The 51,478-nt window shown below is 36.1% G+C and overlaps 1 protein-coding gene across 1 annotated transcript; it reads left to right on the top strand.

The window, feature by feature from the left end:
- Positions 1-14,321: 14,321 nt before the first annotated feature.
- On the top strand, positions 14,322-51,110 carry LOC123548749 (CCR4-NOT transcription complex subunit 10-like). The gene is given in 19 exon segments (XM_045336268.2): positions 14,322-14,467; positions 19,274-19,526; positions 21,604-21,766; positions 24,693-24,754; positions 28,034-28,195; positions 31,068-31,151; positions 31,966-32,071; positions 32,581-32,754; positions 33,463-33,593; positions 33,596-33,673; positions 35,022-35,137; positions 35,412-35,543; positions 36,784-36,861; positions 40,259-40,372; positions 40,979-41,109; positions 44,815-44,871; positions 46,688-46,809; positions 47,594-47,666; positions 49,907-51,110. Coding segments are annotated over 18 exon segments (2,151 nt in total). The 5' UTR covers positions 14,322-14,467; positions 19,274-19,295; the 3' UTR covers positions 50,044-51,110.
- Positions 51,111-51,478: the final 368 nt, after the last annotated feature.

Here is a 51,478-nt window from a genome sequence, read left to right as displayed (position 1 = left end):
TTGTTACTCAACCGTTTTCATTTTTTTTAATATTGTAGAGTCTTAGATATACCTGTTTTATATTGTAGAGATATACCTGTTTTTAAATACATGCAATGAAATATGTTTAAGCTAAAATCGAAGAAAAAATATTTGATATCCTCAGCAATTCACTTGGTAAATTGAACGGCTTTAATGCTAAACTGTTCTGATTGGACTGAAATATATGTAACTATCTGTACGGAAACGTGATTTATAAAACTGTAGTATGATGTGGAAATGCCAGAAGAAATGTTTGTAAATCCTTTGAATATGTGCATAAGCGTCATCTACTGTAGGCGTCTTGTTAACGCCAGCTTAACCTACTCATAGTTTTACTTAAAAATACTTGGCCCACCAAAAGAAATCGTTCTTCCCCTCTTCTTCTTATCAGTATATCTAAATGCTCTTTGAGATTGGCATTTTTCCTTAACTGCTTTTATATCTGAGAAAAAATTGGGTCAAAATTGGTGGCGGGTAAAGCATATGCTACCCCCACTATTTTCAAAATTAGTGGCCTCCCGCTGCGCCTCCCTTCTACGCCTATGTATAAAGACCTTCGGATAAGAGTAAAATCGAAATAAGCTTACATGTGTTAAATATCTATATATTCTTCTTTTGTTTTAATATGAATTACATCTAGAGGGTCATGTACTTCAAATGAACATATTTCTTTAATTCAGTGAACGTAATCGAGATTTTAGCAGCTAAAACATTTAAATACACGAAATATAATGAAAATTGCAAATAGTAACGAGTGTTCAAAAACCATAGTTCTATCTGAAATGAATAACTGATGTATTTCCATTTAGTACTTCATTTTTTCCACATTTTTCCGGGCCATAACTAAGGTACTGTCGTTGGAGTTAAATGAAACTTAATTTTGGATACCATTAAGACGAAAGACTAAGGTCCAATAAGGAGAGCCACGTCCAAAGAATGCAGCAACTCGCACCGATTTTTTTTACGTCGCGCCGACACAATTTTAGGTCATATGGCGACTTTGCAGCTTTGATGATGGTGGAGGAAGACCCCGGGTGCCCTCCGTGCGTTATTTCTTCTCGAGCGGGCACCTGGGCAGAACCACCGACCTTCCGTAAGCCAGCTGGATGGATTCCTCATACACACCGAAATTTTAACCGTATGTAGCAGTGTATGTGTGGATAGTTACATTGTGAAAATATACACATAAATATATTGACATAGGAGACAAAGTAAACATGTATTGAAACATAGTGTAACATCACATATCAACGGTTTGGAAAAGACCTGTTAATGGTGCACCAAAAGATAATAGGTAAGGGTAGATTTTCGGAAACACAGAGCAGCACAAACACAGCCTCAAAGCCACGCATTTGCAAAGCACAGGGGTTACTAACTCAAAGGTCCCTTAAGTCCTAAGGTGGTCGTAACGTCACCTTTTCTTGCTCGTAGGGATTTTTTTTATTAACTCAATCTTCTCGTAAGATACGAGATACCTTAAGTAATGCCGTATCTTAAGGTAAACAAATTGGTGCCTTATCTATATCGTAAATAGATAGAAAATTGAAGAAATTAAGTTTTGTTTAACTTTCTGATTAATTTTTTATTTATAATCTAGCTTTTCCCATTCCTGTTGTTTTTTAAATCGATATAGAGGTAATTTCCTAAAAAATCTGTGTTTTTTTCGTCTGCCTGCAAGGCAACTATCATTTCAAACCATACAAAGTTGCCTTAATACAAGTATTGAGCAATGGCATTTTATTTAGTAAAAAAAACATAAGAGATACGAGTATTAATGGATATTTGCAAAGATCTTCAAATGACCTCAAACATGCAAGTCACTTTTTGGATTGATGGTATAAACCTTCCGATGTTCATCAAAACAGTTTTTTTAAATCCCAACGTATATAGGAAATTTTCAGTCAATATTATATAAATTGATATTTCGTATGTTAGTTATATAATACTGATACTTTCTTCTGTCTTATATCATATATTTCGCTGTCTGATTAACGCATCTATTTCGGACTCCTACTTACGAGGACATGTTTGAAGAAATATCAGTCGTTCAATTAAGATGTTCCATATTTTAATGTAATTTAATGTAATTAGCTAGTTCAGTGATTGATAAAACATTTCTGTTGCATATGCATATCTGACACGGTCAAAATAAATGTACTTGCCTAATGCAGATTTTGGTACTCCTAGTCCTACAGTTTAGTAAATAATTCACAACTGTCATTTATATAATAATTTCTATTGTAGACGCGCACTTTAAATGCCTACCGTGCTAAAATGTAGATTTATATCAACAAAAGTTTTACCACTATTACAAAAAGTGAATGACAGGTTAACATAATTTGATATCCTTTCATGATTCAGACACGTTAGTAAAGAAATTTTAGTAATCTTCAAAAGATTTACCAAATATACTGGAATACTGAATCAAGTTTAGCGGTCAAAAAAGTTTACTGCATCAAAATGACAGTATATGTTATCGGATGCATTTGCATCATAATCTAAACACTACTAAATGCAAAAAGTGTCTACAATACTATGGAAAAAAATGGTCCGATGAAACTGCTTTTAAATGTAAATAGCGAAATGAATGCCGCAAGTTAAGTCTTTTTGCCTTTTAAGTTGCTTGGATCTCATTACTTGGTAATATGAACATAAGTTGCAGTGTCATTGCATTTGTAAAACAAAATGAGAAAAAAACTCTTGATAACTGAGTTCGAATAATATAAACAGACAGAAACCTTAATACTGTAAATGTACGGAAATTCAAATGATTGCAGGGGGAAAAACGTCTTATATCAACTAGAGATGAATGTATATCTACTTTCATTCCAAGAAGAGTAGAGGATTAAGTTTCCCGTCAAATTATTCGACTTAAATTACTCAAATTTAGAATTTAAACCAACAACAGCAAAACTCATTCGGTCAGATGTGTTGAACCTAATGATAAATTCTTGCTACACGTTTACACATACCATTGCTTCAAAATTGTACGAGTATTCTATACGAATAAAAATTTATTTATTTATCATACTAAAAAAAGTATATTCGTGAAGTACACGTTAAGTCTTACAGCTTTAAATATATCCATAATGTCTGTCTCAAATGAGTTATGTCATACATTGTAGATACCAGTATAAACTTTGATCTTCACTTTTCAGTTTCAAATAAGCTCCAGTATTGTAGTATCAGCCAAGGATGAGGGTCAAAGGTGTTGCCCATAATTATATCAAAACAATATCTTAGAGCTTTTCGTTCGGAACAATAGATACGTCAGTTTCGGAAGTTTCTAGAATGGCTACTTAAAGATGTTTTTCACAATTATTTCTAGCGGACAGAATTTTTTGTAACTTTGCATATTTATAGATTGATGTAAGACAAGTTAAAATAAAAAATAAAAATGATAGGTACCCGTGCTTCTTTTTTCAAAATTTAAAGTTTATTAAGAACATCAAATCGGTATTTTTGTCTGAAGAAACAATACATACATGTCATAATAAAACTACTGCAAATAACTATTTATTAAAAGTTTCACTCTGATGTTACTGTTTATGCATCACAATTAATGAAACCACTATAACTATGCATAATATGTCAACATATAGATATATTAACTCAGAAAAATTACTCTTGGCAGATGTCGAACGTATCTGAAACTGAGAAAAAAACGAAGTATTTCTTAATGATATGGAAAATCTAGCTGACAGAATTTTACCAAATTTTATATTATGTAAGCTAGAACTAAGACAAAAAATCTAAACCAAAAAAATATCAACCCGTGCTTGTTTTCAAGAAAAAATAAAAAATATTCACTTCACCCGCAAAAGTATTTTTTCATTACCCAATCCACCTAAAAATTATGAACATTTTTTTTCTTACAAAACAAATTGCACAATGTTATTATCAGTTTCTTAACCAATTTTCTTACTCACATGCGGAATAATGCTCCTTTAAGGTTGCATGCCTCTAGGTCAAATACTTTTTGAGATACGTGCTACACAAGCTTTCACATGCCATTTACATATATATTTGACCACGTCAAGGGACATAAATCTGTTTCTACTGAGTGAAACCTCAAATAAAAGCACTGGTGCACAACTTCGCATGCTGAAATTAATTCTTGTGTGGTTTCATGACTCTTGGCGCATATGCATTTGAGGTACATGCGACACAAATGTTTAGACCCTTTATGTACAATTTGACTGTCAAGGGCCATAACTCTGGTCTTACTACGTGAACTGCGGGATGGGGCACAAAAAGTATAACAACATTTTTAGGAAGTCACATTTGAACTTGAAGGAGATAGATCTACGTTAAGATTTTCTAGAATTTTATTTGACTTGGAGTCGGCTGCATCATTACTGGACGAAATAGTTTACTTTCAAATTGGCTGTCCACAATGTATTCGATTCGAGCATTTCCTACGGCTACACCTCCAATAAAACACCATCACTTTTAAAGGTAAAATATTGATGCACGACCTATATTGTCAGTACATACGATATATATATTTTTTTTGCGCGAGTGCGCTGCATATCCGACAATTATGCATTTTCGGCGGCGAATCCTGAACTTTACAGTGGTTATCGCTTACTGCGCGATTGAGCTGCGCACAAAATATTGTGATGAACTCCTTTAAGGCAAGTGGCTGCTTAATTAATACCTGTAGGTGACCGCTAATGCAGGATGCATTGTATACCTCTATCACAGTTCAACATTAAATGTGTGCAAAAAGCCTCTTTGAATCTTCATTTCATCTTATATCTCATCCCCTTAGCAAATTTTATTTATTGAATTTCTTTTTTTTATATTTTTATTGTCGAAAAATGACAATATGCCTGTCATTGTATGAAAGAAGAACTGTTTTTATAGAAAACTGATGTCCTTTTCAGCATGACAGCAACATTAGACGGAACTTTGATTGTAGGGAAAATTGTCTGAACATTTTTACATTTAATTTTACTCGTATGAGATAAACCAGGAGCTCCATCAAGAAGAATATACATTCACCTCCCAAAAAGTAAGTCCTTTGTTGCACCCGAGACCTCCATTGCAAGAGAGACACATTACAAATGAATCATAAATTAATATTAATACCCGGGGTAGACCACGGAGTGGAAAGAGTATTTTTTTCTTTTAAATAAAAACAGCGCACCAAAGTGTGTTTTTCATATCATATATCCTATTTTTCCTTGGGGGAGCCCCCCCCCCCCCCCCCCCACAAACCATCCTATGGAGGAGGGTGGGACACAACCTCCCTAACTAACCACTGTCGGCGGGTTGCCTTTACCATTCAAATTTACCTAACCTATATATACATATTGTGTATAATTTTGTCGCTATTGTATATATTCAATGTATTATTGGTCAGTTACAAACTGTTTTAGTACAATTACATAAGAACCTATTAACTTTTCCTGATCACAAATGTGGCACTTAACTTCATTTACTAGAAAACACATTAGGGTGCCTTTTGTAAGCCATTAATTTCATACGAATTTCATTTACTGTTGGCTTATAGGCCCACTGGGCCGGGTGTTTTTTGATATGTCTGAAAATGGCGATAAATAATTATATCAACTATAATTATATCCTTTCCGCGGCCCTAACATAATAAAACGTATTAGCGTCTGATGGCCCTTTCACGCTTCCGTAGAATCAACAATTATTACACGAACTCCATTTTAAAAATATTTCTGAAATGTCTAGGTTGCCGCTTTCAAATACGGAAATATCTGACATCCGATGAATACATATACTGACATTTTAGAAAACAGCAAAAAAGGACCTTTTGAACGATTTCACGAAGTTCCAAAAATCTCCATATACCCTTGCTCCGGCTACGGACACCTGTGGGATTTAATAAGTATTTTCTAATTGCTTTAGTTAAACTAAATCAACACAAAAATGAAGGAAATAATTACAGGTTGTTACATAATTTTTCCTTAAAGATAGGACAATTACAAATGTGGAAGATTCCCGTTTCATTTTTATGCACTTTTTTACGTTTACGGTATCTTAAGTCAGGCTCAACATATGAGGTTGATAAGGTATGCTTTGAGTTATAGAAATAGCGTTACCTTAGTGTTACCTTAACACTGTCGTAAATAACCTCGTAAATTCAGCGATATCGTAAGTTTTGAGTTAGCCAACCCAGGTCTACAACAAAAACATGCTATAACGGAAAACTATTAAAGACGGGTTGCTTAAAAATCTTTAAATTTTATGCACAATATAGAAAAAGTGGGGAGGAAGGGGTAGGGGGTACAAAGGGGGGATCGGTTGAAGGGAAGTGGAACAAGGATGAATATTCAAAAGGGAATACTACATTGAACGGTTCCTTAATCAGAGTTACCCTACACACGCGTGCACACACGCATAAGCACACGCATAACTAACTTATATAGATAAACAGACAAGTAAGATATTACAAGGACCCGCCCGCTTAACTCAATAGGGAGAGCGACGGTTTACAGATCGTGGGGTCGTGAGTTCGATCCTCGGGCGGGTCATATGTTCTGCGTGGAGATTTGATAAAAGACATTGTGTCTGAAATCATTCGTATTCCACCTCTGATTTATGTGAGGAAGTTGGCAGTTACTTGCGGAGAACAGGTTTACACTGGTATAGACTCCAGGAACACTGGTTAGGTTAACTGCTCGCCGTTAGATGACTGAAACTGCCCGCCGTTACATGACTGAAATACTGTTGGAAAAAACGGTGTTAATTACAAATCCAACAAAAGATTCAACAACAATGTATGGCAAGCACACAAACAAGCAGGAAAAACAACAATTGGGCATTCAAAATTTAGGAGGGCACGATAACTTGCTCTTAATAAAAGGGGGAGAGGTGCCACAGCAAGGGAGCGTATATGCAAAGGGAAAGGATGGGAGCGATAGGGGAGTGAGGAGAAAGAGGAAAGTAACGCTAACAACAAACAAGACAACATACGCAACACAAAATACAAGACGGACAGAAAACAAGTTGAAAATAGGGGCACCGCCTTGAAACGGTCGGTAACCTATATACCGTGTCCTAAAATATATACAATTTTTTAGAATATTTAGCTGAAATAAACGCAGGACACGGTAAAGTTTGGCTATTGGTCGTACATTGAATCTGCCTTATTGTGTGATATATTGAAAGCGGACAGTACTTGTCTGTTATGGCAAATATCAAGGAAGGCCTCAAAACTGACAAATTTATGTAAGAAACTGGTTTCTGTTATAGGAAGGATATATTCTGCAAATTATATTCAGGTGTGCCCAAAGTGTTCCGGGTTGACAGACGATATTATTGTGCATCTTCTTATCTTCTGTCTGGTAAACTATTTCATCGAAAAGCGATAAGCTTGGCATACTTGCATATAGCAGAATAATTTTGCAGAACCCTCGTGGACAGTGTATCAGTCTGTGACACTTATAATGTGCTGGCTCGTTAGGTACATATGTGAGATCATCTACTAGGTTGACATTGGAGTATATGTGTAACTTTTAAGTAATGTTTATGTACCTCAGGCTACATCATATGGGGCATATATTTCTCAATTAAGTCGTTTTGCTACAGCGTGTAGTCATGTCAAGGATTTCAATGAAAGCAATCAATATATTACAAATTAACTTCTTCAGCAAGACTACCGTTATTACAAATTGCGTAAATATTTTTTCTAAATTTTACTATCGTATTAAATTCTGATTTAGTTTTAAAATTCAATAATAATTTAAAGACACTTCTGCGAGAAGGTTTTTCTAAACCCGTTTTTTATGGGGATGTGGTTTACAAACTTCGTAAGATCTTGGGTCATGGTAATTTACTAACTGTATTTGGTAAAATTATAAAACGTTTTATAAAAAGAGGTTACGACCCAACTGTTTTTAGACAAAACGCATGTTTAGTGTTCAACCCGTTCACAGTTGGACACTACGCTTCCGTCTTTGATTGTGTCTGACGTAAGAGGGGGAGGACTCTATGATAAGCAGTTCTTAAATCCTACCAGGACTGAACTGTTTTGATATCTGTCCTCTGGCCTGTTTCATCGGGCCCTTAAGGGTGTTTCTCTTGTTGCTCTGTCTTCTTAAAAGACATTGAGTACATACATTTTTAGTTCTTAAGGTTTGCTTTTTATATATTTATACAGGAGCATTTTGTGTTTTACATGCCATGCCTTTTTGTTTCCATTACGTGTGTTAGAGTTTCACCTGGCGGGGATTACTTTTATTTACAATGTCACGTATCTTTGGAACATGGTGGGGGTAAGAGTGAGGTTGGGTGCGCACCATAAACCGGTTTAATCTCCCCAGTGGTGCTTTTGCCACTGACCGTTCCAAGGCGGTGCCCCACTGTGTTCCTTTGTTTGTTCGTTTTGTCCTGTGTGCGAGTGTGTGCACGTCTGTGTGCTGTGGGTTTCGTTTTGTGGAGGCTGCGTTCCTGGTACATGGCATTCCCTGTTTGATATTTGTCTTTGTTTTTTAGCTAATTTCAAAACAGATATGTTTTTGTACGTTTTTGTAGCTATATATAATCCGTACTAGTTGTATTTTTTAACTGTAATAATAACTGTAATAATAAAACTGTATACTCAGTAATCAAGCGATTTTCACAGTATAAGATCTTACACGAGACAATCTCGCAGGACACAATGATGATGCACTCGTTGTTATAAGCATATGAGAATAAAATCTTCAAAAAGACCCTTCGGAAACAAAGAATTCAACCAAGAAGAATAATAACAGTCTCAGTTTGATTGAGTCTATTCATGAGAGGTAATGAAATGGGCAACACCTCTTACGCCCCCTAGCACCGGCTGAAGCGGAACTCTATCACACATATGTTGAATGAACTCCGTGGTCCCAAAGGACCAGAAAATATAACAGCACTGAATCCAAGTACGGGGAGACCTTTTACAGCCGCCACCCGGCACTTAAAGATTCCTGTTGTGATAGATAATAAAATCTGTAAAAAACCATTCGGAAGCAATGAATGCATCCAAGAAGAATAATAGCAGGTTCGGTTTGATTGAGTCTATTCGTAAGAAGTAATGAAATATGCAACACCTCTCACGCCCCCTAGCGCCGACTTAATTACACATTTGTTAAATGGACTCCATGATCCCAAAGGACTAGAAAATATAACAACACTGAATCCATCTCTGATACAATATAATTAACATGAACAATTGTTAATATTACTTATTGGTGTTAAATCATATCAGATTTTATCAAATACTTTCTGAGGCTTTTTGTTTTGAAACGAAAATACATGGTTGTTTTTTTTCTGGGATCTGTACATACAATGGTCTCACTGAACTCTTAACAATGGTTTCCTGTCGAGCTTAATTCTTTCCGTTTCTTATTTAAGCCGACCGGTAAAGCCTAATACATGTATATATTAATTCAATAAATGCATTTTTATCAGTTTAACCTTTTTGAGTGCTGTTTTCGTGTTATAGACTGATGCATTCGTGCATTATCAATTACTTATGATACATTGCAGAGGTTATATGCAATAAAAGATGTGGACATTCTTAATTCTGATGAAATCTATGATTGAGTGTTCATTTTCTTAACATTTCTTTCTTCAGTCATGTTTGTTAAAATATTCTTTGTGATGAAACGAAAATTTCGCTGTTTGATGACGCAGACATTTCAGTGTTTATCCTCATTGTAAATACTCTTTTTAAGGTATATATTACCATGTTTCATTGTTCATACTCATTGTGAATATTGTTTGTAACGTATATATCATCATGTTACATTGTTCATAATCATTGTGAATATTGTTTGTAACGTATATATCATCATGTTACTTTGTTCATAATCATTGTGAATATTGTTTGTAACGTATATATCATCATGTTACATTGTTCATAATCATTGTGAATATTGTTTGTAACGTATATATTATCATGTTACATTGTTCATACTCTGTGATTTGTATATACATGTTATGCATCTTGTTCATATCTTCTTGTTATGGAGGGTCAAAAGAAATAATAATATAACTAACGGATTCGATGTTGCTATCACTTGATGCGAAAACAGTTTTTGTGTTTCTATCTTTGGTTTGCTTCTTCAAGGAAATATGTATTCACTAGGTACACATACACAAGCTTATTTTTGGAACAAAGGAAAATTGACAGTTGAAACTTACCTGTCTTCTTTCTTTTTTCTTTTTATTAAAATGAATAAAATGATAAATGGCATTTAGTAATATATCTACGATTTAGCATATGAGTATATTGAATGATTGTTATGACTGGGGCATTCTAATACTTTGATTACTTTTCAAATTTTTCAAATCTTCACGGCTGTAAAAAGTCTCCCCGTACTTGGATTCAGTGCTGTTATATTTTCTGGACCTTTGGGATCATGGAGTCCATTCAACATGTGTAATAGAGTTCCGCTTAAGCCGGTGCTAGGAGGCGTGAGAGGTGTTTCACATTTCATTACCTCTCATGAACAGACTCAATCAAACCGAGTGTGCTATTATTATTCTTGGTTGCGTTCTTTGCTTCCAAAGGATCTTTTCATAGATTTTATTAAAAGGAGGAAGCGACAGGTTCTTTGATAGTTTAATGTGCCTTCATGATGATGATATATCACTCATTATATAAGTGCATTGCTGGAAAATTATACCAATAAAACATTTTAAACTTGTAAGAAACAGGTTACTTTCAAAACCGAAAATATAATGTTTCTGTATTAAAATCATTTACCTATCATCGCTTTTATTGCGCAATTTACCACAAGAAAACTTTGAATAGAAACCACTTAGCCGGTATGCGTGTGGTTCGCCGCTTTATCAACGCACACCGCCTCCCCCCCCCCCCCCCCCCCCCCCCCCCCCACACACACACCCGTCTGTGACTTAAATAGTTTCATAGGAGCGCTTAAGGTCTGAATTAAATATTTCTTTACAATTACAGCTTGGAAGTCTCCAGATTTTGTAATTCTATGAATTTCATAATATTGGAGAAATTTTACGTCTGCACAATTAAAGGCATGCATTTCAAGTTCCATATGCTTTTATGTACCTAACTCGTTTAGATTTGAAGATTAAATATTGAATACTGCTTAAGCCGGTGCTAGGTGGGCGTGGGCGGTGTTGCATTTTCCATTACTGCTCATGAACAGACTCAATCAAACCGAGTCTGCAATTTTCACTGTTTGCCTTCTTCTCGGTGCTTCCGAGGGAGCTACTTTTCAGATAATATTTGGTTATACTGGACTCAGTGTTTGTATATTTCCAGGTTCTTTGGGATCATGGAGTCCATTCAGTGTATTTGTATAACAGAATTCCAGTACCAGTGGATATGAGAGATATTGCACATTTTATTAACAGTAAACAGACTTTGTCAAACTCAGTCCACTATTATTAATCGCCGGTAGAAACCGGCGACTATATTTGATACGCTTTAGATTCTGCAGCTGGTAGGAGAAGTCAATAAAACGTGATAATGTAAAAACGATATTGTATGACTAAATAAAAGAAAAATAAGGCAGTTAAAGAAAGGCTTATATAAAGGAATTAGGAGCTGAAAATTGCACAAGATTGTTTTATTATTTCAAATGATAGCTTTTTAGGAAAATAGGAAAAATGTATAAAGAACTTATCCTCTACTCCGTATCAATAGCCCTATCACATGATCTGAAACAGATAAACATTGTCACTACACTGCAGAGAGAATGCCTTTACAATATGGGTTTACAACCATGTCAGATTAATAACCACAGTTAATATATTTCTTATCACTTGCTAATATACAATTAGACCCTCAACCTACGCAGACTCTTAATTTAATCCCAGTCTTTACAACATTCTACAGATAATTTCAGAAATGGCTTCTAGTAGTTCTTTAAATTGGTGCAAAAGTTAAATGGAATTCTAAAATACTGCTGATTACATAAAAGAAAAAGGAAATAAAACAGGGTCTTTGAAAAAGGATACATTTTTTTTTAGATTAAAAGTTATGTACACGATGTGTTTGTTTGTAAAACAGACAATAAATTCCTTCTAAAAGCAAAATGCTGTCGAAGTCAGAGGAAAAATGAAGTCTAAAAGAATCAAACGTTCTTGCCGGACAATGCAGCTGTGAAATAATGTGTTCTTTCATTTAAACAATTAAAACTTAGTTATTTTTGTGTGTGTGTTATTTATTCAAGATAATATTAGTTAATCTTTGCAATGTGTACATGTGGTATGTATATAAACACACTGGCTGGAAAACTCTCTGTTTACCTGTTTCAAATGACGTGATAAATTGTGTCGATATGGAGTATATGTATATCATTAAATTTCGTGACTTTATTTTTACCAGTTATCCGGCGATTTGATGCTCTGCATCAAAATTTTACTTGTTCACTATGATGCGCTACTTGCTTCTTATCGGTAAATAGTATACAAAATTAAAAGCATAGATAGGTATATAGGTAGTCGGTCGGTCGGTAGGTAGATTGCATTTATTCAGCAAATATTTATTACGGATGCGTAGGTGTAACTAAATATTGAATTTTTCACTGATCAAAATTCAATCCAAATTACATCTACATCTACATCTTTCACCCAACCGTCGATTTCCGACTATCACTGGGCGGCGCTGTCAGAGAAACAGTTGTTAAAGAAATATGTTACAATGTTAAAATAATAAAAGCTAAAAAAGACAGTATGCTACAGTTAAAATGGGCAGAGGCAATAGAATTACATACTGACCCCCAGCCTCTCTCTAAAGATACCGAGACTGGGCTAGATAAACATAAGTTGGTAGGGAGTTCCAGAGACGGATGGTCCTTGGGAAGTAGGAGTTAGAAAAGTACTGAGTGTGAGACATGGGGATTAAGTAATTTAGGTTTCTAGTTGGAATAAGATGAGATTGATCGACTGCAACTGTCTGGGTCCTTATTTTATAAAACATTACTAATGAGTTGTGTAACCTTCTATATTGGAGTGTATTCCATTCTAAAGTTTTCAGCATTTGTGTAACACTACTGGTGTAACTGTAGTCGTACATGACGTACCTAGCAGCTGACCTTTGGACGTTTTCGACTTTGCTAGTGAGGGTTTTTTGCCAAGGATGCCAGACGCTTGAACAGTACTCAAGTTGAGGGCGAACATAGGTGTTATAGGCAGCAATTTTGACCTTTTTATTGTCAGTTTTCACATCCGTTGTATGAAGCGAAGAGTGGAAGTTGCTTTGGAAGTGATATTGTCAATATGTTTGGACCAGTTTAGATCTTTGGAAATGGTTATGCCTAGGTATTTAGCTGCCTCACAAGTTTTTAACTCTATGTTGTGAAGTTTGTAGGGGTAGACCACGGGATTTTTCTTTCTAAAGATTCTAAGGACTTCACACTTGTCCAGGTTGAACTCCATGGACCATGTCTTCTCCCAGGTTTCTAAGTTAATGAGGTCTTGTTGCAGAGATACACTATCTGAAATGGAGTTGATGGTAAGGTATATTATGGTGTCATCTACAAACATTCTTGCGTTACATTTGACTGAGTCTGGTAAGTCATTGATATATACCAGGAAGAGACATGGCCCAAGAACAGACCCCTGGGGAACTCCAGACAGTACAGGAAGTTCACTGGAAAAATGACCATCAACAGCGACTTTCTGGGATCGGTTGGACAGGAAAGATTTGACCCAATTGGTAATTTGTGGGTTGACACCAAGGCTTTGTAGTTTATAAATTAGTCTTATGTGATCGACCTTGTCAAACGCCTTGGAGAAGTCCATGACAATGACATCTGTTTGTTGACCCTTTAAAATGCGTTTCAAAGATATGAAAGGATAAAAGAGTTGGTTTGTTTTTATAATTGTCCTACCCTATAACTAAACATCGTTCTAAATAAGTGAGAAATCTTTAAAAATGTACTCTAAAATAGATATCGCCAAAAATACGGAGTTTTGATTTAGCGGTTTGTCCTTTCTGGGGTTTAATTTACTTCCGGTTACATTCATCAAATTGATCTGTGTAGTAAAAAGGCTTTAAAGTTCTGTGAGTGGTAATAAATAAATTTTAAGGACCTTTAAATGTATCTTAAAACAGACGTAATTGTTAGAATTACATCCCTACCTTTGAGTTAATTGTTTTTTGTTAATAAGGAAACTTAATTCATACTCTGTATTGCTTGTGATGTATTGCAATTCATAAATAATTTGATAACTAAATCTTGGTCAAGCAAACGCTTATAACAATAAGTACCCCGTTTCCGACCGGCACATTATTTTAATTAACGTAGTCGCCCGATTTGTACTCATTTCAGGCGGACTATATACGCACATTAATCTAGTACACTAGCGTGGCATGCCAAATAGCCAATTGAAACATCATGATGTACCTGTTGTGTGTTGTTCTAGTAAAATTGTAAATGTTGCTCGTAATCTGCACAGTCAGTGTTGATTATATATATGGCAGAGGTGCAGGTCATTTGAACGGTTGTTAAAAGTGAGTTTTTCACTGTTAAAAGAATGGAAGTTATGGTTAAAAATGCAAGAAATAAATAAGCGTACAATAGATAATAGGCATGAAAGGCAAGGGTGTGACTGTACCTTTTTTTTCTTTGGCAGTGGCTAGAGAACCAGAATCGGTTCAGCGAACTTACTTGTCCGGAACCGGTTCTCTAGCTAAAGTACCATGCATAGGCTTGGGAATCGGAATTTTATTTCTATGTATAAAGCTGCCGAAATTCATTTTGTTTCTTTTGGTAAGTTACATGCATGTTATTATTATCTTAATTTTACCATACCAGCAAGTCATTTTCTTGCATTTGTCTGCGTTAACTGTTTCTCCAAAAGTCACTAAAGTGTACTTGCCGCATACTGTCCGCAGATAAATGCAAGGGCATTATAAAATTAATTAAGATAATAACATGCATGGTAACAAAGAAACAAAGTGAATTTCGGCAGCCTTATGCATAGAAATAAAATTCCGGTTCCCTAGCCTATGCATGGTACTTTGGCTAGAGAACCGGTTCCGGACGAATAAGTTTGCTGTCTAGGAAGCAGATTCCGGTTCTCTAGCCACTGCCTTTTTAGCTCGACTATTCAAAGAATAGTAGAGCTATTGGACTCGCCCATGTGTCTGCGTCGGCTTCCCGATTTGGTTAAGGTTTTGTATGTAAGCTGGTATCTCAGTAACCACTTGTGGGAATGGATTGAAACTTCACACACTTATTCACTGTGATAAACTGACCTACATTGCACAGGTTCCATAACTCTATTTTGCTTTTTTACAAAATTATGCCCCTTTTTCGGCTTAGAAATTCTTGGTTAAGGTTTTGAATGTAAGCTGGTATCTCAGTAACCACTTGTTGGAATGGATTGAAACTTCACACACTTATTCACTGTGATAAACTGTCCTACGTTGCACAGGTTCCATAACTCTATTTTGCTTTTTTACAAAATTATGCCCCTTTTTCGACTTAGAAATTCTTGGTTAAGGTTTTGTATGTAAGCTTGTATCTCAGTAACCACTTGTGGGAATGGATTGAAACTTCACAGACTTATTCACTGTGATAGACAGACCTACATTGCACAGGTTCCATAACTCTATTTTGCTTTTTTACAAAATTATGCCCCTTTTTCGACTTAGAAATTCTTGGTTAAGGTTTTGTATGTAAGCTGGTGTCTCAGTACCCACTAATGGGAATGGATTGAAACTTTACACACTTGTTCACTGTCATGATCTGACATGCACTGTGTAGGTCCCATAACTCTACTTTGCTTTTTTTAAGATTATGCCCCTTTTTCGACTTAGCAGTTTTTGGTTAAGTTTTTATATGTAAGCTTGTATTGCAGTATCCACTTATGGGAAAGGATTGAAACTTCACGCACTTGTTCACTTTATGAGCTGATAAGCACTGTGAAGGTTCCATAACCCTTTTTTCCATTTTTACAAAATTATGCCCCTTTTTCGACTTTTGTATTCATTCATTTGACAAGGCTGTTGAATAGTCGAGCGTTGCTGTCCTCCGACAGCTCTTGTTACAAAATTATGGCCCTTTTTCGACTTAAAAATTTTTGGTTAACGTTTTATATGTAAGCTGGTATCTCAGCACCTACTAATGGGAATGGATTGAAACTCAACACAGCTGTTCACTGTGATGATCTGACATGTATTGCACAGGTTCCATAACTCCACTTAGCAGTGTTTGGTAAAGTTTTTGTATGTAAGCTGGTATCTCAGTACCCACTAACGGGAATGGATTGAAACCCACACATTTATTCACTGTGATGATCTGACATGCATTGCACAGGTTTCATAACCCTGTGTTGCATATTTACAAAATTATGCCCCATTTTGGACTTTAATATTCGTTCAATGACAAGGCTATTGAATAGTTGAGCATTGCTGTCCTGCAACAGCTCTTGTTTTTTTTGAGGGCTGAACAGATCAATAGTTTATGGAAATAATAAAAGATTGTAGAGTGTTATGTGGGTGAGTGTCAAATTAGGTAGTTTAGGTTCCTGGTAGGAGTGAGATGATGGTTATCTACTTGAGCTAGTGCAGTTTGTGGTAATGAAACTCAAATAAACACAGATGGTTCAAAGTTCTGGAGTATGGATTATTCAGCGGACAGTCGGTAAAGATGCGTACGGTCCATAATATTGAAGGGTGTATGAAATCTGGCGAGGTTATAACTGAAAATTGCAGTTGCAAGTTATATGATTTGCAGACTGCATACATAAATGAAGATTGTGATTTTTTGCAATTATGAATGACTATGAATCTTTTGAAAAATTGAAGTGATCCAAACTGTTTGAAATGCTTGTGTCAGTTTTTAGTAATAATTCAATAGTTAAATTAAATATTTCGTCACCTTAGTGCAAAAAGTGAATAAGTGCTTCTTTAAGTCAATGCAGTTATCCACTTCTTGCACTGAGGTGACGATTTCATTTGAAAGATTTTGAGTTAAATTGAAATTTTAACAAATTTCATACACAAATTCTGTAAGTAATATAAACTGTAAAATCTTCAGAATTTCTGTAAAAACACCCCTTTAACCCCCACCTCCTCCCAGGCCCCACACATCACACCCCCAATACCATCCCTCCCAAACACACACAAGACTAATAATTTCTTTGTTTTTCACTAACTTAATCTCCTACTATTTCTTAGATTTCGTCATACACTGCTGCCACAGCTCTTCCCCAATACACATCCCTACACTGGACATAGCTTTTTTATATACGGCATATTTATTAACATTTAAATGCAGGGTAAATCATGTTGTATTACTACACATACATATACCAAACTTAGTGTTTGAATTCATGCATGTGTTGTAGAGATAGTACCTAAGTTTTTCAAATCATAGGTTTGAAGTTAAAAAGCTTTGAAATGAAGACAAATGTCCATATATTTCTCAAAAACAGAAATATAGACAATATTTTTACTAGAAGTGTGGAGTTATGAGCATTTAATATTTTCATGTTAAAGAAAATTTTGTGATCAAGGAAATGTAACTCTTCTTGAACATGGAGAGCATAAACATCAAAGGGACATAATATAGTGAATATTTTCTAATTGGGTGCATTTGATTTAACATTCAACTTTGATCTGGATTGCTAAATAATGATCCATGATACTGTGTGCTAAAAAATTAGAACATCTGGAACAGTTTATTAACAGCAAAACTATGCTTTAGCAGAATGCAAATAGTGAAGCTGTAACTGGGACTCGAACCCAGGACCTCTCGCACCTAAGGCAGATACTCTACCACTTCCCTATAACAGCAGTAGCTATTAGCTATGCAGTTTATTTGCCTGGATTACATTGCGTGAACTGGAACAATAATCAGTGACTCCGGATTATCGGCGTATTCGCTTTGTTACCTAAAGGCAATTTTCGTGTAAAGAAAAAATATAATCTAATGCTGCCAACGTCATAATCTGTCAAATCTACCCAAATTTCTCTGACATGTTGTTCAGAGTATGAACTTACTAACTGGTAGTACCAGTGAAATATACCTTACACTGAATCTTTTATGTTTGCCCTTTTAACAGCTGTCGAAAGGAAAAGACCGTGAGCTTTGTCCAAATATAAGTAATTATTTTACCAGTTTTGAGAGGATTTCAATTGATGGGAAATTACAGTTACAAACTAAATACCTTTCTGCAACACATGGAGTCATTAGCATTCACTGTCGATCAGTATTATCACTAAGATCGAGTGTCATTCATACATTTCAAAGATTATAGACAGAGTCTTTTGTTTACATTTTTTATCGAAACCGGTGCATTTGTAAAAATCGCTTTAATTTGAAAAATCAAAGTAAGCGAAGAGCTATGGTAAGGTCTCTATATGTTGTATAAGAAGCTTTGGTATTTGTGAACTTGACCTTGAGTTAGCGGGATGGGGCAACCGTGGCCCATGGTTTTGCTTTTGTGGTTGCATAAAATACCATGTTTTAATGATTTCCATTTTGGTTTTCCATAAAGTTAAATAATATCACAAAAATTTTACTGCTTAACATTAATATATGTCTTGTGTTATGCCCAGATATTGCATATACATTCATATTCTGCCATTTAAATGAAGCAGTATTTTTATTCAAATCATTATTTTCATATGTTAGATGGACCTCTGTGGCCATGCAGTTAAGGTCACTTACTTAAAATTTGTGACCTTTGAGGCCTCTGTGATGTTTGAGGTCTTTGTGACCTTTGAGGCCTCTGTGACCTTTGAAGCCTCTGTGACCTTTGAGGCCTCTGTGACCTTTGAGGCCTCTGTGACCTTTGAGGCCTCTGTGACCTTTGAGGCCTCTGTGACCTTTGAGGCCTATGTGACCTTTGAGGCCTCTGTGACCTCTGAGGCTTCTGTGACCTTTGAGGCCTCTGTGACTTTTGAGGCCTATGTGACCTTTGAGGCCTCTGTGACCTCTGAGGCTTCTGTGACTTTTGAGGCTTCTGTGACCTTTGAGGCCTCTGTGCTGTGGGTTTGAAACTTTGCTTGGGGTATAGAATTGTAGGTACACTTCCGGATGGCTTGTGAAGTCTACTGTGCTGATTTTAAACAAAGTCTTAAAAGCCTTTGCTTTAATTTTTGTGAAATGGGGTCTGTGCCCTCAAGAGGGGGACAATTATGTTGCAGTGGGCCAAAGTTGAATAGAATAATAGCCAATCTCTGTCACTAAAGTAGAAAGTTATTCGCTATATAGATAAAGTTGCAGCAAATGGCAATAATGGCAACCAACAATGTGATTGCCAATTTCAGATTTAATATTATTGAATTTTTTTCACTTTTTCACAGTTGTTTTACAAGATAAGACAGTATGGCTGACACACCGCCAGTAACGGAGCAACAGAAGGAATTGGCTGTGCAAGCAATGCAGGAGTTTGACAGGAAACAGTTTACATCATGCTGTAATATCATGAACAAATTGATGGCCCTGAGAGGATCAGATCCGAGGGTGGTTCACAATAAAGCTGTAGCCGACTTCTGTCTGTCTGGTTCACAAAGCACAGACGAGTTCAGACAAAGTTTAGCAAATGTTTGTCTAATGGTAAGAATTTCTTCCTCATGTTTTTAGCATGGTTTAAAGAAAAATAGAATACTTTTTATTAGCTCGACTATTCGAAGAATAAGTACAGCTATCCTACTCACCACGGCGTCGGCGTCACACCTTGGTTAAATTTTTCGTACCAGTCCACTTTTTGACAAAGTCTTTTGAGATAAAGCTTCGAAACTTTCAACACTTGTTTACCATCACCATGGCCAGTTATAGGCAAGAGCACATAACTCTATCAAGGAATTTGGCTGAATTATGGCCCCTTTTGACTTAGAAATCATAGTTAAGTTTTTCATACCAGTTCATATTTTGGCAAAGTCTTTTGAGATAAAGCTTTGAAACTTTCAACACTTGTTTAGCATCACCATGTCTAGTTATAGGCAAGAGTACATAACTCCATCAAGGATTTTGGCTGAATTATTGCCCTTTTTGACTTAGAAATCTTGGTTAAGTTTTTCGTACCAGTTCATATTTTGACAAAGTCTTTTGAGATAAAGCTTTGAAACTTTCAACACTTGTTTACCATCACCATGTCCAGTTATAGGCAAGAGCACATAACTCCGTCAAGAATTTTGGCTGAATTATTGCCCTTTTTGACTTAGAAATCTTGGTTAAGTTTTTCGTACCAGTTCATATTTTGGCAAAGTCTTTTGAGATAAAGCTTTGAAACTTTCAACACTTGTTTACTATCACCATGACCAGTTATAGGCAAATGTACATAACTCCATCAAGGATTTTGGCTGAATTATGGCCCCTTTCTACTTAGAAATCTTGGTTAAGTTTTTCGTACCAGTTCATATTTTGCGTAAAGTGTTTGACATATGGCTTTGAAACTTTTATCACTTATTCAGTATAATAGTCTATATCTGTAGGAAAGAGTACATAACTCTATCATCTATTTTGGCTGAATAACAGCCCTTTTTGGACTTGGAAATCTGTTCTGTTTTCATACAAGTCTATGTTTTGTCAAAACTATTTGACATATAGCTTTTAAACTTTGAACACTTGTTTATCATTATGATTTCCATCTGTAGGCAAGAGTACATAACTCTGACAACTATTTTGGCTGAATTATGGCCCTTTTTGGACTTTGAAATTGGTTCCCACATTGCCATTTAGTGCAAGACTTATCGAAATCCACAAATACTGGAACATTGTCTAATCTATTTTTTTCTTTTGTCTGAATATCTATATTAATATTTTGACCCCGTTATTCAATCAATTCTTCGAATAGTCGAGCGCGCTGTCATCAGACAGCTCTTGTTATTAATTCAGTTCATCTGTTTAATGTATTGCTGCACATTTGATCTTGTGTAATATTGATCTGAATTAAGCGATGGAAAGTGAAACATTCATAGAAAAACATGGACTCATAATATCTCATATAAGGTATTGAATGTCGCCAAGTTACATATTTTGGAATGCGATTTCGGTTTACTCTGGTTTTTACAGAAAGATATGTGTACTTAAGCTGTATTTGTGTCTGAAGAATGCAGAATTACCTAAAAGGAATATGTTATTTCACAGATATTGCAGAGTGCAACGTGGGTGCACTGCCTTAATACTGTTATGTATATACATGTATATATATTCATAATTGGCCTCTTAGTGTGAAATTTAAAGAAAAATGCAACATGTTAAATGTAGCAAAGTCTTTACTACACAGTGTACACGGTGCATTGCAAGTGTGAGGCCAGCACAAAACATTTCACTATTCTTCTGTTCAGTGTAACAAAATTCTTTTGGATGTTTTGTACTATGCCATTGTTTAGCAAGATTTATATTTCCATAAGAAAAGCAACAAATGTGGTATAAAAACTCAAACATAGGTGAACAATAATCAGTTTAACGATGCTGATGATCAAACAACCACAACCACCAGAGAAGTGATTTTTTGTAAAAAATCAGTTTCGCATAAATTATATATAAAAACCAATTTCAGCATATTTTTTCTGATATATTTGTTTATCTTAGGCAAGATAAACGATATATGCTTTTCACACTGCTGTGTGACTTTGAGATTTGATCATGAAAAATGATGGTTGTTTCAAAGTTTGGATGTTTATTTCAGGCACATGTCAATCTAGATTGTGGGGAGAGTCTGGAGGATGTAGATCATAGTGTTCTCTTCTACAACCAGGCTATCATACTGTATCATCTTCGACAGAATAAAGCAGCACTCAATATTCTTGATAAACTCTTCCCATTTATTGATCCTATAAATTCATCGGGAGGTAATAGTATACTTCTATAATTTAGGCCCTGGGATCTTCCAAGGGCGAGTAGTTATTACTAGTTAAGGCTGTTGACTTTGAATCACTTGCCTCTAACTGTTGTAGAGCTCGAGATCTCACTTTTTAGCTCACCTGTCACAAAGTGACAAGGTGAGCTTTTGTGATCGCGCGGTGTCCGTCCGTCAGTCCGTCAATCAGTCCGTGCGTCCGTCCGTAAACTTTTGCTTGTGACCACTCTAGAGGTCACATTTTTCATGGGATCTTTATGAAAATTGGTCAGAATGTTCATCTTGATGATATCTAGGTCAAGTTCGAAACTGGGTCACGTGCGGTCAAAAACTAGGTCAGTAGGTCTAAAACTAGAAAAACCTTGTGACCACTCTAGAGGTCACATTTTTCATGGGATCTTCATGAAAGTTAATCAGAATGTTCATCTTGATGATATCTAGGTCAAGTTCGAAACTGGGTCACGTGCGGTCAAAAACTAGGTCAGTAGGTCTAAAAATAGAAAAACCTTGTGACCACTCTAGAGGTCACATTTTTCATGGGATCTTTATGAAAGTTGGTCAGAATGTTCATCTTGATGATATCTAGGTCAGGTTCGAAACTGGGTCACGTGCCGTCAAAAACTAGGTCAGTAGGTCTAAAAATAGAAAAACCTTGTGACCTCTCTAGAGGCCATATATTTCACAAGATCTTCATGAAAATTGGTCAGAACGTTCACCTTGATGATATCTAGGTCAAGTTCGAAACTCGGTCACATGCCTTCAAAAACTAGGTCAGTAGGTCAAATAATAGAAAAACCTTGTGACCTCTCTAAAGGCCATATTTTTCATGGGATCTGTATGAAAGTTGGTCTGAATGTTCATCTTGATGATATCTAGGTCAAGTTCGAAACTGGGTCACGTGCTATCAAAAACTAGGTCAGTAGGTCTAAAAATAGAAAAACCTTGTGACCTCTCTAGAGGCCATATATTTCATGACATCTTCATGAAAATTGGTCAGAACGTTCATCTTGATGATATCTAGGTCAAGTTCGAAAGTGGGTCACGTGCCATCAAAAACTAAGTCAGTAGGTCAAATAATAGAAAAACCTTGTGAGCTCTCTAGAGGCCATATTTTCCATGGGACCTGTATGAAAGTTAATCTGAATGTTCATCTTGATGATATCTAGGTCAAGGTCGAAAGTGGGTCACGTGCCATCAAAAACTAGGTCAGTAGGTCAAATAATAGAAAAACCTTGTGACCTCTCTAGAGGCCATACTTGTGAATGGATCTCCATAAAAATTGGTCAGAATGTTCACCTTGATGATATCTAGGTCAAGTTTGAAAGTGGGTCACGTGCCATAAAAAACTAGATCAGTAGGTTAAATAATAAAAAACCTTGTGACATCTCTAGAGGCCATACTTTTCATGGGATCTGTATGAAAGTTGGTTTGAATGTTCATCTTGATGATATCTAGGTCAGGTTTGAAACTGAGTCAACTGTGGTCAAAAAATAGGTCAGTAGGTCTAAAATTATTAAAATCTTTTGACCTCTCTAGAGGCCATATTTTTCAATGGATCTTCATGAAAATTGATCTGAATGTTCACTTTGATGATATCTAGGTCAGTTTCGAAACTGGGTCATGTGCGGTCAAAAACTAGGCCAGTAGGTATAAAAATAGAAAAACCTTGTGACCTCTCTAGAGGCCATATTTTTCATGAGATCTTCATGAAAATTAGTGAGAATGTTCACCTTGATGATATCTAGGTAAAGTTCGAAACAGGGTCACGTACCTTCGAAAACTAGGTCAATAGGTCAAATAATAGAAAAACCTAGAGACCATATTTTTCAATGGATCTTCATGAAAATTGGTCAGAATTTTTATCTTGATAATATCTAGGTCAAGTTCAAAACTGGGTCACATGAGCTCAAAATCTAGGTCACTATATCAAATAATAGAAAAAACGACGTCATACTCAAAACTGGGTCATGTGGGAAGAGGTGAGCGATTCAGGACCATCATGGTCCTCTTGTTGTATAGAACTTTTCTGGTGTGGAAGCAATCTAGCTGGCTTATAGAAGGTTAGTGGCTCTACCCAGGTGCTTGCTAGCCTGTAATAATATCCAGAGAGGCAACTGGGGTCTTCCTCCGAGCTAATAAATTTCCATATGACCTATAATGTGTTCCTATAACAGCTGAAAGGGGCCTCTGTGGCTGAGTGGTAATGGTCACTGGCTTCAAATCACTTGCCCCTGTCAGATGTGGGTTCAAGCCTCATGGGCTGTTGAATTCTTCATGTGAGAAAGCCATCCAGCTGGCTTACGGAAGGTTGGTGGTTCTACCCAGGTGCCGGCCCTTGATGAAATAATGCAAGGAGGGGCACCTGGGGTCTTCCTCCACCATCAAAGCCAGAAAATTGCCATATGATCTAAAACTGTGTTGGTTTGACATTAAGCCCCCCCTCCCCCTCTATAAAAAAAAGAGAAAATACTGAAGTCAGTCAGAAAAATACTCAAGGTTGCAGTTATTTAATTTTCCTGTTGAGTTTTTCAAAAATAAGAAGTTTTGCTTTAGCATCCTACTCGTGTTATGATCTGAAAGCGAAAAGTACACAGTTTTCTTCCTTTTGAGTTAAAATAATCATATGATTATTGATTAAGTACACAATTGTTATACCAATTTTGTTTCAGGTTGCTGTGGAAACAGAATGGCTGCCATTTTAATCAGATATTTAAATTATTTGAATCTTTCCAATGTTTAAACCGATTTGGAAAATACTGCCTTGAATGATTTAAGATGACCGAGCAGATTAAATGAACATTAATAAGAAAACATTGCCTTTCCCTTTACGTGAATGGGGAAGAACTGATGCAGCTTTTAATATCTGGAGATTATTTAATCAACTTGAAATAAATTATGACTTTGTGATTGCTTTACAGATGAGTCATTATGCAAGAAAGTGTTGTTTTTACAAGTGGAACTATATCTGTGTACATACCAAGTGAGTATATATGTGTAAAATATATGTAATTAAAATAGCTTCCTGAAATGAAAGATTTTGACCACTATGATGTCCAAAGATTCTTATATAACCCTGGTTTACAGAAGTAATAAATGTCTGTTTGCTTTTTAAGAAATGATACCGGTACATTATATGTCTTCATACATGGCAGCCTAACAGGCGGAAAGTGTGTGCTAAATAACTAGAATATTTTTCTGTCTGTCTCATTTGTCCTTCTATCCATCTGCTGTTTTGTCAAATATATCCTTGGTGTGCTTGCATACAAGACTACTAGCATTGATACATTTTCACTTATTTTTGACATTTTTAGCTCGACTATTCGAAGAATAGGGGAGCTATCCTACTCGCGTTGGCATTAGCGTGAGCGTCACGCAAATGTTAAAGTTTGCGTACCACCCCAAATATTTTCAAAGTCCATTGAGATATTGCTTTGATATTTTGCATACTCTACCATCATGACCCCTGTCTGTAAAAAGGAGGAGGCAACTCTATCAAGCATTTTGACTGAATTAGGACCCCTTTTCGACTTAGAATAAATGTTAAAGTTTGCATACTACCCCAAATATTTTCAAAGTCCATTGAGATATTGCTTTGATATTTTGCATACTTATTTACCATCATGACCCCAGTCTGTAAATAGGAGGAGGCAACTCTATCAAGCATTTTGATTGAATTATGGTCCCTTTTTGACTTAGAATATGCTTATTGAAATGTTATAGTTTTACTCATAGCTTATATAATACTATCAAGGACTGAGAATAGTGGAGCGTGCTGTCCACTGACAGCTCTGGTTCAGCTCTTAGTTTCCTTTTCATTAGGTTTTCCACCGTAAGTATGATGGTAATATCTTGATTTAGTGCTGACCCTCTGGTTGTATAGGGGCCTCCATGGCCGAGTGGTTAAGTCGCTGACTTCAAATCTCTTACCCCTCATGGATGTGGGTTCGAGCCTTACTCGGGGCATTGAATTCTTCATGTGAGGAAGCATCCAGCTGGCTTACAGAGGGTAGGAGGTTCTACCCAGGTGCCCTCCTATGATGAAATAATGAACTGGGGCCACCTGGGGTCTTCCTCCACCATCAAAGCTGGAAAGCTGCCATATGACCTATAATTGTGTCGGTCGGATGTTAAACCCAACAATACAATAAATAAATCTGGTTGTTTGTCACAGAAGTTTGTCAGCACAACTACTCTGACAGCACAAGGTGGATTTACTCCAAACTTCACAAAAGTGATTATTGCCAAGACTAGTTACATGCATATCATCATGTTCCAATGCAGTGGTTTTCAGTGGAGTTATTGCCCTTGATTTGTCATTGTTTACTTTGCCCTCACAACTGCTCAGATACCTCCAGGAGGAATGACACAAAACTTCATAAAAGAGATTATTGCCAAGCTAAGTTGTGCATGTGATGGGCATTTTCTGGTTCAGTGAATTTGAACAGTTACTGTTCTTTCATTTTCAAATTTTATGATGTTTAAGCTAATTCTGTAACACCATTTAGCAGATTTCTGCCAAATGTTACAGCAGTTGTCCGTGTCAGAGCAAGTTAAGCATTTTTCATTTTTAGCTCACCTGTCACAAAGTGACAAGGTGAGCTTTTGTGATCGCGCGGTGTCCGTCGTCCGTGCGTCCGTAAACTTTTCCTTGTGACATCTCTAGAGGTCACATTTTTCATGGGATCTTTATGAAAATGGGTCAGAATGTTCATCTTGGTAAATTCTAGGTCAAGTTCGAAACTGGGTCACGTGCCATCAAAAACTAGGTCAGTAGGTCTAAAAATAGAAAAACCTTGTGACCTCTCTAGAGGCCATACTTTTCAATGGATCTTCATGAAAATTGGTTAGAATGTTCACCTTGATGATATCTAGGTCAAGTTCGAAACTGGGTCATGTGCGATCAAAAACTAGGTCAGTAGGTCTAAAAATAGAAAAACCTTGTGACCTCTCTAGAGGCCATATATTTAACAAAATCTTCATGAAAATTGGCCAGAATGTTCACCTTGATGATATCTAGGTCAAGTTTGAAACTGGGTCACGTGCCATCAAAAACTAGGTCAGTAGGTCAAATAATAGAAAACCTTGTCACCTCTCTAAAGGCCATATTTTTCATGGGATCTGTATGAAAGTTGGTCTGAATGTTCATCTTGATGATATCTAGGTCAATTTCGAAACTGGGTCACGTGCGGTCAAAAACTAGGTCAGTAGGTCTAAAAATAGAAAAACCTTGTGACCTCTCTAGAGGCCATATATTTCATGAAATCTTCATGAAAATTGGTCAGAATGTTCACCTTGATGATATCTAAGTCAAGTTTGAAACTGGGTCACGTGCCTTAAAAGACTAGGTCAATAGGTCAAATAATAGAAAAACCTTGTGACCTCTCTAGAGACCATATTTTTCAATGGATCTTCATGAAAATTGGTCAGAATTTTTATCTTGATAATATCTAGGTCAAGTTCAAAACTGGGTCACATGAGCTCAAAAACTAGGTCACTATATCAAATAATAGAAAAAACGATGTCATACTCAAAACTGGATCATGTGGGAAGAGGTGAGCGATTCAGGACCATCATGGTCCTCTTGTTTTCAGCGGAGTCTGAGCCCTTGATTTGTCGTATTGTACATAGTTTATACTGCTTTCCATTTAACATTGAGCTGTATTTTATCAAACCTCAGAAGTTATCAGTATGAAGTGTAGATATCGCAATCATCAGCATGTTTTGGTTTGATAATTTTCAGAAGAGTTATGACCCTTGCTTTGCCAATTCTATCATGTCTGTTGTACTTCTTGTATGCCATTGGATAGAAATACATTGAATTTCACAGGAATTATCAGTGTGTGTTGTGTGTATTTTTGGAATGTTGTGGTTTATTGACTTTCACTGGAGTTGTTGCCATTAATTTGTGGCGTTTCACAATGTCTGCATGTGAAGTTGATAGATAGAAGATTGGTGGTTCTTCTCAGGTGCCGCCCATGGTGAAATAGTACACGGAGGGGCACCTGGGATCTCCCTCCACCATCAAAGCTTGAAAGTTGCCATATAACCTGTAATTGTGTGGGTGCGACGTTAAATCAAACAACAAAAAAACAGAGACTTTTTTTTTTTCAAAAATCTCTAGTTTATATGTGATGTAGTATTTCTTAAACTATGTTTATAATGTAAGGAATATCAAATATTCTGGGTAACATTTCATGCAAGTTTTCCATATATTTTTTGTCATGAATCTTATTTTCAAAACTGTAAAATACATTTCCAGCCTGAAAAAGCAATGGGCCTGTTAACTTACATTGAGAAAAATGTGTTCAATGGAAAGAATATGTCAACAGATAAAGAAGGCTCGAGTAGTAAAGAAGATAGCAAGGAAAGTTCACCTACTGGTGAATCAACATGGGAAAACTGGAAACCTATACTTAGTGTGGTAATTACATTTATTATGTTTTCAGATTAGATAGACTACAAAATGAAAATGCACCCGTTGCATAATTTTCAAAAATTGTGGCAACATGTTAAAACACAGAAAGACCTCATTTTTAGCTCGACTATTGGAAGAATTAGTAGAGCTATCCTACTCACCACGGCGTCGGCGTCACACCTTGGTTAGGTTTTTCGTACCAGTCCACATTTTGACAAAGTCTTTTGAGATAAAGCTTTGAAACTTTCAACACTTGTTTACCATCATCATGGCCAGTTATAGGCAAGAGCACATAACTCCATCAAGGATTTTGGCTGAATTATGGCCCCTTTTGACTTAGAAATCATGGTTAAGTTTTTCGTACCAGTTCATATTTTGACAAAGTCTTTAAAGATAAAGCTTTGAAACTTTCAACACTTGTTTACCATCACCATGGCCAGTTATAGGCAAGAGTACATAACTCCATCAGGGATTTTGGCTGAATTATGGCCCCTTTCGACTTAGAAATCTTGGTTAAGTTTTTCGTACCAGTTCATATTTAGACAGTCTTTTGAGATAAAGCTTTGAAACTTTCAACACTTGTTTACCATCACCATGTCCAGTTATAGGCAAGAGCACATAACTCCATTAAGGATTTTGGCTGAATTATGGCCTTTTTTGACTTAGAAATCTGGGTATATATTTCTTACCAGTTCATATTTTGACAAAGTCTTTTGAGATAAAGCTTTGAAACTTTCAACACCTGTTTACCATCACCATGTCCAATTATAGGCAAGAGTACATTACTCCATCAAGGATTTTGGCTGAATTATGGCCCCTTATGACTTAGAAATCTTGGTTAAGTTTTTCATACCAGTTCATATTTTTATGCCCCCGAATGGAGGCATATAGTTTTTGAACCGTCTGTCGGTCTGTCAGTCTGTCTGTCGGTCTGTCAGTCTGTCCACAATTTTCATGTCCGGTCCATATCTTTGTCATCGATGTATGGATTTTCAAATAACTTGGCATGAATGTGTACCACAGTAAGACGACGTGTCGCGCCCAAGACCCAGGTCCGTAGCTCAAAGGTCAAGGTCACACTTAGACATTAAAGGATAGTGCATTGATGGGCGTGTCCGGTCCATATCTTTGTCATCGATGGATGGATTTTTAAATAACTTGGCATGAATGTGTACCACAGTAAGACGACGTGTCGCGTGCAAGACCCAGGTCCGTAGCTCAAAGGTCAAGGTCACACTTAGACATTAAAGGATAGTGCATTGATGGGCGTGTCCGGTCCATATCTTTGTCATCGATGAATGGATTTTCAAATAACTTGGCATGAATGTGTACCACAGTAAGACGACGTGTCGCGTGCAAGACCCAGGTCCGTAGCTCAAAGGTCAAGGTCACACTTAGACGTTAAAGGATAGTGCATTGATGGGCGTGTCCGGTCCATATCTTTGTCATCCATGGATGGATTTTCAAATAACTTGGCATGAATGTGTACCACAGTAAGACGACGTGTCGCGTGCAAGACCCAGGTCTGTAGCTCAAAGGTCAAGGTCACACTTAGACGTTAAAGGTCATTTTTCATGATAGTGCATTGATGGGCGTGTCCTGTCCGTATCTTTGTCATTCATGCATGGATTTTAAAATAACTACGCATGAATGTGTGACACAGTAAGACGACATGTCGCGTGCAAGACCCAGCTCCGTAGGTCAAAGGTCCTAAACTCTAACATCGGCCATAACTATTCATTCAAAGTGCCATCGGGGGCATGTGTCATCCTATGGAGACAGCTCTTGTTTTATAAAGTGTTTGACATATGGCTTTGAAACTTTTATCACTTGTTTAGTATAATAGTCTCTATCTGTAGGAAAGAGAACGTAACTCTGTCATCTATTTTGGCTGAATTATGGTCCTTTTTGGACTTTGAAATTGGTTCTGTTTTCATACAAGTCCATGTTTTGTCAAAACTATTTGACATATGGCTTTTAAACTTCGAACTCTTGTTTATCATTATGATTTCCATCTGTAGGCAAGAGTACATAACTATTTTGACTGAATTATGGCCCTTTTTGGACTTTGAAATTGGATCATATAGCCATTTAGTGCAAGACTTATCGAAATCAAAGTAATACAGGAACATTGTTTGTTTCATCTATTTATTTCTTTTGTCTGAATATCCGTGGAAATATTTTGACCCCATTCTTCAATCAATTCTTCGGATAGTCGAGCACGCTGTCATCAGACAGCTCTTGTTTTGTAGCCCTTTGATAGACATACCAAACCACTGGAAACCAGTTTCCTGAGAAAGTTTTTGTTCTCTTATTTCATGGATTATTCGGTTGCATAAAACTTTGAAATTACAACTATCAACAGAAAACTTTCCGATTATTATACCTTTTTGTAACAAAATCAGATATCAAGATTATTTATGTCCATTCCATCTGAAACTACAAAAATTTTATTCTAAAAAATAAATATTTTCACATTACTCAGTTTAATACCCGACTGTTGTATTGAGATGCAAGTTTACCACATTTTCCTGGAATTCTGAGTTTTCATTTTTTTTTTATTATGCATTTGTTATGCATGTACAATGGATACCTGTGGGTGGATCCAGATTTCAAGACTGTTCCTGTTATATGCCCATAGCATTCAACTCGAATTGAAAAATATATATATATATATTTATTTTAGATCTTTTTGTTAACAGTTGAGGACATGGACCATAATGACTATTGGAAATGTCCGTTATTGGCCTTATTACCATAATGCATGCAAATGATTGGAAGTTTTCAGACTTCATGCATTGGTGAATGTAGGTGAGCTCAGAGAGAAAAAGAGAAAGAGATTAAAAGTGTAACATATATTTTTACTCAATATTTTCAGTTCAAGACACGATGTTTAATTATGATGAAGTCTATGAAATCTGTGAAGAGAGAAATAAAAGTACTTATGAATGTGCAATCATCGGTAAGTCTCCATAAGATGCAAAATGCTAAATGAATTTGCAACTGTTGGTAGTTTTCATTTTGGGATGAAATACATAGGGATTGTTTCTATTGGTACTTTAAAAGCAATCAGTGTTATTCTTACTTTAATGAAAATTATTTAAGCAGCAATTCATATATTGCCTTCACAGTTTTTTTGTCACATTTACTTTATTTTAACTGATTGATTTGTTGCATCTATTTGAAGATATAACCTGAAAACAACAACAACATCTGCTAAAGGTGTTTGTTGGAATAGTAAATGTTTTAATAACTTTGCATCCCAGTGCAGTCATTCCACAAGTAGTGTATTATTAAAGTGTGTGGAGTTTCATTAAAGGCTTCTCTTGGTTGGTTTAATTAATTCTGTTTCTTTTATTGTTAGAGTATTTTAAATATCAAATGAACTTCTTTGCAAAATTTTATGATAATCATTAGGAATATTGCTTTACATGTAAATGTGGTCTAGGGCCCTCAATGCCCACATGGTTAAGGTTGCTGACTAAATCGCTTCACCTCACAGCAGTGGGTTCGAAACTTGGCTTGGGGTGTAGAACTCTCTCATGTGAGGTGTGTGCTGTCTGCTGTCTTACAGGTCAGGTGCCCATTGTACCTGAAATAATGCCCAGAGAGGGCACCTTGGGTCATACGCCACCATCAAAAACTGAAAAAACAATTGATGACTAATAATTCTAGGTGTGAAATTAAATCCGACTAAAAGAAAATTTGAATATGGTCTCAGTTTGAAATTCTTGCATACACACTGCTAGCAAAGCCTTTTCCTATCTTCTATTTAGAATACATCAGTGGTGTTTTTGAAGGCCAATTTTGAGTATTTAAGAGGTAACTACAGAAAAGCAATGAAGATGCTGGGTTCAGGTCCACAGATGTATACAGATAAAGGTTTGTCAGTACAGTTTAGTCTTAATCATAGATTTCATAATAAAGAGTGTTTTTTAGTTGGGTGAGGTGGGTTGGTAGATGGTAGGTTGATTTTATAGATATTGAATCTCAGTTTCAAGGGCAAAAAAACATGGTTTCAGCAAAATGGGCCATTTCTTATATGGACTTTAAATTTTAAGAATAAATTGACTGTGAACTTAATTTTTTTCTTCAGGCAACATTTAATATCACAAATATTAGGCTCCACGAATGTTGATAGTTCTACAGTAATACATTTCGAAGTTACAAGGATGCATGCACAAATAATCTTGTGTTTGAGCAATGCAGTGTAAGCCATTAACTTGATTAACTTGGATTTTTACAGTTACACTGTCGGCTGTATGTTTTTACAGTTTTGTTTTAGATTTTTGCAGATACACTATAGGGATTTACATTTACGCTAGGATGTATAATGTATTAAGAAGGATCAGAAGCAATTATTTATGTCTGTTCTGTGTGTAATATTACAGGAGAATGTCTGACTGTGATGCACTATAACAACTTAGGTTGTATACATTTCCACCTGCGTAAACACAATCTAGGAGCGTTTTATTTCCGCAAGGCAATACAGGAGAATGAGAACGTAGTACGGGAGATGAGACGTAGCACGGATCAACAAAATCGACAACATGGAGGTGATACTGGTATGGTACCACACTTATGGTATCATGTTATAATCATTACCCTGCTAAACTTCTATAATGAGCTTGTCCATCTTTTAATTTGGACAGAGCCATTAACTGATAAAAGGGATGCTTACCAATAAGACACTGACTGAATGGGGAACAGTGCAGATCATAATCAGATGTCTGAATCAGTTGTGTCTGGTATGATAAGGGATAATGATTCATAAATTATAGAATAGTGCTTTAGACAAATTGTGTTTTTGTTCCAAGACTGTTATAGCAGAAACAGTTGTCTGATAAGTCATGCGAAAAGGAGAACCAGTGCCTTGCTTTTTGGGAGTTTGAAATATGCTCAAGCTTTGCATTTGTTGAATAGATTGAACTCTGCATTTTAGACTCACTGTAAATTTTATGAAATTTAGTTCCACAAAATGATTTGATGTTACAGTCTATATTGACTGGAGATTTGTTGTTTTTGTGATAAACTTTACGATGGATTAGCCAATAGCTGTATATGCATTGCAGAGAGTTTGCAGAAAGAGCCAAGTTGATATTAAGAAATAAGCCTTTCAAAAAATAGGTAATTCACTTACATTAGAACAAAATATATTTCATTGAAAGTTTCTTGCTGCATTCAAAATATAAGCCTTAGTTTTCCATTTTGTTTATCATATATATTTTTGATAATTCATTCTTCTAATTAAAAAGTCAAATATGACAAAACAGGTGCAAGTAGATCACTGTCTGGGCGTCCCTTACACTGCCTCGGGATGAGTCGGCATTTTGAACTGAGTACAATATGGGCCCTTAAAATGTTGCATTGTGGGAAGGCCCCTGCCGCATTTTAATTTTTTAATAGAAAACAGTACAGATTTACCAGATCAACCCGCACCTCTGGCTACGACTGGCTGAGTGTTGTATTATGGCTTATCGAGAGGTTAGGAAATTCTGTTCTGTGTATAGTGTATAGAGGTAGAGTAGACTGGTAGACACTAAATATGGGGCCTCCGTGGCAAAGTGGTTAAGGTTCTGACTTTGAATCACCTTCCACTCACAGCTGTTGGTTCAAAACCTCACTGGAGGTGTAGAATTCTTTATAATGTGAGGAAGCCAGCCAGCTGGCTTATGGAATGTTGGTGGTTCTACCCAGGTGCTTGCCCATTTCTGAAACAGTATTTCTGAAGGGGTTGTCCTCCACGATAAAAATCGAGAAAAGTTGCTATATAACATATATGTGTTGGTGCCACTCTGAACCTATCAAAAACAAAGCCAAAAAAGACTCTAAATACAAATAGTTTGGAGTCCAGTCTCAGAAAGATCCTTACCAGCGCTCGTTAACTCATATGCTAAAGTTTTCAGACTGGTCTCAAGAGTCACCTTGGACTGAGTTAGATACACATGCTTGTATAATGTCATTGTTGCTATGCTTGTATAATATGTCATTGTTGCAAATTGTCGTAATGGACATATAAAGTAGATCATATGGGAGTAGCCTCCCCTGCCAAATTTTTAGGTTTACACACTTTGATTCACTTGTCCCTTACCTCTGTAGGTTTTACTTTTGCCAGTGGTTTTGTTCAGTGAGGTTACCATTATGCAGATGTTTTTGCACTGGCAGCTAAATGTCTGTGCCTGAAATAATGCTTAGAGCAATACTTGAGGTTTTTCATCATTATAATATGTAGAAATTCATTATGTGATCTCAGCTATGTCATTTTAACTCTTACCCTACTAAATTTCTATAATGAACTTGTCTTTCTTTCAACTGGACAGTACCATTAACTGTTTAAAGGGGTACATACCAAAAAGATACTGACTGAATGGCGAACAGTGCAGATCATGATCAGACTGCATGGATGTGCAGGCTGATCATGATCTGCACTGGTTGCAAAAGCAGAATCAGTTGTGTCCAGCATGATAAGGGTCAAATGAAAATTTAATACCTTTCTGCTTTTGAATATTTTGGAATGGTCCAGTTTGGAACGATTTTACTAAAAAAGAATCCTTCTTTTATTTTGGTTTGTTTAATACTTGTCATTTAATGTATTTTATGATAATATTTTATATCTCATCTAAATTTTATATGTTCAGTTTTTCACCATTCAGTAGAGGTGATGAATTTGGCCAATTGAAGTATATTCAAAATGTCTCGAGTATGGTGATCAGTGATATTTAAGGAATATTTCAAGTTCTTTTGTTATTTTCTTGCATTTGAATTTTTGTAATTTACATGATGCATACACATAGATAATGCTGATGGTAAAAATATGATACTGAAATTTTAGAACAATGATGATGACAGAAAGTTACAGAAAAGACAAGAGGTTATCCAGGGGTCAGTGGGTAGTGGTGTACATAGAAAGCTGATCCTGGGACCAGGAGTAAACCAGGATAAAAACAGGTATTGTATGACATATACAATAGCAAAAGGATATCCAAGGGTCACTTGGTTGTGGCTCATGAAGAAATCTTCTCAGATGTGATAATAAGTGAAAGGTATCATTATTTACTTTACATAACAATATCTTGCACATTATGTTTAATAGGCTATTTTGCTGCTGTTACTGAAAGGCAAAATTTGAAGGTATTAGACATAGAGGACACAGTTAATTGTAATACATGTAAGAATATTACAAAACAGGTTATTTACCGTATGAAATATATGTATTATTCAGTGTTGGTACACCAGCAATTCCTGCCGCTACACTAGAATTTGCCTCACTGTGTTTGAGGAATGCCCTTCTTCTGTTACCAGAGGTGACAGCGGAAACCACGGCAGCAGAACAGAATGAAGATAAAGAAGACGGGTAAAGCTTAATGTTAAACGCTTTGCTGAATTTTTCATGAATTTGATATTGTGATTTTTATGCCCCCCGGCATCTACTGATGGGGGAGGCATATAGTGATTGTCCTGTCCGTCCGTTCGTTCGTCCATCTGTACGAGGTTAACCAAATGGGACCGTTTCGTCTAGCATCAATACCCCTTACTAGAATGACTTGATACTAATGCAGATGTAACCTGTGACCATTCCTCATCATCAGACATCACCTGACCTCAGTTTGACCTTGACCTCATTTTGGATTTAGGTTGCTTTATATGGGCCATCTCTTGGTTAACCAAATGGGACTGTTTCGTCTAGCATCAATACCCCTTACCAGAATGACTTGATACTAATGCAGATGTAACCTGTGACCATTCCTCATCTTCAGACATCACCTGACCTCAGTTTGACCTTGACCTCATTTTGGACTTGGGTTGCTTTATATGGGCCATCTCTTGGTTAACCAAATGAGACCGTTTGGTCTAGCATCAATACCCCTTACTAGAATGAGTTGATACTAATGCAGATGTAACCTGTGACCATTCCTCATCTTCACACATCACCTGACCTCAGTTTGACCTTGAACTTGACCACGTTTTGGACTTAGGTTGCTTTGTATCAACAAGGATGCTACCGGGGGCATCAGGCGTTTATTGAACGCAGCTTCTTGTTGTTTTTTTTAATATCCTGTGTGTATATTTTTATAGTATCTTTCAAAATGTCTGATTTGTTTGGATTTTGATATGTGGATTCAGATATTAATAAAAAAAAAAAAAGAAATACCTTCGGATACCATCTTGAGATTTAGATTTGTGGATTCGCAAAATCATGTCTACAAAAATTACTTCCCCACAAATAATGATCTACATAGTAATCTTAGTGCATTTTTTAGCACCTGATACTTGATTTTATTGTATATTTTGCTTAAAAGGGAAATTAAGGATTGATCATGGTTAATATGATTGTTTGTTAAGTTTCACCAATTTGAATGCTATGAAATCTTAAACATTCATAAAAGACTAATTTTCATGTATTTCATACAGGTATCAATCGAACAAACAAATTAAATTCTTTATTTCATCTTTGAAAATTGATGTCTCCAGGAATCAGCTGTTTTGACCGAAGTCACAAAACATTAGCCTATGAGATTAAATGTTTGAATATTATTCTTAGACCAAATGTATCATTTCGCCTGAAATATATAAATGTTCATAATGAATTACAGAAAACTTGGCACAGAGCCAGTGTTAGTGCAGGCACCTCCGGGAAATCCAATGAGGACTCCAGAGGCACATAATCTCAGGTTAGTGGAGAAAAGTATCAGTATACAACGTTTCGTTTCTTGGATTTTTGAAATTTATACTTATTATACTTCAAGATATGAGGCATATTGGAGCAATATTGAAGTAATGCACGCTAGTCAGGCAAGTCTATTTGTTTGTCATTCCTTTCCAGAGTCTTATTGCTGAAATTATTTTAGTAGCCATTGATTGGGATTTCACACAGCAAGAACAGAGAAATGGCCCTTGACTTTGTCAAAATATGCATAAAAAGGGCCTAAAAACTTTTGTTGCATATGTCTCAAAAAGTATTCGAACTCGGATTATAAAATACAGGAATTCAGAATGTGAAATTGCACACCTGGAGTTTTGTTTGAGATTGCACTCCGCGGGACCAGAGTTATGTCCCTTGATATTTAAAAACATGCATATAAGGGCATAAAAGTTTGTATTTCTTGTATTTCAAGAAGTATTTGACCTAGAATCATAAAACATGAGACGATTGTTATATAGCAAGTGAAGTTGTGCACCTGGTGTTCTGTTATGGATTTCACTTAACCAGATTTCACTGGACATGATTCATTGAATAGTAGTCATCGGTTTTGAGAGTAATGATGTCGTACATTTTATCAAATGGCTTATAAATGAAAATTACAACATGTGATATATTTTGGACATAAAATGTTTAAAGTTGACAATTTGTATGAATTATGCAATTTGTTAGACAATGTCTGTAAAAGACATATCACAGATATTCTTACTTTCTGTTTTGAAAACGTAAGTTGAATCTGTGGCATTTTAGAATTGTCTTTATTTGATAATGACCTTGTCATTAGTGTTTAAAAGTGTGGAAATACTGTCAATTTTGATAAATATCTGCAATTAATTACCCACACTTTGCTTTAATGTAGTGAAGAACTGATATAAAAATAAATGTTAAGTCAGATCAGGTGGCACTTGTTTTTATTATGTTCTTCATTAAATGGTTTTAAGGTATGTTTGCAAGTTTCATTGTATACTGGTTTCCCAGTAGTTTCCGGACCCAAGTAGTTTTCCGGACCTTTTACATTTCGTGCTGTATAGACTTTACGCTGTCTTAAAGCATCTGGGTAACAATATCATATCATCTAGACCTTTGTTGCCTTTACATAGCAGCCAAAACCTACCATTACCAAACTTATTTATTATTTGAATATCCCGGTTGTTTTAACTTACTGCGATGTAATTGTTTACACAAGCGATTGTCAACTGCAGGGGAAATCCAGTTACAGTGCGCATGCGCAGAAACTGAGGCCCCTTGAAGGTAAACATCAGCCAATTGATGCTCCCATTTACAGACGATACAGGAAAAACATTCTGGTAGTAATAAAATAAAACAATGAATGTCAGAAAAAATCGACCTATTCACTATACTACGGCATTAAATTATCGATTTAAAATAGGAACCAAAATAGACAGGAATTTACCTACGATACCGTCTATCAATCAAATGTTTAGCAGCAGTGTCTATGCCCGAGTGGTCAGGGCGATACACTACCAATTTTGAGACCGGTCTTGTTCCTTTTTTTTTTTTCTTTTTTTTAAAAAACTGTTAATTATATTTAAATTTCATAATTTCTTTTTTGTAATATTACCAGTCCGCTAAATACGTCCCGTCATTTTAGCGTTTTAGCGTGACGTTGCAAACGTCATTCAAACGTAATTAGACGTAACTGTAATGAGCGTATTATAAATCTAGTATTTGTTAAATTCTTGAAATATACTTTTTAAATCGTCATCACGCCTTAGAATTATGTTTTAATTTTTAGCTCATCTGATTTTTTGAAAAAAAATGATGAGTTATTGTCATCACTTGAGCGGTTGTCGGCGTCGGCATCGGCGTTGCCTGGTTAAGTTTTATGTTTAGGTCAGCTTTTCTCCAAAACTATCAAAGCTATTGCTTTGAAACTTGGAATACTTGTTCACCATCATAAGCTGACCCTGTATAGCAAGAAACATAACTCCATCTTGCTTTTTGCAAGATTTATGGCCCCTTTTGTACTTAGAAAATATCAGATTTCTTGGTTAAGTTTTATGTTTAGGTCAACTTTTCTCCTAAATTATCAAAGCTATTGCTTTGAAACTTGGAATACTTGTTCACCATCATAAGCAGACCCTGTACATCAAGAAACATAACTCCATCTTGCTTTTTGCAAGAATTATTGCCCCTTTTGGACTTAGAAAATCAGTTTTCTTGGTTAAGTTTTATGTTTAGGTCAGCTTTTATCCTAAACTATCAAAGCTATTGCTTTAAAACTTGCAACACTTGTTCACCATCATAAGCTGACCCTGTACAGCAAGAAACATAACTCCATCCTGCTTTTTGCAAGATTTATGGCCCCTTTTGGACTTAGAAAATATCAGATTTCTTGGTTAAGTTTTATGTTTAGGTAAACTTTTTCTCTTAAACTATCAAAGCTATTGCTTTGAAACTTGCAACACTTGTTCACCATCATAAGCTGACCCTGTACAGCAAGCAACATAACTCCATCCTGCTTTTTGCAATAATTATTGCCCCTTTTGGACTTAGAAAAATCATTTTCTTGGTTGAATATTATGTTTAAGTCAACTTTTCTCATAAACTATCAAAGCTATTGCTTTAAAACTTGCAACAGTTTTTCACCATCATAAGTGGACACTTTACATCAAGAAACATAACTCTATCCTGCTTTTTGCAAGAATGATGGCCCTTTTTAGACTTAGAAAATCATGGGTAGGACAATATTTCTATTATACAAAAAAAATCAGATGAGCGTCAGCACCCGCAAGGCGGTGCTCTTGTTAATATATATAACGAAATCGGAAATGTTTGCTTTTACAGAAAGGTTACAACTGTTACAATGAAAGGTCCGGAAAACTACTCGGACTAACTGAGATATTAATGGAATTAATTGCCCCGTTTGAGGCCCCATCTACATTTGTGTTATGAATGCAAGTGTAATACGAATTCTGCATGGTGTTAATGAAGAACCTAGCTTTTTTCTGTGAAAATTTTATATTTCTACTATGTTTTGTTTGAAAGTTACTGGCAAAAAATAGCGATTTCGGTCCGGAAACTACTGGGAAACCAGTATACATCATTATTGATTTTGGCAATGTTATGGAAGAACTTGACTGAAAAATAATAAGGGAAGAATTCAGCTGAAAAAAGGATAGAACAAGTGATGCATACTGACCAATTTGTGTGTAACGTCTTTATACAGATAATGTGTGTATGAAAGCAGTATGTAAAAACAGCAGTCCAGAGTATTTAAATGATTACAGTATATTTCTGGCTTGTTTATTCCAGATGTTCAGTGTTATGTGCCAATTCATATATAGCCCTGTTTTTAAATGATTACACAATGGCATTACAGTATATTTCTGGCTTGTTTATTCCAGATGTTCAGTGCTATGTGCCAGTTCCTATGTGGCCCTATGTTTAAATGATTACACAATGGCATTACAGTATGCTGAAACACTGCTGAAACAACCAAAGCTTTCTGGTGCCCAAAGGTTAGTACATTGTTTGACCATGTTTGATCATAATAAAAAATGTCTACCTTGTCTGGAGATGGAAATTGTGGCCTAAAGATCAACAAGCTGTACTGTCTTTAGCATTAAATAAGATGTGGTTCCTATGACCTCAAATATGATAAAAATGCCTCTTCCAGAATAAGCCTGATTGCTTGGCTATAGCCTTGTACTTTCTATTTTGGTGAAGTCTTGACTCAGATTTACAAAACTGAGTTTGGAATACAACCTTACAGTTGATCAGTTTCGAGATAGCTCTCAGAAGTTAACAAATGGAAGGCAAGGCTCCAATATTAGTTTTGTGACATTGGACCCAAGACTCAATAATTAATAAATATCTGTAGATTCAATGTTTTAAGCATCACTTTCATTTTAGGATGAACCAATAACCTTATTTGTGTTCTTTACAATTCGAAACTCAGGCTTAGTGTAGCTTTTGTTAAGGAAACTTGGTAAAAATCAAACCATCACCACTGTTGCCTAATTTTTACTACATTATTAATATTATAAGCATCATTCTGATTGTGATATCATAGAAAATTCATTAGGTATTAACATCCTGTATAGTGCAATGTTATATTTTTCCAGTTATTTAGCCCATATGTATATGGGTGAGGCCCTGGTGGCTCTAGATCGTATAGCTGATGGTATACAACATCTCAATCCTGACCTAGTCACAGATATATCTACAACTCTACCAGATACTAAAACTGAACAAGGTAAGTCAGCATTACAAAATGCCTTTACAGTTGAACCTGTAGGTAAAGGCCACATTCAGAGGGTTTTTACTGTTGTTTTTCTGAGTCACTGATTTTTATGCCCCCGAAGGGAGGCATATTAGTTTTCAACTGTCCATTCGTTCGTTAGTCACAAAGTTAACTTTTTGCATGAAGGCACTTTACTTGCGAACCACTGCACCCAGGACCTTGAGACTTCACATGCTGATAGTACTCATTGAGTGCACGACCCCTACTAACTTTGGGGCCACCAGGTCAAAGGTCAAGGTCACAGGGGCCGATGTTAACTTTTTGCATGAAGGCACTTCACTCGCAAACCACTGCACCCAGGACCTTCAAACTTCACATGCTAATAGTACTTATTGAGTACATGACCCCTATTGACTTTGGGGTCACCAGGTCAAAAGTCAAGGCGCTGCAGGGGCATTTGTCACCATTAGTGACAGCTCTTGTTTGTTTGATTTTTCAAAACAACCTTAGGCTTTTGTAGGGAAAAATTTAGAGCTAAAAAACAGTAAAATCAAATGCATAAATGCAGTTTTCGTAAACAAATTCACTATGCATAGTACAGAGCTTTTTTAGCTCACCTGAGCAATGCTCAGGTGAGTTTTTCTGATCGCTCAATGTCCGGCGTCCGTCGTCCGTCGTCTGTCGTCCGTCGTCTGTCGTCTGTCAACATTTAGCTTGTGTATGCGATAGAGGCTGTATTTTTCAATTAATCTTCATGAATATTGGTCAGAATGATAACCTTGATGAAATCTAGGCCGAGTTTGAATATGGGTCATCTCGGGTCAAAAACTAGGTCACTAGGTCAAATCAAAGAAAAACCTTGTGTATGCGATAGAGGCTGTATTTTTCAACTAATCTTCATGAATATTGGTCAGAATGATAACCTTGATGAAATCTAGGCCGAGTTCGAAAATGGGTCATCTCGGGTCAAAAACTAGGTCACTAGGTCAAATCAAAGAAAAACCTTGTGTATGCGATAGAGGCTGTATTTTTCAATTCATCTTCATGAATATTGGTCAGAATGATTGCCTTGATGAAATCTAGGCCGAGTTCAAAAATGGGTCATCTCGGGTCAAAAACTAGGTCACTAGGTCAAATCAAAGAAAAATCTTGTGTATGCGATAGAGGCTGTATTTTTCAATTATTCTTCGTGAATATTGGTCAGAATGATAGCCTTGATGAAATCTAAGCCGAGTTCAAAAATGGGTCATCTCGGGTCAAAAACTAGGTCACTAGGTCAAATCAAAGAAAAACCTTGTGTATGCGATAGAGGCTGTATTTTTCAATTGATCTTCGTGAATATTGGTCAGAATGATTGCCTTGATGAAATCTAGGCCGAGTTCGAAAATGTGTCATCTTGGGTCAAAAACTAGGTCACTAGGTCAAATCAAAGAAAAACCTTGTGTATGCGATAGAGGCAGTATTTTTCAATTGATCTTCATGAATTTTGGTCAGAATGATAACCTTGATGAAATCTAGGCCGAGTTCGAAAATGGGTCATCTGGGATTAAAAACTAGGTCACTAGGTCAAATCAAGGAAAAACCTTGTGTATGTGATAGAGGCTGTATTTTTCAACTGATCTTCATGAAATTTAGCCAGAATGATTACCTTGATAAAATCTAGGCTGAGTTCGAAAATGGGTCATCTGGGGTCAAAAACTAGGTCACTAGGTCAAATCGAAGAAAAACATTGTGTATGCAATAGAGGATGTAGTTTTCAATTGATCTTCATGAAATTTGGTCAGAGTGATTGCCTTGATGAAATCTAGGTCGAGTTTGAATATGGGTTATCTGAGGTAAAAAACTAGGTCACTAGGTCAAATTAAAGAAAAATCTTGTGTATGCGATAGAGACTGTTTTTTTCAATTGATTTTTATGAAATTTGGTCAGGATGATTGTCTTAATGAAATCTAGGTCGAATTTGAATATGGGTCATCTGAGGTCAAAAACTAGGTCACTTGGTCAAATCATAGAAAAAACTTGTAAATGTGATAGAGGCTGTATTTTTCAATTGATCTTCATGAATTTTGGTCAGAATGATTGCCTTGATAAAATCTAGGTTGAGTTTGAACATGGGTCATCTAGGGTCAAAAACTAGGTCATATCATAATCTAAGAAAATGCTTGTTTTATCACAAGAGACTAATTTTTTGGTCCAATCTTAATGAAAATTGGTCAGAATATTTGTTTCCATGAAATCACTAGGTCAAACATGTTTTACACTGTTATGGTGTGTTTCTTAGGTGAGCGACCTAGGGCCATCTTGGCCCTCTTGTTTTTTATAATCCTTTGGTAGGGAGGGGTGGAATGTGACCATCTTCAGGGGAAAATATAACAAGTTGAGGGAAAATATTGCTATTTTTGGCTAGGGGAACAGCCTATATTCGGCTGTAAAAAATCACTGTGAGTTCACAGGTCAAAATACATTACAGTTGTTTAAACTGAAGGAGCACTTGCACTTTTGCTGTCACTATTGCAACGTAATTTTAAAATGTCATTAAATTTTAAATTATGAGGGGAACTGTATTTCTTGATGAATATATATGTGGTTTGGGGGCTGCCCCAAAACCCCAGCTTTGTACACACACACACTCCCTTACTGTACTGTAAACTTGCAGGGAAGGCTAAAGTACATTCTACATAAGTCCTTGTGATACAGCTTATTCTTGACACTTACCTGCTGCAGTAATGCATGTGAATAAATTAGCTTTTTTTTTATAAAATAAACATTGGTTATGCCCCTGAAGGGAGGCATATTAGTTTCAACTGTCCATCCGTTCGTTCGTTAGTTTGTTCTTCACAACGTTAACTTTTTGCATGAAGGCACTTTACTCACGAACCACTGCACCCTGGACCTTCAAACTTCACATGCTGTTAGTACTTACTGAGTACACGACCCTTACTGACTTTGGGGTCAAAGGTCAAGGTCACAGGGGCCAATGTTAACTTTTTGCATGAAGGCACTTTACTCACAAACCGATGCACCAAGGACCTTCAAACTTCACATGCTGATAGTACTCATCGAGTACACGACCCCTACTGTCTATGGGGTCACCAGGTCAAAGGTCAAGGTCACAGGGGCCAATGTTAACTTTTTGCATGAAGGCACTTTACTCGTTACCAATGCACCCAGGACCTTCAAACTTCACATGCTGTTAGTACTTACTGAGTACACGACCCTTACTGACTTTGGGGTCAAAGGTCAAGGTCACAGGGGCCAATGTTAACTTTTTGCATGAAGGCACTTTACTCACGAACCGATGCACCCAGGACCTTCAAGTGACCATTAGTGACAGCTCTTGTTTGTAGATACCTTTCACATCATTCATGTAGCATATCCCACTCAGGGGAGATTGATGGAGAAACAATATGTCAAACACCAGTATGTAGCATATCTATTTATTTAAACAAAGTAAGTGTGTTTGCCAATTAACATACATATGTGAAGAATGTGTTCTAGCAGTGTGTGTACCTCTCTGTTAAGAAATTTTTACCCTGTCAAGACAACCTGAAAATGATAAAAAACAACTTCCATGCTTCAGAATGTTGGAAGAAAGCATATGCTGATTAAATTTTTTTACAACTGATTAGGTTAAATAAAATTCAGTTATTAAATCTAGGTATTAGGTTGGTTGTACCTCTATCTATCTTGTTTTATGGTTTAATTATCAACTTTCAGATAAAACAGACAAACTTGATAAAGGTGATAAGGATCTAGAAACACCAGAAATAAAAGGTGAGTACATATACACAGGATTTGATACTTGACATTTAACAGTCATTCTTTTGTGCATATACAAGGTAGTTCTGCTTGTTTGATAATCTAAAAGTCATGGCTTGACATCATTTATCCTGACACTGTAGAATTAAACCTCGATTTTGCATACAGTTGTAGAATATGCCTCAGATACTAAAATGGCAACTTGTGTATTAGTTGTTCTTTTCTTGTTTTTACAAAAACGAGGGCAGGAAAAAAGTGTAAAATTACATTGTTTTATAAAAAATTAACTGCTTTATAAATAATTTCCATTACGAAAGTATTGTGTAGTGCTGACTTGTTAGTCATGCATTTTATGTATACAAGCTCATTATGAATGTTTAGACAATGGTCAAGTGGTCCCTGACATTGAGTCATTTGCCCCTTATCACATAGGTTTGAGTCCCTGATTGATGTGGTTTAATTATTTCATGTGAGGGAGGCATTAATCTGACATGCAGGTCAGTCATTCTACCCAGGTAACAGGTCAGTCATTTTACCCAGGTAGCAGGTCAGTCATTCTACCCAGGTAGCAGGTCAGTCATTCTACCCAGGTAGCAGGTCAGTCAATCTACCCTGGTAGCAGGTCAGTCTTTCTACCCAGGTGCCTGATCAAGCCTGAAATACCGCCACAAGGTACACTAACAGGTCTGCTTCTTCCATTAGGACTTTGAACAAAAATCTTCAATTCTGCATTTAGCACTCCATGATAACACATAGGGACAGAATTTCACTTCAAATTGAACTTACAGGCATTATCACAAGCCTATTTAAATCCTACTGTAGTAATTATGTCTCCCACCACACATTGGTGTGGGAAACACATTGATTTACTCCTGTTTGTGTGTTCGTCTGTCTGTCTGTCACAAATCTTGTCTGCGCTCTAAGTCGAAAATTCCTTATCCTGTCTTCACCAAACTTGAACAAAATGTGTTTGACCATATGTCTTCAGTCGAGTTCGATATCTAGCAAAATTGGCCTAGGCACTTCGGAATTATGGCCTTTGAATTACCGAAAATCAGCTTTTTTACTCTTGTCCATGCTCTAAGTCGTACAGTTCTCATCCGATCTTTACCAAACTTGAACCAAAATAAATGTTTTTGACCATAACTCCTCTGCCAAGTTCATTAAGTAGTCAAATTGCGAATTATGGCACTTGAATAACCTAAAATCAGCCTTTTTACTCTTCAAAGGTATATTTGTCGTGAGTAAACAGTATGTTAAGACTGACTTACTATTTAGATGATTAGGCAGTTGTTGAAGACATGCCCTTTTCTCAAAAGCAGCTCTAGTTGCATATGCTTTCCACACACAAATTTAGAAGTAAAATGCAGTACTTAGTTAGATTTTCATGGTTTAAGTGTTGTGAACCCTTTCAAGGCCGGCACTGTTGTTTGTATAAACAATTATATAATATCTCTGAATTGCCATTCATATATCTTATTGTAGTCAAATGATAGAATTTACATAATGTCCTCAAGTAATTACCTGTAGAGTTGATATATCTATTGTAAATATGGACAATTTACATGCTTTTGAACTGACAACTTTAGAAAAATGTAGGTCATAAAGGTGAACATTTTTGTTTTGCACTATGGTTGGGGACAGGGGAATGTAAGGGGTAACATTCCCATCTGTCCAAAAATCAGTACAGTAGATTATACAACTCCTGTTGTACTTGTTCAGTTTTAATGGAAATTGGTGGATGAATTATTTATGCCTTCACCATATACCACTGATACCTTCGCACTATCTAAAAAGAAAAGAAATAATGTTTATTCATTTTCTCCTTCAGGTGCATTTTATCCTTGGACGCCGAGAGATCCTCGAACAGCCAAAGCTATTATACAGTACAACTTAGCAGCAGCTCATGCAGTCAGAGAAGAGTATGACAAGGCTGCTGCCAATCTAGGGGAGGTAATCCATGTCACATAACTGTTATATATAGTTCTTACTAAGGTCAGGGGAGAGTATGACAAGGCTGCTGCCAATCTAGGGGAGGTAACCACTGTCACATTACTGTTATATATAGTTCTTACTAAGGTCAGGGGAGAGTATGACAAGGCTGCTGCCAATCTAGGGGAGGTAACCACTGTCACATTACTGTTATATATAGTTCTCAGGTCAGGGGAGAGTATAAGGCTGCTGCCAATCTAGGGGAGGTAACCACTGTCACATTACTGTTATATATAGTTCTCAGGTCAGGGGAGAGTATAAGGCTGCTGCCAATCTAGGGGCAGTAATCAGTCACATTACTGTTATATATAATTCTAACTTGAGAGAAATTATTGTTCGGCTAAAATGTGTTTGGTTAGTCCCTTTAACAGAGGTTCACTGTATTTTGTCAAAAACTTCCAGATATTGTAAGAAGATATTTGGAACGAATGGTGTATTTTTTCTTGAAAAAAGGGTAGAAAGTCAGTTAAGAAAGGAAAAATATCTAGTTTTATATGCTGGGCCGCATGAAGAAAAATGCACATTTCATTGGTTTCAGATTGAATGGTTATTGATGTTTTAAATTCTAATAATTTAAGTATGACCAGACTTACTGTATTGAAATGAGATAGTGAATGGAGAGGTGTACCAGAGGAAGTCAGAATGTATTAATTTGTAAATGGTACAATATGATAACTATACTTCATAAGTCTAGTACTGGTAAATATTTAAACTACTTTCATCTTTAAAACTGTTTTTGTTTCAGAGTTCAAAGTTTATTGGAGCTCCACTGCCAGCACAGATGTACTTTCTCAAGCTGTATTTAGATCTGATTGAAGGTCAGTCTTTTATCACTTTCTATCTTTTATTTAAATTTATGATTTCATATCTGACAGTCTTTTGTTGGTTTTATGTGGATTCACACAAATTTTCAGTAGTTCACCGATAAGTGACGGAAGTCCTTCAGCCTGTCATTCCTTATCAGTGTTTGCTGCAGGTAACTGTCAACTTCCACACATCAGTCACATGTGGAGGAGAAAAGTAAGAATATCACTTAAATGAATTGTATTCTGTCAGATTGTCATGGATGACTTGTATTCAGTTAAATTGTCATTGAATTCTGACACAGGGATTAGACTCCAGCAGTGTCTGCTGAGCTAACCAATGTAAATCAAGCACATGATTATAGAAAACGGGTTTTTCATTAGTTTTTTATTTTCATTCTGGCACTGACGGAGAATTACTGGTAAGTTTCCAAGGAGATCAAAATGTCCATCAGTAAAATTTCATCCTGCAAGTACATGTGACCTTATTTCTGTATAGAGCATTAACATTTACCTTGAAGTTGTTTTTAAATAATTATTACTGTTGGTGATCGGATCGGATAAACTTTTTTGCAGTTTCATTAATTGAGTCAATAAAAAAAATAGGTTTTTATTAGCTCACCTGAGCAATGTTTTTCTGATCGCTCGATGTCCGGCGTCTGTCGTCTGTCAACATTTAGCTTGTGTTTGCGATAGAGGCTGTATTTTTCAATTAATCTTCATGAATATTGGTCAGAATGATAACTTTGATGAAATCTAGGCCGAGTTCGAAAATGGGTCATCTCGGGTCAAAAACTAGGTCACTAGGTCAAATCAAAGAAAAACCTTGTGTATGTGATAGAGGCTGTATTTTTCAATTAATCTTCATGAGTATTGGTCAGAATGATAACCTTGATGAAATCTAGGCCGAGTTCGAAAATGGGTCATCTCGGGTCAAAAACTAGGTCACTAGGTCAAATCAAAGAAAAACCTTGTGTATGCGATAGAGGCTGTATTTTTAAGTTGATCTTTATGAATATTGGTCAGAATGATTGCCTCGTTGAAATCTAGGCCGAGTTCGAAAATGGGTCATCTCGGGTCAAAAACTAGGTCACTAGGTCAAATCAAAGGAAAACCTTGTGTATGCGATAGAGGCTGTATTTTTCAATTGATCTTCATGAATATTGATCAGAATGATTACCTTGATGAAACCTAGGCCGAGTTCGAAAATGGGTCATCTTGGGTCAAGAACTAGGTCACTAGGTCAAATCAAAGAAAAACCTTGTGTATGCTATAGAGGCTGTATTTTTCAGTTGATCTTTATGAATATTGGTCAGAATGATTGCCTTGATGAAATCTAGGCCGAGTTCGAAAATGGGTCATCTCGGGTCAAGAACTAGGTCACTAGGTAAAATTAAAAAAAAACCTTGTGTATGCGATAGAGGCTGTATTTTTCAATTGATCTTCATGAATTTTGGTCAGAATGATTGCCTTGATAAAATCTAGGTCGAGTTTGAACATGGGTCATCTAGGGTCAAAAACTAGGTCATAACTAAGAAAATGCTTGTTTTATCGCAAGAGACCAATTTTTTGGTCCAAACTTAATGAAAATTGGTCAGAGTATTATGTTCCATAAAATCACTAGGTCAAACATGTTTATCTCTGTTATGGAGTGCTTCTTAGGTGAGCGACCTAGGGCCATCTTGGCCCTCTTGTTAGTACATGCAGTCTAGTATCATCAACCCATAGTTTGAAAGAGAGGCTAGCTAGCATGTCGTCTGCTGCACATATTTGGTTTCTGGTGTTAGGAGTTTTTAAGTACCATTTTGATACCATTATAATTCTCTACTTCTTGAGATGATTTAATTATGATATTTTTAAAAGGATATGAAAAAATTTAAATAGTGAAACATATTTCAGAATTTAAACAAATCATGTAATATATTGAAAATCTATCTTTTTGTATCAGTACAAATATCATATCAATCATTTCAACTAATACACATGATTGTAATGCTTAGAACTTATTATTTCGATTCTAACAGGACATACTAGTATCAAAAGTGTTAAAAAATATAGTAACTACTTTTTACGGCCGTACTAAGCACCTATATCGGATGACGTCATTGCACATGAGTGATTTATTGCAGAATAACCCGAGATAGATTTTGCTCTACATGTGTGTAGGATATTTTGCTGATCGTGTTAGAATAATCAATACAGGACTAGTATAATTTGTATAGCGCAAATTCATATTGCATGCTTTTTATTTGCAGGGAGAAGGAAGATGGCCCAGTTTGTAATCAAAGAACATTTTGGTCATGTGACACCAAATAGAATTGATGTTAAAATGGAAATGAAAATGGCAGCCAAACAGGGTGGGAATAACAACAGCTCCTGGACTGCTGAATAATCAGATTTTATAGTTAGTTCTGTGATCAAATCTGGTGAAGGTAGTGATAACAGTAACATCTTAGTGATTAAGGTTTGTGAAATTGCTAATAGCTGTGGCTTCTTGTTGAAAACTGTAATAATTCTTGGACAACTGAGTGATCAATCCTGGTAGAAATATTGGTATCTCTTGTACATCATAGGGATCATTCTCTGACATCTGTCTGATCATTCTTGATCATTCTTGATCATCTTGGACATCTAAATGATCCTTCTTGAACACCTGAGTGATCTGTTCTGGTGAATCCCTGTAACTATGACAAACTGGCAAAAATAAAAGCAGTATCTAATTGACATTTGAGTGATCACTCATAGATACTGGGCATCATAGTGATCAAGCCTGGAGAAAATACTAACAGCAGTATTTCTTGAACATATGAGTTATCAAACCAAGTGGAAAGAAATGTAATTTTATGTATCAGAATTTTAAATCCCTGCTGAAAATTATGTTGAACATTATGAATACGATAAACATTGCTTTGTTTATTACAATATTAGGCAGCTGATTCTAAGAAGTTTGCTGTCAAAATATTCATGGATTGACCAAAAAAAAAAAAAAAAAAACTGTTATGACATGAAAATTGTGTATTAAATGCCTAGACATGTATTTTCATTTCAAAAGTTGCTTATTTTTTTGCGAAAAAAAGTGAGTATTTGATCAACAAAATAAAACAATGCGGAAAAATACAAGAAATTGGAGGAAGGAAGAAAAAAAAGTTGAAAACCTCTTCTAAACATTCAGTGTTGAACATTGTCTGGGGTTTTTAAGAGTAAGGAGGTTTTTAGGATAAAATGTTCACAGGTTTTTGCTTAAAAACACTAGAAGAATCTGTGAACATTTTTAAGGTTTTCTTATTAAAATATCAGAGATCTTTTTCCATTATCTGGTGTCTCAAGGAGGAATTTTTTAGTTTTTATGTATTGTTAAACTGTGATCTGAGTTTCAAGATTTGATTGCTATGTGTGGCCTGTGATCTATGTTGTGTTTCTTGCATGATTTGTGTGAAGATTCAATAAATCTAAGGATTACACTGCATTTGTTATGCATTTCCTTTTTTATATGCCCAAAAGGAGTAATTATGTCTCCCACACCACTGTGGTGGGAGACATATTGATTTACTCCTGTCTTTGTGTTAGTGTCTGTCTGTCACAAGTCTTGTCCACGCTGTAAGTTGAACATTTCTCATCCGATCTTCACCAAACTTGAACAAAATGTGTTTGCCAATAAGTCCTTGGTCAAGTTCAATAACTAGCCAAAGCGGCCCAGGCACTTCGGAATTGTGGCTCTTTAATTACCGAAAATACTGATGCCAGTGATACAAGTCTTGGTGCATGGTTGACTCAGATACATAATGGAGAAGAAATGGCAGTCTAGAGATAAGGCAGTTGTGGGAGAC

Source organism: Mercenaria mercenaria, chromosome 6 (assembly GCF_021730395.1).
Source record: "Mercenaria mercenaria strain notata chromosome 6, MADL_Memer_1, whole genome shotgun sequence".
NCBI lineage: Eukaryota > Metazoa > Mollusca > Bivalvia > Venerida > Veneridae > Mercenaria > Mercenaria mercenaria.
This window is presented reverse-complemented; position numbering and strand designations above follow the sequence as displayed.